Source organism: Rissa tridactyla, chromosome 7 (assembly GCF_028500815.1).
Source record: "Rissa tridactyla isolate bRisTri1 chromosome 7, bRisTri1.patW.cur.20221130, whole genome shotgun sequence".
Taxonomy (NCBI): Eukaryota; Metazoa; Chordata; class Aves; order Charadriiformes; family Laridae; genus Rissa; species Rissa tridactyla.
The window spans coordinates 47,767,281-47,838,051 of NC_071472.1; the positions used below are offsets into that span (position 1 = coordinate 47,767,281).

The following is a 70,771-nucleotide window of genomic DNA, read 5'->3' on the forward strand; positions in this document are numbered from 1 at the left end:
TTCACTTACATCTAGAAACCTAAAATTATAATCAACGCCAAATTGTAACTGGGATTGTATTACACGATTGCTTAGATCCTTTTTGCTGCTCTTGAATTTTCATTTTCTTTCTTTTCACAGGATGTGATATGTAGTGCTCAAATATATTCCTGTAGCTGCAGGGTGAATATCACCTTCTTTAATATAGTTTAATGGGACTTTCTTTCCTTTTCTAATCCCATGGAAATAGGAGTTGTACTGGATAAGATCACACATGAATATTACCATAATTTTGCTCTGTCAAAGATATGATCTCATCAGAGCTTGACTGTATCGCTAATTTGAGAAAAGGGCACGAGCATTAAAGCTGAGATATGCAACCTTTAGCAATCCTTCAGTTTGTATGGAAGGTATCTGGAATGCAAATTGTTGGGCATTATGCTCTGAAACGTTCCAATAACTTTTGAACTGCAAAATTATGTGACTGTCAGAAATGAGGTCACTTCTACCCCTCCTCCTCCCCCTGCTCTTTTCCACCAGACTGCAAATCTGAAACACTGCTGGTAAGGGAAAGACGAATGCCATTAGTATTCAAATGGATTTCCTTTTCCATATGAAAAATGGAAGACTTTATTTCTAAAAGTAATTTTAGTGTTAAGCTACCTATTTATGGCGGGTTCTGCACTCAGGTTGCATGCAGTTGATTTGTAAATATTCTTTCTAACCAAAGGCTAAATCTTGGCCCTGGCTCTAAGATGTGCACAGGGAATAAACCCATGTGACTGGGTATAATTCCATCAGAGGAATGGCTTCTCTGTTTTGTTGGCTCCCAGGGGATACCAAACTTCTGACGACTTTGGGAACTGAGGGGTGGAGCAGTACCAAGCAAGCCCTGGTACAGTGTCTCCAGCTGGGCACCCAAAAGCCAAGGGATTTGAAATTGCACCTCATTTTAGACAACATAGGCCATAAAATAATTCATTTAGAAGCTTGAACCTAGTGGACAAATCCCTCTTTGGCTGTGGTAGCTGCTGGCAACACTTGGAGCTCTGCATCTCTGGCCTGCGCTCTGGTCCAAGTTTTGTTGCACAGCGTGGTCCTTCCAGTGACCTCTAAGGCATCTCTCCCAGCTCCCTTCTGGCCAAAGGAGGCTTTGGTTTCTCCCTGCAAAGTTTCAACACCACCCTTAGTTTTATTGGAAAGGCAGGAATGCCAGGGAAGAAATGCTTTTGTAAACCTTAGCCCTTGTTTTTATCATTCATCGGAACCTGTCACTTATTCCACCCTCCTAAGACATAAATCTGGCCAGGCACAAGATCAAAGCTCATATTTGCCAGCTCTTCACCACTGCACAAGCATGGTCTGTGCTGCTGCTTCCAACAGCTTGGGAAATGCTAATATTACAATTTTTTTTGGTGGGATGGGCTTTAAACGCTGACAGGTTTAACAAGCGTAACAGCTCCCTTCAAATCCTCGGTGGTCAAATTCAGCTTGCCAAAAGTGGCAAACAGGGTACAGTCTGTGTGTTTTCATTAAAGAAGAACCAACGCTGCGGTTGGTGTTTGCCCTCAGTTTTCAGGTCCCTGTAGCTGTCCTGGGCCGCAGCGGAGGAGGGTGGTGTGGCAGCAGCCTGTTCCCCTCCCGAATGCCGAGGTTTGGGTGCTGTCGGTCGTGCCCTCTGGCAATGCTCTGGATAAACCCGGATTTGCAGAAGGGCCTAATGGACTTAGGATCCTGAATCCTGCTGAGTTATATGAGGGAATTCCAGCGCTGATGAAACTCTTGGCAGAAGTTTTCCTGGGCTCCCGACAACCCCGGTCTTTGCTCCGTGGGAGGCAGGTACCCCATCATGGCCCCGGACCGTGTCCTTCCCAGTCCTCCCCGAAAGCGTGGGAAGGCTTTTACAGTTTCTCTCTATACACAGGGAAAACAGTGCAAAAAGGCTGTGCAGAATTAATAATAGAGTTTATGGATGTGGCTAAACATGATTGAAATGATGCTTGTAAATGTGGCTACAACTTGACAGTGGCTCTTTAAAAGTGAGTAATACCACTTTAATTGTTATCCTTACTGCTATAGATCACAATAAGGTTATGCTGATGGAACCATCAAGCATAGTAAATGTTGTAAGTACAATATGTTAGTACTAATTATAGAGTAATTTAACAACAATGTATATGAAGAGGGCAATTTTGCATGCCAATTCACCATAGTAAATTTAATTGTATGGAAGAAGGGGAAGGCAAAATATTTTCGAAGAGTACAAGGATAGCTACTGGGTTGCTCTTCTAGTGCCGGTGGCATTCCTGACTCCTTTGGAAAGGGTCGCTGCCACTTGGCCTGATCGAGCATCCCTCTGGTATGTGTGTCCTTACAGGGCACAGGGGATTTCGGACTGACTGAGGGACAACAGCTCGGATTCTTCTCTGCTAAAGCAAAAATATGTCATTTTTCATTGAGGGAGATAAGCTGAGAGTTGTAGTCATGTGAAATGTTAATGGAGAACGTGCACAGGAATTACGTCTATGGAGGGCAATGTATAAATAGGCCCCTTTTGTTTTTTTTTCTTTTTATCAGGCTGCGAGAAGTCAGAAGCTGTTACTCACTGAAATAAACTGTCTAATAGCTTTGACCTTTTTTCTCCTTCCAATTATTGTAATTTACAGACCTGAGAAAGGACGGAATTTAAGAGGAGTTTCATTGTTTTGGGTAAAATAACTTCTCTTGGCCTTTACCTCAAAGATTTTGTTCTTATTTATCCTGCAGTTGCCTTTGACTGTTTGCGAATCGCAAAGGGCCACTGGGGAGTTTGCGAATGTCACTTCCGTGCTCTTTAAGGCCCCTCCTTGCAGTCAGGGTGACTCAGGTTGCCTCAGTGTAAGTGAGCCCTCAGGCTGTGGCTCTCGAGGGCGACAAGGAGGGGTCACCTTCTGTCCCCCCCGGGGATGGCGACTGGCCCAGCCCCTGCTCCTCCCCAGGCATCGCTTCTGTGGATGCTCCAGATTGCAAGCAAATGCATCCAAGCCCTTTGAGTGATCTCCTGATATTCTGCAGACTAACTCAGAAAAAGATTTAAGTTCAAATCTGCACTGGCTGCCTGGCTCGTCCTGGTGAACTGGCCACTGCTCTCCATTATCCGATGGTACGTTGGCAGGTCTTGGGATGCACCAGGCAGGGAAACCTCTTCTGGCTCAGGGGCTTTTGGGGCAGATGCCACCCTTTTGTCCCACGACTTTAATGCCAGCACAATACAAAGGTGAATTAAAAGACAAATAACTCTGGCTGATGAACAAATGAAAGATACAGAAAATCCCTGCTAGTTCAGTTTCCTAAAAGTAATTTCCTCTATCTTGCTTTGTTCAGATTTCCTTTGTCACAGACAAGAAAGCAAATTCCCCAGGTGAAAATGACTCTTGCCATGTCTGCAAGAAGACCAAAGTGATTACAAGAGATCAGTGTGGCTCAATAAGTATATACTTTATTCATTGCTATGTCTGATCTATGTATTTTTCTTCCAGTGTGCTCTGTGTAAAAATTCAATTTGTGTTTTACTGTGTCAGTATCAAGTAATATTTTTTCCTATGAAGTGAATTATCTTATCCTCTTGGAAAAATGAAAAGTGAAATAAACTTTTAAATAGTAAAAAATTATTTACATTGTTGCCTTTCATCAGATGCACCAATTATATATAGCACAAGGGTTTTACAGATCATATTTATAATTTGTGAAAAACACTAATATAATTAAATTCTTGTTAAACACAGCACGTGGAACCCTTATTCATGTGTTTCTCTTCCAGGATGAGATTGAACTCCGCCTGTAACAACAGCATCTGTATTGTAACAGCTGGCACGTGGATGGTGCATTGCAGAGCACCCCGACAGCGATGTGACTCGTGGATCGTGCCTCCTCCAAGAGAGAGGAACGGCTCAAAGCCCCGTGCTGGGACCTGGGGGTCTTCTCATCTGGCCCTGCAACTCTTCAGGCCGTAACAGCTAAACTTGGTTTTTATTTACGTATGCTTCCTAGCAATAATTTTAACTTCGAGATCTTCTGAAAAGAAGAGAGGAAATAACCGCACAGGACTGGAGAGAGACACTGGAGAGAGATGTGTTGTCCTCTGGGGAGGACAAAGACCTGTTAAAGCCGCTCAAGGAGCACCCGGGGAAACCTCCTCCCTGCTTTCTTCTCACCTTAGGAAATGTGAGAATAGAAACCAGGCCATAAGGAAGCTAACTCGCTGTTCCCGGAGCCCCTCCTTTAAAATCATTTCATCCAAGACAGTCTTGGTTATTTGCCCGTTATCTCGCCAGTCTCGCCTCCCACTAGGAGCCATTCGGAAAGAGATTTCCCCGGGGGCTGTTAACTCTGGCTGTGATTCCTTATTATGTTTGCTAATTTTTCTCTTGCCTTAAATTGATCTGATACAGATATTACAGAGATAATGCGCATAGGGTAAGCCTACTTGGCTGCATCTCCAGCGATTGCAAGTATTCCACGGCCCTAATGGGGCACACGCTCTACCAGTACATCAACTGTTGAACCTATACTGTGTTTTCCTGTTAAGAGTAATCTTATATGGTACCTATTCATTGTAAAGAATGGTTACAGGAAGGATTGCCTCTGAATAATGCAAGAACTCTGGAGTCTTAGAAAATGGAAAACTGTTGATAAATCTGTTGTAGCTGAAAACTAAATTGAAACAAACTTAAAAATATTACTCTGGTCTTTTACCCAAGGTGAGTAAATAATTTTTAGTGGAGGCCAGCTCACATCCTAACTGTATTTCCGCTGAATGTCTCAGTTAATTTATAGAATGGCTACTTTACGTGACTAATGGGTGAAATCTCATTGTTTATGCCAATGCTGTTGTAGCTGCAGGGCTGGGCCAATGCTTCTTGTTCCTCTTGTTTATTCCTCATAGAACGGTTTGGGTTGAAGGGACCTTTAAAGGCCACCTAGTCCAAGCCCCTGCCATAAGCAGGGGCGTCTTCATCCAAACCAGGTTGCCCAGAGCCCTGTCCGACCTGGCCTGGGATGTTTCCAGGCACGGGGCATTGGTGACCTGGGCCAGCACCTTGCCATGCCGCATGTGTTAATATAAAGGTATTTCAGATGTGCTCCAGCGTCCTCAGCACGCAGACTGAAGGACCTTGCTAGCACACTGTCCCTCAGACGTTGGCATGCTGCCCCCAGGCACGTCTCTAGCGAGCCTGGTTTCATCCCTTTCTTCTTCCAAATCCAGTTTAAAGCTCTTTTGATGAGCCCTGCCAGCTCCTGTGCAGAGATCCCTTCCCCGCTTTGAGAAGGGCGCACCGCCCCTGTCACCAGCGGGCCTGCTGGGTGCGGGCCGACTTGGCGATCGAGAAACCCCAAAGTTCTGCTGCTGAGGCCGTGCTCGGAGCCAGCTATTGATCTGCGGGGTCCTCCTGGTCACTCCCCGCAACCGGGAGGAGCGGGAGGGACGCGCCCCGCGCTCCCGATCCCCTCACCAGCCGCTCCAAGGCCGCGGCCCCGCCGCCGCTCCCGCCCCGCGCTCCCCCACCGCCGGGGCTCGCCCGCGCGGCTGCCGGCCCCGCCCGCCCCTCCGCAGCCGCGGGGCCTCCGCTCCCGGAGGTCGCGGGTTCGGGACCCGCCGCCACCGGCGCTGCGCCGCGGATGAGGCCGGCGCCGGGGCGGCTCGCCGGCAACACTGGGGCTGGTGTCGGTTACTCCGCGTTCGGATCTCCCGCCGGCGGTCCTGTCCCCGCCCAGGTCTCCTCAGCCGCTGACATCAACTGCCAACTAATTTCAGATTTAGCAGATGGAAGTAAGTGCGCTCTATCAGCTCGTCCTTTGCCTGCCCGCGGTCGGGCCGCAGCACACACCCCGCGGCCAGCGGATCCGTGCCCAGGCAGCTGCTGACAGGGGAACCGGCGGCCCCGGGGGGCCTGTGGGGGAGTCCACTCTCCGCCATGGCGGTGCCGAGCGTGGGGAAGGCAGCAGGGCCGGGGGGGGTAACATGGTGTGCTGGGGCGGAGGGCGCGAGGGACGGGACAGGGGCCCTGCCCGGGAGCACCCGCGACAGCCCTCTGCGCCGCGCGGGCCGTCCGTGTCCGGCCAGAACGGGCTTGTGGCCCAGTGGCGATGTTCTTGGCCTCTCTGGCGTCGTCTGTTCAAGGAGGTTCCCAAACCCAACGTGCTCCTGCCAAATCCGTGGTCACGTTTGGCTGAGTCCAGCCAGCACGTGGCTTGCCTCAGGACGGGAAGGACGGGGTATTGGACAAAGTACATGAACACATGCCGTTTCCATGAATATTTGGTTTGTGTTCCTCCATAACATTATTATATATGATATCTGGCTTATGTCATAATTTAACACAGCCCTTTTAATTCTCATTTCTATTTCACACAGAGCCAACATGTAGGTCCTCCAGCTCCTTCTGCTTGACCCTCCTGGAGGAGGCAGTGACTGTAATGGCTGTGATACTTGTTTCTCTTGCTAATCTCATTACCATGAAAATCTTTTGAAATCTGCGCTACTTAAGTGCAGCACTTTCCCCTCTATTTGCCCTTTTGTGTATCCAAACCCAAGTCACTTCATGACTCCCTTGTCTGTTTTATTGCACAGATAGCAATATAAAAATATCATTGAGGTATCTCTTCAGACTTACAACTTGCACTTAGAAATCTTTTTTTAATGTTTCCTTGCATGGGCTGTTTATCAGTCGTAATGGGTTTTTTAAACAACCTTTTTATTACCCTGAAATGGCTGAAGGAGATGATCCTCAGCAGTTGATAAACCAAAAAAAATAATCTGTTTGAAGTCTACAGAATGATGCTAACTTTTACCAGCTCAAGAAATGGTCCTTGACAGCACTAGAACAGCAGGATGCCTGACTCCTGAGCCATATAACTTTATGGCAGAGCTCAGGTGAATTCAGTGGGGGTGAGAGCAGAGAATGAGACGCTTTTTATCTGGTCTTGAAAGCAACAAAAGCTCTCCAAACTTATTGGCATGCTTTTTCTTTAGAATCTGGCTTCTTTGAGCGCCATTTACTGATAATTTAAGTACCCTTTTTTTTAGTCTTGTCCCAGATTGAAAGGTTGCTTTGCTGCCCCTTTTGGGGTTTAGATTTAATACCCTGGATGACAGGAGGAGTTTCTAGGAGAAGGGGTCTTTGAGGGCTCTGTGGCACAGACTTACTCATTCTCCCAACAGAAATGGAGCAGAAGTTTTGTCTTTTAACGTGACTGATCTTTGCCGTAACAAATGTAGTTTTGTCTTTAGTAGCACCTTCAGTGGTGGGTATGACTGTGTGTGGATAACAGCCCTCCCTGCACCGTGAGGGGGAACTACTGGTTTCTAAGGAGATGTTCTCAGTAGCTGCTGCTTCCTCCCCCCTCCCCTTTCACTTCCTTTTCCTACAAAGCCCATAAAGTAAAAGTACAATAAAAGGACGGAAACCCAAACCAAACGGTCCCATTTCAAAGGTTAAGAAAGTTGCTGTACAATTTGCATCTCTAGTAGGTGATACTGGACTGTGGTTTGTGAGATTTGTGCCTAGAGACAGATGTAAAAAAAAAAAAAAGAATAATCTTTTTGGCCTGCAGAGAGTTTTGATTAAGCCCTAATGCTGTCTGCTCCTTCAGGGATCCCCTGTGTGTCGCAAAGATGACAGCCCTCCTTGCGGTGCAAGCAAAGTGCTGCCAAAGCAATGACTCCGTGGTACGGGATGGGATTCCTCTCCACCACTCTCCTCGGTCCCTGCCCGATCGGGGCTGGGAGTGAAATGCTTGCGGAGCACTTCTGCCCCAAGGGTTGCTTGTCATTGACAATGATGGTAACCATCCTGCTTGTCACTGGCAATTTGGCGCGAGTTTCCCGAAGGAGAGCCAGCAGAGCTGAGGGTGGGCACCCGCGAGGTGCCGCGGTGGCCCCGTGCCCTGGACCCTGCAGTCAGTCCTCTGCTCCATGCAGGGACTGCAGCCCCTGGGGGCTGGCGTCCTCGAAGGCAACAGGGGGGCAGCGGTCCCTCTCTGTTACCCCTCGTCCTCTGTCCCGTGTGGTGCCCTTCATGGGTGCTCACCTGTTGGGAACCGAGCTCCTGGGGGCACTGCTGGGAGAGGGCAGAAATGGGCAAGAAGGGAGCAGTGACAGCCCTGCAGTCCCAGGGATGGCGTGGCGAGCATCCGGCATCCACAGAGCAGTCAGGGCCATTGTAAAACATTATTTTGTAGGTGAAAAGACTGCCCTTATTTCATTGATTGTGAAGTTAAGGGGCCGGTTTTCTAAACCCCTGCCAGCTTGGCAAATCCCAGCCATGCTGTGCCGGGATGCCTGGCACAAGTTTCCTGCTTTGCAGAATCCCAGCACCTCTGGTTGCTCGTGGTCCCATCCTGGAGCCTCTCGCTGCCGGGCAGATGGGGCGGGGGGGGGGTTGGAGACAGCGACCCCAGTGATCCCAGCCTGTGCAGCATCCTTTAAAAGCATGGCAACCTTTAAAAGTATATCATCCTTTAAAAGTGTAGCATCCCGAGGAAGGTTTTGTCCCTCTTGCCCATAGACCCGCAGGGCAAGACTCCAGCCCAGCTTCTGCAGTCTTTCAACTCCTGTATCACACTGTTCCTTTGCAGAAGCTGCTGATAGGATTCATTGTGAAAAGTGCGCTAAGATGTAAGGTGAAAGCCAAGTAAAGTTTAAAATTGCCAGATGCGGAATGTGGAGAACAGAAAGCCCATAGAAGCTGAAGGGGAGCTAACAATGGCCTTTTAGTTTAAAGTCAAATTCAGAGGAAACTAAAGAGACCATTTTCGGTCCCAGGAAGGTCAGGCTGCATCGTTGCTTCTTTAATGTTGCCTCTTAATGTCTGTTAGGTTAGTTTAGTTCCATTAATGTCTGGGTGCACCTTTTGAGCTGGACGCTTTTTTTCTCAGGAGTATTCTTCAAATGTTTTTCCAAGTGCCCCATTTACCTTTTAACGATTGTTGCCTGCACCCTTTCAGTACCACCGGTGAATATGGAGTATTCGGCACCTTCGTGTTACCTTTGGACTAATGGAGTCATCCTTTTGTAAGCTTTCTGGCTCCTTCCCAAAGTCTATTTGCGGAGCACAGGATGCTGAAAGGGCACGTGCCTGACGGGTAGGGAATCCAGCCTGATCATCTCCTCTGTCTGGAGTCTTTCCATGGCTACAACAACCTTGTTTTATCGATCGCTGGAGACATGCTCATGACTTTTAAAAACCATTTATGGCTTTTGTTAAAAGTTATTTAATTCAGGTGTTGACAGGATGGCTCCTGGCAGCGTTCCCCAAGTCTAAGCAGACTGTACAGAGAGGGAATAATGGGCACGTTGGTAATGGAAAGCATCCTGCAAAGGTTTACGTGTGTGTAACACACTAACAGTCCATGCGCTTCTTTAGCGTGCTATTTAGCATGAAAGTGAAGGAGATAAAAATCTCCAGGAGAGGAAGTCCCCTCTCTCCCCCACCAGCACTACCAGGTACAGCTCGCACTGGCAGCAGCTTGTGGTGGTGACAGCGGTGGTGACAGCCCTCCCTGCAGCCAGCGCCTGCACAGGTTTTCTTCCCAATTCTTACCAAAAGAAAATCCTAAATTGTCCTAAAACTGCTAACTGATGCGGAGAATAATTTGTACCCCTTTTCACATTGACATAAAAATTAAGAGGTATAAAACTAAAGAATTCACAAAGGAGAAATATCATTTCTTTGAAGTGGCTTTCTCAACTATGTGGTAAATTATGGTTTCAAGGTAAAAAGAAACATGATTATTTTTGAAGCTGAGGAGGACAAGCATAGCCTTTTCTGTACAGTCTTGTTTTCTTTATTTTAGTCAATAAACAGACACTTGGAAGATACAGAGCACTACTTTTTGTGGAAAACAGTAGGGAAGAAATCTGAATGGAGCGCAGATACAGGGGATTAATGAACTAGTGGCACAAAGGAGAGATGCAAAGCATGTACCAATGCCGGAAAGAGACTGAACAGTCCCTTATCTTTAAGCTTGTCAGATAGCAGAGCAGTTATTTCTAGACTGACTTCTTAGAAAGAAAACATTGTTCAATGACAAAAAAATTCACAAGGCTGTTTTTAATTTGTGAGAAAATGAGGCAATACGAGAAAGCTTTGTTTGGCTGAATTTACTAAATCGGCATGTTTTCTTTGCTGAGGCTGAGGCTCTGTTTTGCGTACATTGCTGTTAAAACCAGGCTGAAAGTTGTATTTTGGGTGTAGTGCCCAGGTCAGCGTGGTCACGGTGACCGCATGCGCATGGAGCCGTTCATCCCTCTCCTCCCCCGCGGCCGGCACCTGCTGTGCCCAGCCCGTGGGTGCCATCAGGTCCCAGAGCCTCTCGGTTCCTTGTCAGGACACATCACGGCTATGGAGGCAGACTGAGAAAATAACGTGGAGCGATCAAAGTGCTTGAGCTACAGCCACCACGAGCGATCGTGGAGTCACCCCCGTGCCAGGGTTTGGTTTTCCACACAAACGCTGACAGACTGGGTCGCTGAGCTTTGATCGGGGCAGCTCGCGGTAGCCATGGGTTCACCTTCAGCCCCAGGGCTCACAGTCCTCAGGACTAGGCTGGCGTTAGACCCTCCTGAAAAGGGACACACAGCCTTAACAAAGCACAGCATCGGCAAGAGTTAATCCCACTAACACCATGCCAAAAAGTTCCCACTCCTGCCTTTAATCAGTCACCACAGGGCAGGAGTCTTTCCCTTTCTCTTCCCTATGAGGATTAACCGATTTAATCACTTTTGAGATGCTTCACCTGTCTTCTGGTACACCAGGTGTTTTTCAGAGGTGAGAATAAGATGCTTGGGTCTGGTGAGGGACTGGTGGCCTTCACAGTTAGGGCAGGTCCTCTTCTTCTAAATGAGGTGTTAACTCTGTCCTGCTGCTGAGGGGCTGGGCTGGTCCCCAGGTGCTGGTGGGGTGGAAGGGGAGAGGTGATGGTGAGACCGGCCGTGGCACAGACCCCTGGCTCCTGTCCCCAGGGGAGCTGGGATCCTGTGGCTGAGTGGGTCATTTCACCGCTGTTGGTGGGTTGTGCTGTGGTGTGGCAGTGCTGTTGTGGCAGCTGCTGGCCCTTGCCTCTCTGCCAGCAGGGGCTGTGGTGGTTTTGCTGTTCCCTGAGGCGCTGCCCCCCTGGACTGAGACAGAGAGTGGGCGCTTTGGTGAAGGAAACCCCTGGTGAAGTGGGAAATGCTGAAGAACTGCAGGACTGCTGTTTCACGTGGGTTTGTTGGGACTCCGCTTGGCTCTGTAAGTAAAACATTTTCATTTCTTTGGTGCTCAGCTCCAGGGAAGCTTTCAGCCAGAGCAAAGGCTCAGATTTACTAGGGCAATCAATGACTTTGTCAAAATATAATCAGTGCTTAGAAATCCAGCTGTCTTGGCGGGCAACTGCTAGTGCACGTGATGTGTCAGGTGATTTCTTGGTTGTTGAGTGTAGCCGCTGGTCCTTGCTTGTGGTGTTGCTAGCTCCGGGGAAGCAGAGGGGTCCCTCGGAGCTGGGTCCCGGCAGCCCCTCCTGCACAGCCCCTTCCCCGGGAGCTGCTCTGGTGTTACCGGCTCGCCCTGTCTTCATGTGAGAACTTAAAGATGTTGCCTCCACAGAAGAATTTGTGCTTTTCCTGTGTGTTTTGGTGCTAGCTCTGTTCGTGGTATTGTGTTGAAAGGACATGGAATGTATTTGTTTGGTTAATGTTGTATGTTCTCCTTTGAAGTGGTGAACCAAGGAAGAACGAGGCACTGTGTGCAGCTGGGGCGTTATTTAAATCTGTTTGGAAACCTCATGCTAATATTTAAATTGCTTCTCATTTTAATTGAAATATTTACTTATGGGAAGGTGGAAGATAGAGGCGTTACTCGCAAAACTTCATGGCGTTGACACAGCCATGGTGGGTGATAAATACCAACTCACGGAAAAACTAAGTACATAGAAGCATTTCTCTAGAGGCTCAGCAATGAGAAAACAGTGAGCTAAAATGTTTTAGTTATGTGTTGGAAAAATTAGCAAGAGCCTGCATTAATTGAAATTCCATTCTTTATGTATATCAGTTCCTTATCCTTCTGGGATTCTGAGCAGTAAGAAAGAGACAGAGCAACAGATTAAGCTAAATGTTGGCAATGACAGAGATAAATTGAGGGTTTAAAGCCTGCGTTGAGACAAATTACTACTAAAAACCTGCTCGCTCTTTTTTCTTGACTTCTTCTAAGACCAAGTACTCACTAATACAACAGACCTGCTGTTTGTAAACCTGGCCATGGCAGGCGCAAAAGGGAATTTAAGCTTTGTGGATGGGATCGCGTTAACGTGAGGTTTTTTTCCATGACTTGAAAGTGGATGCTGTGGCACCTTTCCACTGTCTCTTCTCAACACCTTTCCTCAAATTCCTTCTTTGCCATGGTATCTTCCGCAAACTGAGACCTGATAGCGTGGAGGGTGGCAGGACCGCGGCTGGGGCTCTCTGCCTGTCCCGGCCAGCCTTGGTGGCTGCTGCAGGGACTGTCCTCTCGCTGCCTGTGCCACACAGCAGGGCTGGGGTGTCCGGATTTAACAGCCAGGGTAAAATCAGGAGAAAGACTTTTGTCCGCTGTGGGTCAAGTTGGTCTTAAAGTCTTTATGGTGTGTTTGAAACAAAACATGTATTTTATGCGTAGTTCATGTAGAATAAGCCAATTTGGTATTTTGTGGTGGTGTTCTATTAATTTCCATCCCTTTCTGTCTTGCACTTGCTTAATTTAAAAGATCTGTAATCAGGTTTGGTAATATTAGTAACTTTTAAATCAGCATAAATAATACAGAAATTAAAAGCTAAGAAAGCAGGAATAATTTGAATATGGACACTGTCGGAGGCTTTAGCTGCCTCCTGAGCTTTCTGCATGTTGCTGACACATTGAAAATTATTTATAGAGAGTGTGCGTGCTATTGTTTCTAGTTTAAATATGTGCACTGACTGTTTTAAGACCCGGAGGCAGCCCTGCTGGAAGCAGGAAGGCTGTTCTGTGCTGTTAGTGATACTGATCAAAACGGACATGCAGACCAAATCGTGCTGTTGTGGCAAAGGACAGTTCTTTGGGGTCAGGACTGAAATGTTTCATGTCGCCTGCTAAGGAGAAAATGGAATTTTTTTCTCCTGCTGGATGTGATTTCCCCCCAGCAAGCTGGTTGAAAAGTGTTTTAATGGCTTAGGATAATCAAAAGCTTATAGCCCTGAGACCTTGGCACCTATTAAGTTGTAGCTGTGGAATCCCGACATTTAAGTCCAAGGTGCAGTGGATCCAGTAGCCAGAAATGGAGGGTAACTGATCTCTGGATATTGTCGTTATTTCTGTGTGTTTCTCTGCGGTCAGCTTGGCATCATGGCAGGTCTCAGTGGACCAGCATTTGTGCGTAGCAAGTTGTGACCCTCTCACTAAACACACGACGCTCGGGGTGGTGTTGCAGCAAACACAAGGTTGGGGTCTGCTTTGGCTGCCGTGCCTGGCCGTGAGGTGAAGATGTCCTGGGGAGGAGCGTGGCCGGGTGCCCCGGGGAGGTGACACCGTGCCCGGGGTGCCAGCTCTGCGCTTCGGCACCTTGGCTCTGCGGGGCTCAATAGCCGGCTGAACCACCGCCCGGCAGCGCGGGGGCTCAGACGGCGCGTTTTGGGAAAGGCCGGGCCAAGTCACAGCTTTGCTCGGTGAAAAGCCTCCCGGGGTTCAGTAATGGCAGGTCTGACCGCTGGGACCTGGGGCTCCCTGGGTCCTCTCTGCCGGCGTCTGGAACATGCTACGGACTCATTTCAAATTAAGGAATAAGCATCTGCCTTTGTAAGTAAACAGTTGTTAAATTTGCTCAAATATTCAATTTGTTCCATCCCAAGGATTTCCAATCAATATTGCATTCTAGCAGAAAAATAATGTAGTAAGCCGTTATTCTAATAATGTTGTGTTTGCTTGTTGATGCTCACAACCGACAGCAAATCTTTATTTTAATTAATTCTTAGATTAGTTAAATAAAAGCCATTCGCATTTTTCATTCAGCTCTTTGGTTTTTTTTTAAACTTTGTTGTGCTCCTTGTACAGATAAAATTGGTAGGATTGACCAGAATTTTATGTTCTGATATTATGTAACTTTTATTTCTCAACACTGTTGATACAGGCCTATTTTTATTTTTGGAAGTTAGTTGAGTACAAATAGCGATATCAGGTTTTATAAAATGCTGTGGAAACAAGCTGTTTTGGAAGTTCCACTCTGCGTGGTTCTGATTAAAGGTATTTTGCATATATGCTAATGCTCCAGCAATTTCCAACTTGGCTATATTTACATTTAGCATGTATCTCGCGGGGTGTGACAAAATGAAGCATTTTTGCTTTTCTAACTTGAAAGAAGTGGGCTGATGGTTGTCCTATAAACCAAGAATATTTCTCATGCAGCACCAGAGCACGTCAGCGCGTGGTTTGCATCTTCTGTTCTAATTATGACTGCCCATGTATTTACAGCAATAGCAAATAAAACATCATTGACGGTCCTTGGTCAAATAATACAGAAAGTACATTGAAAATAATTTTGTTGTGCCTGCTGCACATGGAGAGTCTATAGAGGCTGTGTAAGCGTCTGTAATAAACCTCTATGTTTAAAAAAGCTCAGAACTTAATTTTAACGCTGCTGTAGATATGGGCGGAAGATTTTGTTTCCTGTCCCAGAAGAAATTTGAGATTTCAATTTATTTACCCTCTTTACTCTATCACTGCTGCCACTTTAAATGAGAGAGGAAAGACAATTTGTGTGTGCATGAATGTAATTAGGCTGAGGAAGAAAACAAGCCCAGGAAGGATGTTGCTTCACCTTCAATGCCTTAAAAAAACCACCAACCATAATCTGAAATTGTAAAGCTACTGTACTCTGAACTAAAACAAGTCTTTTTCAATGAATGCTGCTTTGGCAGTTGCCATTTTTTTTTCCCCAAGTCATTTTTGATAATTTGGGACACTTTGAACGTGGCTTTTTTGCCAGTGCGGGACGAGGATGCAGGATGTTCTTGTTGGCATCCGATATTTGGTGCCCTGCCACTCCCCTGGTGTGCCTGAGAGACCTGAATCGGAGAACTGAGGAGTCCATGAAACTTATTGATCTTTCTTAGCAATGTAATTAACTCGAGAGGCGCTTAGGTACTAGTTACATAGGCATCAACACAAAACTCAAAGACAGACTAAACAAAGCACCAGATAATAACCTGGGAGCCCAGGGGAATATTGTGTGCTATCAAATGGCTGGAGTGGATAGCCTAACAGGCTTTCTGTCCCTGGCAATTAGGGATAATCCTGTTCACAGATGGGAAAGAGTCGTCAAAGGCAGAACTCTCTGTCTCTCCCTTTTCTGCATGAACATTAGGAGAAATGAATGCATGCTTAAAGCTCGGGCCTGTTTCACCCTTCAGCAAGGGAATTTAATCGTGACAGTGGAGGGTGAAATTATATCTTTGACATTGTTCCTCAGCTGACTTCTGCAGCTATTCTGATTTGCACAAGCAGGCAGAGAATCAGGTCCTGGCTTTTAAGACTCCTCACAAACCAGAGAAGTCGCCATGATCCAACAGCTGCTAAAGTGAATAATTAAGACCGTCCCTTTTTTGAAAAAGGTCCTTTATATAGAGGAAATGTTTGTGCTTGCCCCATCTCTCCGCTCGTAGCGTAATCTATTTCAAATAAGTAATGTGTGTTGCTGCTCTATCACTCACTCCTTGCTGCAAAGAGTGGGGATGCCAGCGTGGTTCCTGTGTCTCCAGCCGCCGCGGCTGGAGCACGGCTTCCCGCGCTGTACCCAGCGACACGTGGCGTTTCAGGTAATAAGGGCCGTGCCCTCGGCTGTGTTGCTTGTCATGCAGCAGCTGTCCATCAGCGCGGTGTCGGGGTACCCGCCAGCGGCGTGACGTGCAGCGTCACTGCGCTCTGCACCGCTGCTCCCGGCGGCCCTGGAAAGCAGGGGGCTGTGGCTTTGGGCTGCTGGGCCAGTGGTCTGCAGAGCCGTGACCCCCACAGGTGTGTGGACAGGCTGGTGTCCCACCAGCCCTGCCTGTCACTGCTGCTCCCCGCTTCCAGCCCAGCACCGTGGGTGCGTGGGCCAGGGAGATCCCCCTGGTCCTCCTTCCCCTCCTGGCGCTGTGCTGGGGCTGTGGGGGAACTGAGCTGGGATCGCTTACACCAGAAGAGTTTTCCGGGAGGGGGGAAAAAAGACCCAAAATGTGTGCGTCTTTTATGATAAGAGCCAATAATAATTAAGAAAGACTACCCCATCCGCTGATCTGCTCCTTGAGACAAGTATTTTGTCTAAACTTCACAGTATTTCCAGGTGTTCCTGTGGTCTGTAGCCCTCTGCGAGTTCTGCCACACAGGAGGACACAGGCTTGAATTAGTCCAGGTTAGCGTATACTAGGTACATCCTATTTATGGTTCTACTAATTGAATACAAACACTTAATTTATCTTCTAATTGGGACTAAATTGTCATTATTATTCCTGAAAACTGAAATAATACTACTACTTGATCCCCTAAGACTATTACTATGCCAGGAAAATCCTTGCAAATAGACATTTTGACAGGCTACATATTTAATCAATGGCAAACTGGCAGCTACACAGTTTTATGCAAAATTAAAATGCTTAATTCTTTCCTCCTTTTTGGAAAATGTTATGCACATTTGTAGTCTGCCAGTTTCTGAGCAATGTGTAGATGTTCCATACTGAGGAGAAAAGTACATGCTCGTTTTGGGTCACTTTTTCCCTTATCTGCTGTTTAATATTAATGATGTAAGTTGGTATGTCAAAAATATTAAATAATTGTAACCTGTGCAGGGAAGGAGTTTTTATTTTAACCTTTGAAAACTATTTACATGTTTTAGTATATATGAATTATGCATAAAGTTAGGCGCTAAGGTTATTTTCAAAGTCAGTAATTTCAAGGATCAAGCTGTAGAAAACAATAAAAGAGAAGAGTGGTTTTTTTTCCTCTTGCTCTCCCTCTTTCTTTAATTCCCCAGGACTCAGGAAATAGCATTGAAGTCTTATGCCATTGGGATTTCTCACTGAACTTCAAAGCTTAATTTAGTCTCCGCTGGAATGAAGAGAGGCATAAAGCAGGCACAGTGGAATCCATTTAAATGAGTGACTGCGAAAGAAATACAGTTTCTAAGAAAACAAATGTTCTGCACAGTCTTTTAACAAAAACTACCCCATCGGAGCACGGTGGCCAAACCGCAGCCGTGCCGCCGTCCTCCGCGGTGGTGGGGGCTGTGCACGGCGCTGCCCGGGCTGGGGGTCCCGGCCACGGCACCCCTGGGCGGCTCTCAGGGACTCGAGGCAGGGACAAACCTCCCAGTCCCTTCGCAAAGGACACGGGACCAACTGCCCGTGCGGTCACACGTGCGCGTACTTGCGTCTGTTCGACAATTTTCCAGAACATCATTTTAATAGAGTAAGTCAGCATGGAAGATTTGGTTTATTTTCCAGCGTATTTGATGCTTCATGAAGGATGTAGTTTTACTTCAGACCGCTCCTTTATAACCCTACTCGTCAAAGAAATGTTCTTGTCATTAGCAAGGTGTTTCCTTTAAATCATTTCCCTATCTGTATTTTTTTATCCATTGTGACATGAATTTTCTTCTATGAAATGAGCTGTATAATTTTGCTAAGGCAGTACTAAGTGCTTTATTTTAGAGGCATTATAGGTTAATGCAGACTTTCGACATTGCTTAAACCAAAGGCTGTGATCATTTGTTCTGCCTCTGCAGTGGTTTTATGATAATTGCTTGTAATCCAGTCAATGCGTATTTGCAAGAAGTGCTGCAGCTATGTGGTATTTCTTCTGGCCCACCCCACTGATGCAGAACTGACCTTGAAAGATCTCTCCACTATGGTCCACCAGAGAAAATTATTCTCCTCTTCAATAATTGCAAGAGCTCGCAGTTATGTTGCATCTCCCGTCTGCAAACCTCAGTGTGTTACCTTTGGCGCTGCTGAAAGGCAGCAGCAATAACCAGGTGTGCAGCCAGATGTTACTGCACTGGGGCAGGACCTGGAGCAGCCCCAGCCAAGGCTTTGGTGAGCCTTGGACCTCGGGGAAAAATCCCGCCCAGTGTCCCCAGCGTGAGCAGGAGGCAGGAGCGGATCGGTAGCTCCAGACCAGCCTCCCCTGGGCAGGGAGGGGACCAGTGGGCTCCAAAATAGGGGAGAGACACAGCTCTGTGGTGAATGGGGGGGCAGAGGGGAAACTGGCTTGATGACATGAGATAGCATTAATTAGAATTGATTTCATGTGAAAATCTTTGGGTTTACCGCATCATCTTGACTATTGCATAAAACATTTCATTTTAATAATGCACTTTAATCGTATCTCTTCTAATTTATGGGAGAGCTTGACACCGTTTCACATGTCTAAGAGCAGCCATTCTCTCGTTGCTGCTCTTACAGATAGCTTGGTGAAAAATATGCATCTGTTAACGATGCCCATGCCCCATCTGCAGCAGTGATACGCTTTCTGATAGGTTTCTTGCATTTCCTTGGACACACGCGTGAGTTGCTGTATTTGTAGGAAAAATAGCGTTATGGTGCCTCTTGAGAACAGATGGGTGCAGATTGGAACTGGACCATGGCGTTCGGGTGGTAGGCTGAGTACTGCAATAGGAAAAACTTCTGACCTGAGAACAATTAATTGAAAATAAATAGAAGCTGTAAGGAATAAGAACAAATGCTGAGCGATAGATATGTTTGCTGGTCTGAGTATGAAGAAGGATTAAAAAATGCTGTCCTAAGAGACATTGTGGTTCAAAGGGCAAGAGCTGATTTACAGTCCATTATAATTTGTACATCTGGAAATTTGTTAGAGTAATTAAATGCTAATATAAAAAGGAGATTCAAAGGGATCGCTTCCTTAAAGATTACTCTCCACTACCAGGGTCAAAAGTAAATTATAAGTAATACAGTTGAGAAGTTGGATCTTTCTGGCTGAATAAATGTCACAACTGAGAAAAGCAGTAACTCAACTTTCTATATTTGAACATCTCATTATATTCTAGGCCATTGAAAGACACATTAGGTTCCAGAGAGGTGACACATAAGGTCTCATGCTGATAATCCATCCTTTAATTATTTTATGGAGGTTAATGTTGCTGTAGTAGAGGAGTAGCTTGGTCTTTGCAGTGAATAATAGGTTTTAGTAGAAATGAGTTTAATGGAAAATTAATAAAGCAGTGCAGAATGGCTGAATAGCATATGAAGGCTGGTGATGACGTTCATGCTTTTTTTAGTATTGCTTTAAAGGCTCTATTTTGCAGTTGGTTTCCAGGAAGCAAACCCATTTTCTCTCCTATTATGTCCTCTGTTCCTGGTAAGGTTTACCTCCTCTTGTTTTTTTTCCTCCCACAAATAGAAGAGTGCAAGTGCATTTGAGGAGTAAGCAGATCTCTAATTGAGATACTGTTGTGTCCCGCTCTCAGTAAAGAGTGGGGGTAAGTGACTTCAGATTCGTAAATTCTCAACGGTGTGGACTAAGGTGAGATAAATCTCAAGGTCCATATAGAAACATTTATTAGCTTACCAAAATGGTTAGTATGGGTCTTAACAAGTCCATGATAATTGGTTAGGTGTATAACAAATTATGGCAAGTGGTGAGGTATGTATTGTGTTACTTAACGGGTATAGGACAACTAATGGCAAACGGTAATTAAGGTCGTCCTTAAGCTCGATACTTAACAACTCTAACTGTTACTTAACAATTTGAAGAGAAAAGAGAAACTGAGGGATAGAGAAAGGAAAAGATGGAGAAAAAGACAAGAGATAAAGAGACCACCGGTCCTGGTTCCAGCGTCTCTTTCAGGGAATCTTCCCAGGCATAATCTTCTTTCTTGGGAAGAATCTTCCCAGGCACTATCTTCTTCTACTGTTTCTTCTTTGTTCCCCCCTAGGGGCACTTATTTTCCCCTTTTGTGTTTGCTGAATTAGCACAGTCCACCCCCCTTGCTGAGGACAGCCTTGTCTCAGGTGTCTCCCTTCTCCCAGGTGATGTGTAGCATGATTTGGGTGGAGAGACGAGTGCCATAGTCATACATGTTTAGCACGATCTCTATAATCTTTGTGAGCATATGCAGGGGTGTGCGCTTTCACATGCATTTTGCGGATAATGAAGCAAAGGTCACTCATGGGACACAATGGCCTTGAGAACTGAGAACTAGCATGCGCACCACACGAGTGGCAGAACTATCCTGTCTTCACAAGACAGTTCTCCCACACTTTCAGGCGCCAGAAGTGTGAGCCTTATCAGTTCTTTGAAGGCCAGGCCTGCATTATTTATTTCCTTGCAAGTGTTTGAGGCCTTCCATTGAAGGCTTCGAGGGCCTTCTGCCCCTCGGCAGGGAATTTACAGTCCGTCCCTTACAGATACCGACCCAGTCTCTCTCTACAGAGAGGTTGTCTCCCACCTGCATGTAAATGCTTTCCAGGACCCCAGCTTTACATGGGGAGAGAGGCTCACGGTTCCCCTCTTCAAGCCAAGTCTGGCAAAACTTGTTTGAGGTTTTGTGCTGTTGCAGTCGGTGTCTGTAGTAAGCTTAGGCGCATGCAGCGGTTTTGTATCTGGCCTGCTTTGTAGGGAATGTGGCCACCTGCATCGTCACTGCCTGTCATCTTTGGGGATATCAACTTCAGGCAACTGGCCCTTGGGTACTGGAGCACCTGGGGAACATTGGTCATTGATATGATGGACCTCACAGAGGTTGCAGGGTGGTGGGGACGGTGTCTGCAAATGTGGATCTCGGCAGTGGCTATTCTGGCAGGAGGGGAGAAGTACAAAGTGTGAGCAAGTTCTGCCTTTAAGAGAAAAGCTGGTTAAACGTGGTGGTGTGGCTGGAGGTGGCTTTGAGCTCTTGAGGCCACAGGAGAGTGGTCGGAGCAACCTGAATCCAGATGTGCAGCAGGACAAAATGTAACTGCAGTTCAATGGAGAATCTTGTTTCCAACTTGTTTATTGTGACAGTTGTTCACTTCAAAACATTCAAGTGTTAAACTCTTCCCCTTTTTCAAATGTAGCATCTCTGTTTTGTTCTAGTTGTCTGCTTATGACTCATCATAGCCTTAACTTCCTGAAGAAAACTGAAAGCTTGAGGGAATTGCATGCATGTTTCCATGTCTAATATGCTACTATCGAATACAAAATAAGAAGGGAAATATATGTGGAATGAACATCAACATGGCTTTTAATGGCACGATAGCTTATTTTTTTTTTTGACTAAAACATCCTGGTTAATTAAAGCTCAGTGTGATAACCATGAAGCTTAGAGCTTGTTGAGTGTAGGAAACCTTCCCTGCAGGGGAAATTGCTTGGGTATTTTTAGCAGTTTTCTTCATCCGCCCCTATATTTCATTAAAATGGATGCAGGGGGAGAAATAATTCAATAAAACCTAACATTCGCTAATAGGCTTCTACTGCGTGACAGTCCCAAATACAACTTAATTTGGCTGATTTTTAGTAGATTTATTTCTAGTGTTATTCCCTGACCTGGCATGAAGCAGAGGAGTCCCAGTAAAACTTGGTCCAAAATCTGTATTGGATGTAACAGTCTGTTGCTTCAGAATCTTCTGTCCTCTCGATCCTCTGACTGTTGCTTCACCCGTCCGGGTACATGGAAAGGTTCACCTGGCAGCTTGCAATCTGTGAGGGTCTAAAATGTTATGTTACTTTGGGATATCCTCTACTTAGAGAGAACCCCATGAAGAGAAGGAAGGATAAGCAGGTCAGGATTTGCTGATTTGAAGGCCAGTGCGTGTATTGTTTTAGAAATATGACCACTTTTTGCTATTGAAAGAAAGCCCTTTTTTAAAATTCTTCCCACTTGCCTTTATGTGGACTTGCAGCATCCCAACTCAGTTGCTTTTCTTCAAGCTGTGCCGCTTGCGTAAACAAAAGGAGATTTTTGGCTTTCCTTGTGAACCAGCTCCGTCAACCGCAATCCCGCACCACTTCCCTGGGGCTTTGGTGCCGGGGAGGAACTGGGGAGCAGCGATGGGGCCAGGAGAGCCCCTCACCAGCCGGGAGGACCGTAGCACAAAGACAAGCCACGTGTGGAGCACAAGCAGGGAAAGACTTGGGCCAAAGTGTGCTCCATGTCCTCTGTTTTCTTTTAAAGTGTCAATAATACACATGCAGAGGAAGTCCAGCTCCCTTTATATCATAGACTCATGGAATGGCTTGGGTTGGATAAACTTTTTGTTTTATTAAAAGTAGTATTTTCACTCAAGTTTTTAAGGAATCCTTTATTTCACATGAACAAAAGCATCTCGCAGCAGGGCACTCCCTCCGCACCACACACATGGCCCAGCGCGGGATGAAACAAACCGCAGGGAACTGCGGTGAGTTAGAAATAAAGCACCGTCGCTGCCGGGGGTGGCTCCAGAGAGCAGCAATAAGTAGCTTAACGTTTTTGAGGTTGGACTGCCTCAGCCTCCCTCCACGGGTGGAGGGAAGGCAGGATCCTGCCAGGGCTGGGGCTCATCCCTTCTGCTCCCCAGGTGCTCGGGGCTCGTGTCAGTGCTCCCTGGCTGTGACCGCTTCCAGCACCAAGCACGGTGACATTTGGCCCCGGTGTCTCCCCAGCCCTACTGTGATTCTACAGGCGCAGGGATGGAGGCACAGAAACTCTTGCCGAGGTCCTTGCGGGGGCGGCAGCTCCTCCTCTCCCACCCCTCTGGGGCCTCCTCCATGGCTCTCGGGCCAGGTCTTGGGACGGGTGACACCCAGGGATTTCCATCCCTGACCATGCTGAATTTCTGTTTTCTCCTATGGATCCCCAGCTGTGCACCTCACCATGGGGAGATGCTGCAGCCACCCACTGCCCTGTGGAGCTCACGCGGCCCTGGGCCATGCTGTTCCTGCAGGGAAGCCTGGGGTTGGTCCTGAAGCATCTCTCTGCCTAGCACCCGGGGTACCTTTGCCCACCAGGGCTTTTCAGCCCCAAGAAAACCTCTGACACTGTTGTGGCAGGTGACCTGCCTAGCAAACCTGGGAGAAGGAAGCTAGTGTGCTATACAAAGAAGAAAGCAACTGATTTTCTTAAATGCTTAGATGCAAATTGTTTATCAGTATTAAGACTTCACCCCCCGCACCAGCCCCCTTTATGTATGTCCAGCGCAGTTGCTGTGAAAGCCCAAGCAGCCCCTGGCAGGTCTGTGACAGCAGCGCGGGCAAGAAGGCGCCGCAGAAGCGGGGATGCTCTGCTGGGAAGTTCTGAGCTGTTTGTGCAGGGAGGGGCACGCACAGGTAGACGCTAATAGCTTTTTGCCTTGGTTTATAACCCAATTTCCATCCTTTGTTGCTTGCCTTCTGGAGCACTTAGTGCCCTGAAGAACATCCAAGAGTGGAGAGAATTTGCATTGCTCAGCAGACTCCACAAGTATCTTTGCCTTAGCTGCTATAAAGCTCTGGTCTTTTTTCTTTTTTTTTTTTTTTAAGAAAAAATTATTTTATTTTTAAACACAGCAGAGTGCTACCAGGCTATCATCTTGGCACATACTCTCTGGGCAGCCCTGTGAAGTTTCTTCCCCTCAGGGCTTCGTCCACTGTCAGGATGTATCTGTTGATAAGATCTTTCATTTCCTGGGTGAATGGCTCAAAATCCTTTTGCTTAGCACCAGACCGCTTGAAATTCCCATCCCTGTTGTTCTCGACACAGAGCAGTCGATCCTCTGTCACTGTCATATTCAGAAACTCCACCATTTCCCTCAGCTTGGGGATGAGGTTCTGCTTTAGGTCCTCGTAGTGGACGACGAGCAGGTGCTTCCCATACCTCAGCCAGTCCAGGACGTGGGAGGCCCACCAGGAGGCATAGCTGTTCACGAAATCCGGCCACTCTAGAGGACCAGAGAATCAGAAAATGAGACAATGTTAGCCACGCTGTGTTTCAGCAGTTTTCCAAATGTTACCCTGTGCAACAAGACTGGAGTTGCTGGGCATGGTCTGATGACGCTGGATGGGTGCGCGCTGGAGAAGCGCAGCGCGTCTGGGGTATGGTAGCTTGGCTTTGCAGCTCCTGGCACGGGGACAGACGATGCTCAACCCTGCTGTCCCCAGGTACTGGGACTGCCGAGCTTCCTGGGGATTAGCAGGGCTGGGAGCGTTGGGAGGGAGACCCCAGGGAGGGACTGGGCATGCCAGGGCCCAGTGGGCAGAGCTGCACCTCCGCATCTCTGCTGGCACTGATCGGTGGGAGCCAGTGGCGTGTGCACCGGGGCTGGGGGGGACGGGACGCCCCGGGGAGAGTCTGACTGAAGGCCCGTGGAGGGGTATGAACAGGGAAGGCAGCACGTCCTGCTCGGATGGTGGCTTAAGCAAAGCTTTGCCATGTAACTTCAAGCAGATACTTTTACTTCCGTGGCTTTCCTACTCTTTTACCTCTATTTCAACTGAAGACTGAGAAAGGGACAGGGTTTTTCTAAATATATATGTACACAAACGATATATAATAATATATTAACTTCTTTATTGTGTAAATGCAACATCAAGACACTGATCTTGGCTGGGCCCAAGGTGTTCTTGATTTCCAAATCTGAGTAACGTACTGTTCTGCACACTTAACAGCCTGCTTACGAGGAGACTGGATAAGGAAATAGGATTAATGGGGAAGATTCTTCTGTTCCTGGCACATGGGAGGGATTTAGAGTCACCTGCCTGGGTCACTGGGACAAAATTTACTGAATTATTTTCCCCACCTTTGCCTTGGGCATTAATGACACCTCAGTCTCTATTTGTTGTCTCTGATAACTTAATTTCCTGAGGGTCAAGATAGACCTAGCTAAAGCTTTTGGGCTAGACGAAGAGCGTATGTGGCTGAAATGTAATAATTTTTAGTTTGCAGTACAGGAAAGCCAGACTTTGTCTCTTTTCTAAGGGCTATTTTGTCTGTTTTTTGATAAATGTGTTCTTGAGTTGTGACTGATAAAAGGTGATACACGAATTTGGGTAAGAAACATGCTGTGACAGAGGACGCTTTCCCCCAGCCCAGAGCTGTAATGGGGGAATGCTAGACTATGCACGAGGAGAAATGCAAGCCAAATCTCCTCTCTGCTGCAGTCTGAATGCAGCAGTGTATTCAGCGGGGAAATTGTAGTCACACCATCCGGGTTGCCAGTCAAATGCATGAAGCGTGGCAGGCATATTCTGAAGTCTTTTCATGTGTTCAAGGAACACTGAATCTCAAGTCCCCTTATTGCTATTATCCTTATTTATCTGCAGTGCAGCAGCACCTGTGCAGGGCTGTAAAATTTCCTTCAGGAAATGTCATGCTCCATTGAATCCTCCAAATCTTAAATTAGATTTCTCACGGTTGTTACACGCTGCGGGGGCAAATTTTCTTCACCTCACATAGCTTGTCAAATGGGCTGTACACAGGGGTGTTGTACCTGGACGTGTCTTCTCTGCCAAACAGTACGATGGCAACAACGCTGCTGCAGGCCTGTGGCCGCAGCATTGGAGCTGCGTTACCCTCCTCTCCGTGGTGGTGGATGCACGGCAAGACCACAGCCACTCCACAGAGAGCAGGTCCGAGTGCTTTTAGGACTGATCTTGGCAGTGGTGGGACTCAAGTCCTGCTGGCTTTGTTTGCAGGTCCCGGTGCGTTACCCCTTCCCAGCACACCGAGCAGGGACTCTGTCCGAAGCAGCGGCGGGCACCCAGCCGTGCCGGGGTGGCACCTTACCTTTGCTCTTCCAGTTGCGGTCGGTGGCGTAGCCCAGGTGCCCGGCATATTTCCTGTTGAACTCCGCCATCAGGGACTTGAACGGGTTCCTTATCAACAGGATCGCCGAGTCGAACATTTCAATCTCTGTCTTGCCGCTTTCATGTGTTTTCACACAGATGGTCCTTCTACTTCTCCAGTGGTCTTTTTCTCCTTTAAAACCTGTTTGACAAGACAGGATTGTTGGCTTTTCCACTTGATTATATGTCTGTGCCTTTTCACACTCTAAATCATTCCCTACAGTGGTGTAAAACTGATGTGAAAGTACCAGTCAATTAAACCCATCAACCCAGGACCTGGGTCGAGGGCTGAATTTTATTCTTGGCCTGCCACTGACCTGCTCGTTGACTTTATTTGGTTGGGAGCCATCTCCTGGTGTGCATCTCCACGCTGCCGCAGAGGACCCTGTCCCTGTCTGGAGCCGCAGGGCGTGCACTGGGGGCCAGGCCCTCCCCGGCTGGGCAGAGCTTCCTCAGCACCTCGTTGTAAATGGGATGTTTTCCACAGGGACAATGCTTGGCGCTTGCTAAATACCATCCCTGCTCAGGATAGTGTCCTCCCGGAATATTTAGTAACATTTAAAAATTTAACCCATGTGGTTCACGTGCTACTGATGCGTCTTACCCTCAGGGTTTAGTCAATTTTTTTTTTTTAAGTCAATTGGTCTTTTGGACCAGTCTGAGATGGGAGGTGCACGCGTGCATATGCACGGCAACACTGATGCAGGTGACATGCAAATTTTGTAAATCGAGAGCCTGGCTCTCGTCTGTGAAAGTAGCTTGTCTGTGAAAGGGCTCCGGACGCTGCTGGAGCAGCCCCTGCTGCTGCCTGCACCGTGTGTTCCAGGCACGCGTTTAAATTTTACCATACGTGCTGACAGTGCCAGCCTCTGCTGGCTCCAAGCAGAAGGGTGCTAGAGCGAGTAAGTAGAGCTTTGTGCCTCAGAAGGGCTTTGCGTCTCCCATCCCTCCGGATGTGGTACCTTTGTTGTAGAGGGCTCCATCGAAGTAATAGCTTCCCGTGTAGTATCCCGTGGCGTGCTCTATCAGGTGGCGAGCCCATGTATTCCCAGCCCCAGGAAAGCTGGACAAAGCAACGAACACTTTGGATTTGGTGGTTAAGAATTTCCTGTCCGTACAGCGGGTGTCTGTGAGTACAGAAGACACTTTATTGTTAGCATTGTGGCTTTTTAATAATTCCAGTGACAGCTCTTGATTACAGGGTTTATTGCTTCTTTTTCTCTCTCCTATGAATATAGGATATCAGTTTGAGCCCAGTTGTGAGTCAGCTATTTCCCAAAATTAATTCAGCCATAAGAGGCCAAAGGCATTATCCTCAGAAGAGGTTTTTGCTGGTTTTGTGTTAGGCAATGCTTTTTTGATAGAGCTGCGGCAAATCATTGTACTTGCCAGCAAGTTGTGATAAAAGCCCCTTGATGCCTGTTTGTGAGCGGCTATTTGCCTGGCAGGTTGGCTCTTCAGTGAAACCCTATATGTGCCATTATACCTGGAAATTGCGAGTTTTATAAGGCAGGAGAAACCCCTCCTGCTGAAAGGAGCTGGCGTTCAGTTAAACCTCCCTCTAGCCTGCAATTCCTCTCTGAAGGGCCTGTGGCAGTGACAAGCCTGGATTGCATTAATCTCCCATGGGGGCTGGACACCTGGTTTCCAAATCCTAACCTTATTTCTTAAATATATTAAGATATAAATCCTAACCTTACTTCTTAGTGTGACAATGAAAGCAAGGATAGGATGAGAACCGATCTTGACCCTCTGTGATGATTCAACAAGAAGCCAGGAAATAAATTAGAAATTAATCTCTTCATTCTTCAAAGCAGCCTCTAGATGAAGCCATGGCTGGACGGTGCCAGCACAGTCCAGAGGCGACTGTCTCCTGCTGCTACTCATCTACACAGACGGGGGAAGTACTAGCAGTTTCATGAAAGCAAGCATTCTTCTTGCATGATCTTTCCATGTGCTGGAGTCTGCAGTCTACCTCTGAACTGGGAGATGGAGGAAAAAGGGGTGTCGGGTTAAAAAAAGCCCAGCACCAATACAGAAAAGCACTTCAATTTGTTTGATTTTAAGCTTGTGAGAAGTTTCACTGAAGTCAGTGCAAATCATTGCATGGATAAAGTTGCTGGTGCCACCTAAATGGTTTACTGGATTGGAGCCTTACTCTGCTTTATTTTCCGTCTTTGAAACATGTATGCAGATGAATATTTTAGAGGGAGATGGCTAGAGAAAAATTAGCGTCTGCAGAGCTGCCTTGGTGGCTGCATAACATGGGGGCTGGGTGTGCGTTTAAGGAGCAGGCCTGGAACCGGAGTACGGGGTCCTCGTCCCTGGCTGCATGGGGCACACCATGGCTCAGCGTCTGCCTTCCCAGGTTCTGCCTTGTTCTTGACATCTGCAAAATAATTGTATTTTCCTGGCGGGGAAGGGAGGAGGCTGTGCTGCTTAATGAGAGAATGGAAAGATGTGTAGTTATGATCGGGATTGCAAGGGGGGATTTAGATAATGGGCGTTTCCTAAATTCCTGCCTTTATTGTGATACCAACCGTTGAGGCTAAGACTGCTGCGGCCTGGCTCCCTCTTCCCCACTGCAGAAGGGGCGCAGGGGCTGTTCCAGCAGTGGTGGGTCTGGCCCTGGCCGAGGAGGCTGAAGCTCGTACCTTGCACCGGAGTCTGATAGACCAGGCAGTATTTTCCCTGGGCGGCGCTGCTGGCGTTGTGCGTCCCGCTGCAGAGCTGCCCGTCTGCGCCGTCGTGCAGCGAGAAGTGCCCGGTGGGGAAGCCGCAGTAGCACTCCCGCCCTCGGATGACTGCCAAGGGAAACTCCTACGAAAGAGAGAAAATAGATCAGTGCCTAAATGCCACGGCATCAACAGCCTGTGGGGAATGCTGCTGCTATACAAAGAAAAATAAATCTTCACAAGGCCACTGTCAAGATCAAAGCAGTGTTTGATACATCATTGTAAAGCTCATGCTTCTTATGCTACCTCTGTCTTTCGTATGGCAATTTCTTAAAAATTGGTTTTCAGACCCAAGCCTTGTAAAGCTTGAAAATTTTATAATATTCCTGCAGCACCTAGTATGTAATTCCACCTGCAAAAAAAAAAACATCAGCGTGGGAAAAGTTGTTCTTATTTACCCCCAAAGTGAGCATTTTGAATTGGGTCACCTTTTAAACTTCCATTTATATTCCCCCAAACTGAAGAGTCGGCTGTTACAAGGTTTGACTTATTCACTTGATTTTTACCAGAGTTTGTGTGGAGGAGACTTGCCCTTAAACTTAAAGAATTCAAGTGAAGAAGGAAATTTAGACCCACTAACTGCTGCAATCACGTTCAAAAATAGAAAGAAAAAAGTCAAGCCATAAAAAAGCATGCATCTTAGTCTGACTTCTTCACAGTTTGCAAAAAATGAACGTGCACGGGGGGCTGCTATAGCGTTTGAGAGCTACTGCGTGTATTTTTTTAAAAAAACTACTTAGAAATGTGATGTGATGTAATTTTTGGTACATCTCTTCAGAGGGCCTGCACTGGCGGGGCACCTGGGGCTGCACCAGAAGAGACAGAGGGGACGTGCGGTGCCCGAGCGCAGCAGTAGCTGGTGCCAGGAGTGAGCTCTGCCTGCCAGGGCACGCGGGGTGAGCTCGGCGGGCGCCCAAGCCCGCCCTCAGGTGTGGATGCCTCTTGGTTTACGTTACCTTGCTTCTAGATAGGGGAAACCTCGCGTGAAATCCAGACTGACCGCTGCAAATGATACCTCAGTGGAGTGTAACGTGTGCCGCTACAAGGAAGTTACAGGTAGTGTTCATTCCAAGGAAACAATTCCCAAGGAAAACTTCTGGCTGTAAGACATTTCTGTTCAATGGATTTGATGAAAAGTAATTCAGGTTTTGGTGTACCAGCCTTACCTAAAATGGGCAACAGGCTGCAAAGCAGTGTTGCTGTGTGCTGGCAAAGCAGTGGGGCTGCGTTGCTGGGCTAGTATTGATGAGAATTAAGAGAAATTTGAACAAACCGTGTGCTAACTAATTGCTGAAGAAATTAGCCGTTGCTTATGTGTTCAATAGGAATAGCACACTTAGTACTTTGCTGAAACCAACCCTAAACTTCAGTCTTTCTCCTCTTTGTCAGGGGTCGTTTTCCCTCGGGTTTCCAAAGTCCCCGGACGGCTCGCTCAGCGGCACTGGGGCATTGGCGAGTGGGGATGGGCTTGGCGCAGCCACAGAATGGCTGAAGGAAAGCCCAGGGGTTATTTGAGTGCAGGGCATTCAATTCCACCTATTCCATATCAACACTTCTTGCCTTTTAAAAGTCTTTTGGAGTCTGGGAGTGTGTGACAGGACTGCTGAGCAGCTTATCTCTCGCACTTCCCCACGTGTTCATCCTCTGATAAGGAGTCAAATACAACACATGTGCCATCTGTGCCCAAACAGCCAACATTTGCTTAGCGAATGAGATATGACGTTGTCAAAAACTATTTACAGATTTGATTCAAGGGCAAAATAGTTCTGTTTCTGCCTGCAAACAGGAATTTTTCCTTTACAATAGAGCAGTGTTTCTCAGTTTGAGAAATTAATAAGTGTCCCAGCCCTCAAACAGAGCCTAGAATAAAAATGTACCTTGTACCTCATGCCAAGGGGCACCTGCAAGGGACTGACTTTTCTGGAAGGCTGGAGTTTTGTGAAGAGACCTGAGCAAACTCTTCTCCATGCTCTGTGTGCAGAAGCGCTGGTGGATGCGGTGCTGTTCCGCAGCCGCCCCGCTGTGGGGGCAGCAAGGGGTTGGAGGCAGGGGGCTTCCCAAGGGAGAGTTCCCAGAGTTCCAGGGATGGCAGCGCGGACGCTGGAAGAAGCACGGCACTAGTTCTGGGCATGGCACCAGGATCCACAGTGTCCGTGCAAAGTGCTGTAATCAGTCGTCTGATTATTTGGACTGTGCGTCTACCTGATGCAGCGCGCAACGCGATTGCGAAGTAACGCCTTCAATCTTGACTTCCCGTGACTTTGTCAAAGCTGCAAGCCATCCACTTCGCTCACCTGTGTGTTTACCTATGCCCCAAGCTGTGGTCATGGCTTTAAGCAATCGTGTAATTTAAGCGCAGGACTAGTCCTCAAGCTTACTAATCTGCGATGCTTCACTGCAGTCAAACACCGGTGTATCGCCGGAGAAATCTGCGGGTCTGTGAATTAGCATTTTTCTGCATGGAGCTTTAGAGCGTGCGTTCACAGGCTCAGGCGTCCATCCCGCAAGCTGCAGTTCAGTGAGAGTTAATGTCAATGGGACTATTTACGTAAGAATTTGTTAGATGAAGCCTCAACGGGTAGCCTTATGTGCTGTAAGGAAAGCAATCATTTTCCAATAGCAACATAGATGATGCGATGGCTCAATCACTAATTGTTTTTTATTAGATTGTATTAGAATTAAGAGTTATGAATAGATTAAAAATACACTTCATGGTTCTACTCTGATTACTCTGGTAAATTGCTTTCTTTTCCAACTTCCTATGCTAACTTTCCCATCTGAGGCAGTTAAATTTTTTTTCTTTCCATCTACTAAAAAAAAAATAGGAATAGATTAATGGCAGAGCTTGTAAAGAATTGCTCGTGAAGTCCTGCTTTACTGAACATTTATATGCATAGAGGATGTGAGAGCGTGTTTGTATGCATGTTTGTAAGCTACTGTACAGGGGGTATATGGGTGATTCACTGCAATTCGCTGCACAGAGTTAATTCCACGATGCGTTCTTAAAACACTGATGAGCTGCTATAGACGATATGTTGACTGGGAAAAGCTTTCTCACTCTACCTAGTAATTAAGGAGATTTGTTGTTCATGCCTTAATAGTTTTAATCAATTTTGTGATGCTTGAAGACAAAGTAATTGAATGTTCAGTTTAGTGCATGAGGCTGAATGTGGCTGCAGGCTAAATCTGACCACACCGTGAACCCTCCTCTGTATGAAAAACTAAGCCCCATCAGAGTGGGGAGGAAGGGAAGGGAACCAACCCCAGCAACAGCCGCTAAACAGAGGGTGCCCCGGGCCAAACGGTCCCTCCCATGAGGATACCCAAGTCCATCATTGACAGACTCCTTTGGTTCTTCAACCCACGGTCCTACTCTGTGATAGGTGTGGAGGATGAGTGAAGGTGACGCTTCAGGCCCAGAGTATGCACAAGGACAGCGGATGTTAGCATGTCCCTTCACCTTCTGTCCCAAAGCCAATAAGCACACAACCGACCTTATTCCTTGCTTTCTTGTAGTCTTATATATCGGCATGAAGTTCTACAATGATTCCATTTTAAATTAAAATAGATGAGATATAAATTACACAGGTTATAGTGAAAGCGGGACAAATTCTTCTAATGTGGAAAGAGACACGTTTGTATAAAAGTACCAGGAAAGTCGACTTGCTTTCAGTGTGCATATCTGCTAAAATCTTTCTCTGGCAGCTTTTTTTTTTTTTTTAGTATCACGTTCCCAGCCAACACAGTTACACACTGGTGTAAAAATTGCGTGTAGGTACTTCAGCGTTTAATCCTCTCGTTCGCTATGGCAGTGCCTGCTGCTGCACTGTCAGGGACCCTGGGACATAAAGGGCCACCCTGGAAGGGAGCAGAGGGGGCTGCACATAGTGGAGGGCGCTGGGGATGGCTCTGCTCCCCGAGGGCCCAGGGGGGACCAGCTCCCTGGAGGGCACCGCAGCCACCTCTTGGGTGCTGCTCGGCCTGCGTCCACCCTCCGGCAGCGTCTCTCCCCATGAGCTGCGGCCACCGAGACCTCCCCCAGGTCAGACCTGGCTCTGGGCTTGGTTTGAATGTAACACGGAAATGCTCTTGGTTTCCTCCTGGTCGATACTCGTCACTTAGAACAGCTTTTCTGTGCCTCATGTTTAGTGGCATCCCTGATGGCTTTCCCTCCCGCCTTCCCCACTCCAGAGAGTGGTTGGACCAGATGCATCACTGGGCATTTACTCTAATGAGTTTTGTCCTTTAGAAACTCATTTACAAATTCAAAGCTCTAAGGCGCTAATCTCTGCTATACCTTTAGTAGATTAAAATTTAAAATAACAAAAAAAGAAGAAAGGATGTGAAATGAGATCTGTTCTTACTTTCTTGGAGCAAAATTCAGAGCACATCTCCACCGTCAAATTGGGCTGTATCAAAGAGGCTGGAAAGGTGTCTGTTAAATTTTCTGGAGCTCTAAAACATCCTCGATAGATAACATTCCTCCCTGCAGGGATATGAAATAGGTTTCTCTTGAGAAAACAATGTCCGTAGTATCCTGCCTCTTTCACAAAGAACAATATTAGGTTCAGAAGCTAAAAGTAATATAATAAATTTTATATTCCAAATGCTGTAGAAATAAGAGAAACCATGATATACACTAGAAAAATGTGTTGCAAATCCTGTGGTATTGAAAGGGGCGCACGCCTTTAGCTTTGTACTAACCACTGAAAGTAGGGCTGCAGCAAAGAGTTTAAATGAAATTCCACCAGTGGAGGGCATTGCTATTGTTTGCAAGTCCCAGATTTCTTTTGAAGGCTGCCTTCCCTTGAAAGACTTAAAAGCCCCGATAAAAATCTACAAAGCTTCTCATGATCTGCACCAGAAAAGAAGGGAATTTAAATGAATCCTGAAAACCCCCACGGGGACCCACCTTCCCACACATCTGCTCAGTGGCTGAGCTTTCCCTCTCCTCTCCTCGCTCTCTCTTCTCAGGGCCAGGGAGTTTGCTGCAGCCTTCCAAATCCCAACTAGGCTTTTGTAAGCTGTTCAGGGAGAGCAGCTCTCTTCAAGGCGTGAGCATCAGCCTCTGATCTCACCTGCTCCTCTATAAATGTCACAGAGCCTGGCAGAATTGCTCCATTTTTTGCATCACTGTGACTGAAGTCAGGATTTGGCCCAAATACTTGTTAGAAGCAGCAATACCATTTTCCCCCCCTGCTTAAGAGAGAAAAGTCCCCTGACTTTGCCAAACAAAAACGCAAAGCTGTGGTGGAAACTCTCTGCCCCTGGTGAGGCAGTGCGTTTGCACAGATGAGCTCATGGTAATGAAGAAAATAACATTGTGTGGCTGGTTACAAAAAGAAACAAACCTGCATGTTGTACAAGACTTCTGAAATTCTTAGGATTTTGTGGGCTTTGCTAAGGCGGAAAATGCATTTACTTCATCGCTCTGTACTACTGCTCTATTGACAGAATTTGCCTAGCGTGACTCCATAGGGAAAAGGTAGGCTCGGGAATGAATTTAGGTGTTCTGAGTCCTGGTTCACACCCACTGGCTACCTTAAACCATACTCCCTGGAACTGATGTGGGAAATGGGCTGGATGACAGGAGAGATGCAGCGCGGTTTTGAAAGAAAAATTTGGTTCTGCGTAAATTTCCTGGCAGAAGGGCCCAGATTCTCCAGCATGAGCCAAGAGCAATCTAAGGAGAAGCTGCTTAAATGTTGTTCTAGTAACTGTTCAAACTGGTTACTAGAAGCAGTGTTATATCTTTGGGATCACCCAGGAGATGTGAAAATAAAATAACTCCATGCAAGTTGGGGGGAAAGAGCAGTCTGCCTGGGACCAGATCACTGCAACCATGGCACCAAAGAATAAAGGAACAGAAGTTTTTTGGCTTTTCAGGATGCTCTTGAAAGACTTCCTACTGTATCTCATGCTAATATTTAATTCCTGAAACAAAATGGTTATGAGCATGTTTAGTGTTGTCTCAGTGGGTCAGGAAGAAAGCTTGAACTGCCCACACCGGCACTCGGGAGGGAACGGGGTTTGCAGGGAGCCCACGGATCGCACTGGAAATGTGCTGTATTTACATCGTCTGCCTGCTTCCCCAGGAAGGATGGCTGAGTCCTGCCCCGAGGAGAACGGCACTCTGTGCCAGCGATCCCCAGGCTGCAGTAGCTGCAGACTTTGAGCTTCGTTGCGTTTAAGGTGATGCGGGGGCAGGAGTCCCGCAGCGCAGGGGCTGCGCAGCTCGTGGTGCCCCGGGAGCGGGGTGGGATGGGGGAGGCGAGGGGCAGAGAGGGCAGCCAGCAAGCCCCGTGTCTGGGAAGGTTTAAATGGAGACACCACTGGATCTGCTCTGCATAAGGAGAAGCCTTATGCAAGATCTGTTCTCTGTATTGCATAGTGTAAATCACGGATGCCATTACAGTTTGAGTTACTTTCCAATATACTTGTTCATTGTGATTAATACTTCTGTTGGCCCCTCAGCTACCTTGTGTCTGTGGGATTCTTCAAACAGTCAAATATCAGGTATTACTAAGGGCAAACAAAATACAAATCTAGCTCCAGGCTAGACTAATTTGATGACTAATTCATTAATACCTAAGGAAAAAAAAAAAAATAGATGCCGCCCGTTCCTGTGAAATATGTATATATATTTTATGCTGAAGATTCAAACAGTGATGCATGTCCCGGGAAACCTGCCAATGTGCCTGTCAGCCTGACACTAGCAATTTAGGTCTCTGTACCTTTGATATATAATTTATATGTAGCTGGGTGATTATTGTACAAACCTTGACTTGTCTTTAAGAAGAAATGAAGTACCATCAATACTGGCACAGCATAAGGTCTTGGTGCTGCTTCTCAGCAAATAACATCCCTTAAGGTCTTGTGAGCTTGCCAAACCTAAACACTGCTCAGCTGTTTAGATATTTTATGTGCTTTGTGTTGGCCCAAAGGTTTGCCTGTTGTATCTCCTGTGGTAGCTAATTGAATGACCAGTAGAGTAAGTGTTGTCATCTGAAGATGAAACAACAATCCCAACCACCGCTAAAACAGAAGAACCTGTAAGAGCAAAACTCTGTGGTCTCATTTCTCTTGCTTAGGAGAGGGGTTGGTGTGTCCCTCTCTCTGGCCTCTACTTGTTCTTCTATTTGTTCAGGATCATTTCTGAGCTTAGGGTGGCATTGATATGAGTGCTTTTCTGCCCTTCTGTTTTAGAGCACCCACTTTCAGGGCTGTTTCTTAAACACATGTGGGTTTGTCCCTCCGCAATGGATGCGAAAGGGAGTAGTTTTTCCTCAGGTGAAATTCTGCTGCTGTTGCAGTCGCTCTGCACTGTATTTTGTTTCTTCCGCGGTGACGCTAACGTTCTATGTGTGGCCCTGAGGCAGCGCACCAGGCACACCTTGCCGCTCCGAGGCAGCGAGCAGCGCTGCTATATTTCAGGGAGGGAGCCAGGGACCGGACCAGCAGCAAAGGGACACTGTGCCCCGCGGGCACTTTTGTCCTTTGCTTATTTCAGACTCTGGTGACAAATGGAGTGAGACGAGCAGCGGGGACAGTCCCTGCGCTCAGCCTGGCTGCAGCGTCTCCCCCGCGGGGCGAACAGCCACCTCTGTCCGCTCGCACACCCACTTACGTCGTCTCGCTCCTGCCCGCAGCTCCTCCACCCTGTAGACGGAGAGACGGTTCACCCCGCCGCAGACGGAGCCCTTTTCCCCCTTGCACTCGCTGTTGCACTCCTCGGGCTTCGAGGTGGTCGCCGGGAGCGTGTTCCCGCAGTAGCACTCTGCTCCATACGCCAGGCCCGCGTAGGTGTAAGCCCTGCGGGGAACAAAACCAGGCACTGTTGGTACCGGCACCCCCCTGAGTTTATCCCTAGCCAAAGTGGGAGCCTGTCCCTGTGCGCAGTGTTTGCTTCTGTTTCCTGGCTCCAGAGACGCAGCCGGCCCCGGGGACCAGCATGGCCTCTTCGAGGCGGGCAGCTACCTTGTACCGCAGGCAATGGTCACAGTCCGCCTGGCGTGGCCTGCCTGGGCTCGGGGCAGTCCTCGGGAGGGCGAGGTGGGCTTTGCCTCCCGATGTGTGTGTCTGAGCGACAGCCCCGTCTCCGGCTGCGCCGACGTGCTCGTGCCGTTCCCGCAGGAGCACAGCTTGCCTTCGTCCTCCCGGCACCACGGACGTGATGGCCTGGGGCTGACGCCACCCTGACCCAGAGCTACCACTTCAGGTTTTGGTCAGAAATGTTTAAGATGGTTTAGGGTGACAGAGAAGACAAGCCCCTTCCGGAGGTTCTGTTAACCAGCATCCAAAATTGGGCATTTTGGATGCAGTCAGGCAATTCTCAAGAGCTCACAGCGAGGCGAGGCTGCGCTTGGACAGCAGGCCGAGGGCTCGCTGCCTCTCCCGCGGTGCCCGAGCCGTGGCCTGCTTCCCGCCACCGCGCTGGCCCAGGAGCCGCCACTGCTGGCCACCAACACCTCTGACGCTGCATGAAACCACTGTTGGGTCCTGGCGCGGGAGCTGGCACTTGCATGGAGGCGGCAGCCTGCGGTCGCGGTGCACAGACGCTTGGGTCCCCTTTGCAGGGCGAAGCGCTGCCTCGGGCCTCTCACAGCAAAGGCAAACACGCGTCCTGCCCCAGGTACTAATGATCGCCCCCGGCCCACACGCGCCTTTGCTGACCAGGGCAGCCGAGCGGTGCGGGAGCGGTGCCTGCCTTTCCCTGACCACCGCCGGCTCCCCGGGCTGCGCTGGGAGCGACCCAGCTCCCTGCCGTGCGCCCCATCGTCATGCTCTCTGCGGGTTCTGGGAGGGCTAGTTTGTCCATAGTTGTTTTTTTATTTTTTTAATATTTTAGATCAAAGCCTTGGGCTAGAGGGCAAATATCTAACAAGGATTATCTAACGAAACAGTATTTTTTTTCACCAGGACAACAGAAAATATATCGTGAGTAGCCGTGCTACAATAAAGCAGATAGGCAGCAGTGAAATAGTCTACTTTAAGCAAGGTAGCAGAGCTACGCCATCCCTGAAGGTATGAGATAATCACGGTTTTCACAGATGCTATATATTTAACATATGCGTGCTTTTCCCATTTCAAGTTCAGTTCCACTTATTGTCAGAATAGAGAAAACTTGCAGTGCAAAAATGCCACTCACCTCTCAGCACAAGCTTCCTGACAGTGAGATACTGTCATCTTTCTTAAGTCATAAAACACAGCTCCCTTCAGCGTCCTCTCCCTTGAATCATCGCTGAAGCATCCCACGTAGGTGCCTGTGTGCGTGCAAGACCAGAGTTAGGCGGCGTGTAGGGCATGGAGATGGGGGAGAGGGGAAAATCCACCCAGTGGCGATGCAGCGCCGTCTGTTGCGGGCAGGGCTGTATTCGAGCAAGTCCCAGCCTGTCTGGGGCCCTGCCTGCTCTTGCAGACCTGTCCCCTGGCACCGAACCTTTGTAGGTGCCGTTTGAAGGGCTAGGCTGGAATGGAAATGGACCGAAGGGAAATCTGAGTTTTCCCTTATGGGCGTTATTTTAGCAGCCTGCCTTGGCAGACCCAGAGGCTGCCACCGCCCCGCTTCCCGCGGGCGGCTGCCACCGGCTCAACTCCTTGCCGTCGGTGACAAAGCATGGTGAATTTCTAAAGAAGAAAGTAGTCTTCAAAACGGTAAAAACCTCGAGAAATCTTGTTGGATTTCTCCCAAGCTTTCTTGAATATCTCTAGTTGAGAATAAGATGTTGCAAGAGAAATATTAAGAAAATCAATTTTCTTTGGGTACGTAGAGTTATATTAAAGCTATAATGGAAAGATAACTTCAGTCTTAACTAGGCAGCACTGTCTAGCTATTGCATTGGACTATCTCTTTTTCGCCAGTGCAAATTTAATCTTTTAAAATACATCTTGCTTTACTTAGCATATGAAAGATAAATATTTCTCTTAGACTGCATCCTATGTTAGGCCTCTCTTTTTGTTGTCACGAACAAAATACTATAAAAATCTAGCCCATGTTTTAATATATGATTGGAAGGATGATGTAGAGTTTCACTGTTTATACAACAATTGTGTGTACAGAACTACATTTTATCGTTAAAATATGAAGGAAAAAAGGAAATTTGATTTTAGAAGTAGCCGTATTGAGGTGATAACACAGGGAAATTAAATAACATGAGCTGTGGATAGGAAAAGAATATATTGTGAAAAACGGAACTAAAAAGGATTATACTAACAATAAAATATTCCCCAAGAAAAAGAAAGTTCAGGCTAGTCTAACAGATTTTGGAGCTAGGAATAATAAATCGACATTTAAACATTACAAACACAACAGCGGATTCAAAGACTTGCACATCGGTAATTTGCAAATATGCAATTAGAAAATTCACAAGCTGTGAATATACACCCCCAGCACGCTGTTAACAAGATGGGAGTCACACACCTGCAGTGACAATGTTCTACATTTTACTGGGGACTTTTGATTTGGGCACTTTGGTTCAAGGCGGTAGCAGCAGCAGCAGACGGGGCGAGTCAGGAGGCAGGGGCGGTGTGTGCCCTCCTCCCCACGGCCCGCCCAGGCTGCCGCCCGCCTGGCACCAACATCCCATTCGCTCCGCCGTCTTAGAGCCGAAGGGCACGGCAGCGATCCAGTCCCCGTCACCTCTGCACCCTGTGCGATGGCATAACCACGCTGGGGGAAACACTATGAAACACCCCATCTGCTGGAAGTGTCCATAATAGAAAATTTTGATTTTTTCTTTTTAATATTTTTTTTATTTTTTTTTTACCTAACAAGTTCCTGTTGTTATTTGTTTCACTAATAGTATTTGCTAGTCTCCCTGGCGGGTTAAGATGGGGTCCCTGCCCTGAGCCACCTGCAGTGTAAGCAGGTGAGAGAGCTTGATGTGGAGGGGGAGGGGGGGGGGAGACTTGAATTTCCTCACTTTCTGGTGGACACAGAGCAAAGCCAAGCGAGCTGGGAGGTGTTCCCAATCTGCTGGAGCAGATGCCATTGGTTTAGTCTCAGGTTAAGCGTCTGCCTGAGAAGCCCACTGAGGATGGCCTGGGATCCCAGGGCAGGGGCAGAGCGGCCGTGCAGCGTCGGGAAGCACCGGGCGTTACTGGGATGGCACTGGTGAGGAACGCAGGAATACAGCCTCTGCGGTAAGGCAATGCGCTGCTTTGCTGAGCAGGAACCGCAGGGCAGCGCTGAAACTTTAACAGGCATGATAACCACGCAGGAGTTCATGACATCTGGGAAGGGATCCATAATGAAATAACAAGCCTGTAAGTTTACTAGGAGAAGTGGAGGGGGGAAGATAACATGCTCTACGTAGGTAGTTAAATTTTTAATTGATAATTTCCAAAGGCATTCCAATGCTTGTTGACAATATTGTTATTAGTAATTATTAATAACGTCACTTCATATTCAGATATTCAAATGATGCATATTTGAATCAACAAAATTCAGTGGGAGGTAGCAATAAATAGTCCTTCTTAGGACTTCCTTAGTCCACAGTCTGAACTTGAGCAAGGCACTAGCCTTAACTAACTTTACGGATCGTTTCCAAAACTTATCTTCTTGGTTTTAATTTGGTTTCAAGTTTTTAAAAACAGGTTCATACTCTGCCTAATATTAGAGTAGCTCATAAAGACTCATCACATTTCTCTACTTTTTATCTGTTCTTTTGTTCATTGTTCTCTTGCTTTTTATCTAGTCATCATTCATCAAAAAATCCCCAAGCGCAAAGGGGACTAGAGCAGCCCAAGCAGCACCCAGCCTGAGCCCCTCCTGCTGAAATCGTCAGCCTCTGTGGGGCAGCTGAGACCGGGATGTCTGCCGCTTGCAAAAGTAAAAAAGTAATACTTTGTGAATACGAACTACTGGGTTTATGAGGTACAGGTACAAAAGTGGTAGCCTGGAGCGTTCGTGTGATTCATTTCTGCAACTGTCCGTGAAGAACTTATTAAAGTCAGGGGCCACCACTGTCAGCAAAAGACGTATTTGGTGAAGGTGTGTCTGCCTCCCATAGAGAGCTGGAAGTGTCTGCCTCCAGCCCTTCTCGACAGGGACAGGGACAGGGACCAGGATGGGGACAGCTTCTGTTCCCCTGCGCCAGGCTTGGTCACTGCTGCGCAGGATGGAGCAGTGCGACCTCGTGTCCCACGGTAGTCCAGGGGTTGTCATCAGGTGCCGAGCACCTGGGCTGCGTGCTCAGGGCACGTCACGAAATGCAGTGGGGTTCTCTGGGAGATGTCTGCGCTTTGCAGCCTCTCTGCTCTGCCACCGAAACTGCTAGCGAGGGCATGTTGTGAAGCGCCTGTGCAGCACACTTGGGAGCTCCAGCTTGGTGCTGCAGGTAGCTCCAGTGGTTACACTTTGCCTGACTCGCGCTGTGTGACTCATCTCCTGTACACCATCACCAGCGCCTTCTTGTTCCCACTTCTAACAATTCACTTGGGAGGAGTCACGAGGAGTCACTCGTTTTCTGGGATTTTTGCAGAAGGTGCCCCTTTGTTTGGGTAAATTTATTCAACAAACTAAAGAGTGGTTTAGTAATGTGGTGTCTAGTCATCCAGATCCTGTTCCTTTTTTTTTATTATTATTATCAGTGAAACATCTCCAAGAACAACTAGTTCTTCTAAAAGGCAATGGGTCAAAGATCACAACGTCATACTTCGATGATGCAGCCTTGAGAGCACGGTCAGTCACCTCGCGTGCTTTCCGTGTTGGGCTCCTTGAGGGGCTTCTCTGCTCCCTGGGGACACTTGGCTGTTGGGGGTGACTGCCTTGTCGGGGCTACAGCCCTCGCTGCACGGCCAGCAGCTCCGTGGTGGGACAACCCCACGCTGGCACCCAGCCCTGAGCCCCCCCGTCCCCACCCTGCCTGGGACGGTGCAGCGCTCTGGGGGTCCTCAGGGTATAAAGCCCTGCGGGAAACATGAACACCTACAGATTCCTGTTTTGTTTCCTTGCTTGCTCTGGTTTCTTAAGAGTTTTCCTGCTGAACAAACCAAAGCAATCCATGCATGTACTTATTAGCGGCGGTTAGGGCAGCAGAATCAGGCTCACAGTGGCGTGAACTCGATTTCTGTCAAACCTGAACAGCCTTTCATTTGGACTGGAAAACTTCCAGTTTTATACCTTGTGCTCTGGCCGCTGACACGCTGCGGCGCTGTGAACTCCCCTTGCATTCCCTTTGGGCTGGTGCAAATTTCCAGCAAACTCGACAAACACCAGGAGTTTGTCTGACATCTAGGAGTTCTCGTTGCGTTGTGATGCTGCTTGGTCACTAAGGAAGGGAAAAAGGGTTGTGTGGCCCAGATCTTGTCCCCCTAAGAACAGTGTGTTTGCAGAGATGGTCGCAGAGGGCAGGTCAGGAACAGCGAAAGTGTTTGCAATAGCAGAATTTAGTATACGCTAGTAGCAAGGAGGCATTTCTAGACTTAAGGTATTGTGTGGTTTTGGATAATTAATTTAATAAACCCCGTTTTTAAAGTTGTTTCCTGTTCTGAGAAAGAAAATCAATTAAACAGTGTTCATCTCTGCCTGCTTGAAAAGAATTTACATTATGGAAGAATATTTCACTGTCTGGGCTTCCATTCAATCAATGAAAATGCATTTTTGGAGGAAGCTGCAGCTCAGCATGACCAGGGACGTCAGGATCATACTTTGGTCTGTGCGTATGCTCAAGAAATGGTTTGAAAGTGGTGATGAGCCAGGAGGAAGGTGTTGCTGCAGGGAGGCTGTGTGGTGCTCGCCCCTCTCTGCCTGGTGCAGCCCTAGGAGGAGGTGCGGTGTATGTGTGTGCCAGAAAACGGGGCCGGGGTACGTCCCTTACCTTGGTGCTCAGCAGTGTGCTTCATCGCTTTAAATCCCGCTGTTTGCATGGGCTCCTGGTCGCTGATGAACCTGTGAAACCACCTTCTTCTCAGCTGCCTGAGCTCCGAGTTGCGGGACACAAGCCACCGTGGGCCGTGCTGCTGGTCCAGGGCTGGCTCCTGCATGGCGTCCATGCCCACCAGCAGCCTGGGACTGGGGCGGGGGTTTTGCAGCGTCCGGGGGTCTGCGATACCGACCCCAGCCATTCCCTCCGGCACCGGCAGGGCCTGATTAGCAGAGGTCCCACGCGAACCTTGCTGGATAACCAAGCGGGTCCGCTGTAGCAGCAGGAGGCTGCCAGCCATCAGGTAAGCTGCTGTGAGGAAGAAGAGCAGAAACTGGGTCCGACGGAGAAACTTCTGTAGCCTGAAGAAAGCTTTGGCCATGCCCTTACTGAAACTGGGCCCTTCACGCCTCCCGACGGGCCCCTGAATCTGCGCCTGGCCGGGCGCTGGTTCCTCCCATAAGTTCAGCCCATCACTTCGGTGCCTTCTCCTGACGACAAGCCTTCTCCTCGGATGGCCACAGCAGAGGGAGCAGCCTGGGGGGGCACAGCCACTGTCCTCAGGCGCCCAGCTGGCGCCGGGGCTCCGCACGCACCCAGGGCGATGCCATCGTCCTGCTCGGCCAAGCCGCCCAACAGCCGATGCTGAAACCTGAAATACCAAGGGGGGACGATTGGTTCCCATCCAAATAGAAATTACCTGTCATCAGGGTGACTTACCCCCACCCACCCTTTTTTTTTTTTTCTTTCCCCAGCTGAGCACTTCTCCATTTGTTGTTTATAATTATGCACTATAAAAACTATAATCCAATGAGAAGGATTGATTAAGCAGAAGCTAGCTTCAGATCTTCAGCCTTACGGATTTTTTTTCCTTACTTTAACTTGGAATGAACAAGAAATGCCTTTATGATGACGTTATTTCTCTTGGGATGTTTGGAACAAAAAGTTCTGCATTTTCTTTTGTCAATAGCCAACACCTCCGTTCTTTGTCACTGGCTGGAACAGCCACAGTATCGGCATCTTCTTAGGAAGGTGTTACCAAATTCCTTCCTTTCAGCAGAACAGTAGCTAAGCTACAAATGCAGATCAGAAGGAAACAGCACTGTAGGGGTGTTGGGCGGAAAAAAAACCCCAAAGGTTGCATCAACTCACAAAAGATAAGATAATTATTAATCTCTTTGCAGCACAACAAAGCCAGGCTTTAAGCTGGAAGGATACCTGGGGGTTCTGTAGTTACACACAGAGCTATGTGAGTTGCTATGCATGTCACTTTAAAAGAAACCAGAGATCCTGCTATTTTTTTAGTAGATTTCTATTGCCAAATATTGACGTGGGGATACATGGACAAAAACTAGTGAATGTTTGGGAAAAAAAAAAAAAAAATTCGTTTCAAGTTTCACCAGATATGTCTTGACTGCTTCTGAGCTTTGCAGGCTTTAGTTGCGCTGATGTATACCATGATGGGATTGTCTGGGCAAGAAAAGCTCCTTTGTGCTCTGGGGAACCTTTAACCTCCTGGAGCAAATAAGAGCTGGCATCTCCCTATAAGTTCCTGTTTTCCCAGTCTATCACTTCTCTGTGGAGTCAGGCAAGTGCTGAGAAAAGATGCAGTGTTTTCCAGAAAAGAAAATATTATGGCTTTTGCTTAACTTGCATTTGGGGCACTCTCTCGAAATCCAGAGTCGCGGCAAAGAAACATCCGTTCACTGCATTTCTTGTTTCAGTGTGTGATTTAAAGTTTTGTGGATATTCATTTACGTGTCTTTCTTAAATAGCTGCTACCAATTAAGCCTCTACCCATTCCCTTTTTCATTTAGTTGTGCAACTTCTTCCTGTCTTAAGCAGCAACCAAAACCAAAGCTCAAAAGCTTCTAGGCCAAAAGTATATTAAAGCTCAGCTGAATCTTTTGTCAATTGAGCCTGAATTCCTTTTGTGTGACCTTTCAGCCTCGGTTGCTAAACAGGGTTGGCACAAGGCAGGAATCTGTGTCTTCTAATCGTACATTGGGTGGTCTTGGGGGCCTGATTTAGATGTGCTCTTTTGATTTTTTTTTTTATTTTTTTTAAAAGTTTGTGCATGCTGGTCTCAATTGTATCAGGCTGAATAATATCAAAAAATATTTTACGTGTTTATCTCTACACTTTCTCCAAGAGCTCAGCCTGAGGCGGACTTACTGCTCCCTTCCCACAGTACCTGTGGATCCGTTGGCACCCAGGGAGATCCAGCGAGCGGCTGCGGAGGGCGAGGAGGCAGGAGCATGCTGTAGTCAATTAAGACCACTTTCTCCACTGTGAGTTACCACAACTCCCTTCTCATCAGCTCCAAAGCCAAAGAAAATGCATTGATTTACACCAGCTGAAGAGCTGACCCTTAAAGTTAAATTATTGAAAATCTCTGATCGACATTGTGAGTGCTCAAGAATTACAGTAAAAGGGTCAGGAGTACCTAGGCAGATGAACAGGAAATTAGCCATAATTAGATACTGCAGATTGTTACTGCGCTAATTTATCTGAAAAAATACCGTCTATCAGCATAGGTATGATGTGATTCACTAGTTGTTCCTAACGTGGGGCTGCTGGAAACTTGAGCTATTCCCAAAAGGGGCTGTCTAATCTAAAAGAAAGATGTGTGTGTGTATTAGCCATTTGAGATTCTGACTGGGAATTTAGCGTGCTCCTTACATACAGTATTTTGTACTGTATACGTGTGGCGTACAGTATTTTGAGGTAAGGCTTGGCCAACGCAGGAGGCAGCCGAACGCCGTGGTAGAGCAGACAGCATAGGGTTGGAGGTGCCATCTGTAATGCAAAGGGATGGCCCTTCTTAATAAAAGGCTGCTGGGAAGCCTCATCAGTGAGGTGGTAATGGCTGCAATCACATAGGTATTCAAAAGGTTTAATTTTTTTTTTTTTTTTGCGCCCCTAGCGGACGATGAGGCTAGATAAATTTATCAGGCTTGCAGTCATTTTTGCCCAACTGTAATTCAGGGTTTCAGAGCTCTCTTGGTTTACTCACAAAGTGATCGAGTTAGAGTATCAAGAAATGCTTTGGGCCAAAGTTCTCAAGTGTGTCCAAGCCCTTTGCGTTGGGACAGCAGTGCCGCGGCAGCCGGCAGCCTTTGGCCGCTGCTAACGAGCAATGCCGAGGTGGCAGCTCGGCTGGAGAGGGACTGTGGAGCGGAGGTCGGGCATGTTGTGCTTGAACTCCATCAGTGGCCCAATTTAGCCCCTTTTAATGCCACTGCGTGCTTGAGTCTTTCAGCGGATTTCAGTGGAGTTTCTCCACGATCGCAGTGCTGTGAAGGGGAGCAGGCGGAGGCTGCACCATCCCCATGGCGAAAGCACCTGCTGCTCGCCTGGGCAGCACCCGGAGATGCTCCTGGTGCCAGGGAGACGGGTCTGGCCACGCCGGCCCAAACAACGCCCCAACGGGGGACAATCGCTGCATCCCCATCAGCAGGATGAACAACCTGCTGTGCACCAGCAGAACCAGGGCAACTGCCCGAGGTATCGGACCTAATTTAAGTATCCAGCAAGCTCTGCACCCAAACACCAAGAAACGTTTGGCATAGCTCCTGTTGCTCTGCTTTGTTTGTTTGTTTATTTATTCAGTAAGGAGAAGCTGCTTCTGGGTCTCAAAAGGCTAACTTTGCCTTTGCCCGCTGGTTGAAAAAGTTTAAATGGTACAAGCCAGTTTTACTGCAGTCAATATGACATATATAAATTACCTCCAGATGCATTCGCCCTCAGTACAGTTGCCATGACAGTGCATTGTAGTAAAAACCAACCAAATAAATAAGCAGACTCTCCGCCCACAGCAACTGCTGCAAATGTGCAACTCAAAAATTAAATGTTGCTTTTTAGTGGGGAAATAGCGGAGAGTGCTGCTGACATAAAAAAAAGTCATTTGATTTTTCCATAAACTGCATATTGCAATATCATCAAAGTATGCCTAAAAGAATTGAAGCGCATCACTTTTGATGATGGTATTAAAAAGGAAAGAGTAAGGAGGATATGAACTAGTATCTGGTAATAGAAAATGTATCATTTGTCTTTTTCATACACGTTTCACTTAAAATGAATGAAGTTAAATGGAAGAAAAATACAGTCTTCTGTTCATATTTATCAGTTCTCACAGCCAAAGGGGTTTTAGGACCATATTAATTGAGAGCTGAATTAGTCAGTAAAATCATAAAATGGTAATTGAAATGACTTTGAGATGGGCAATGAGAACTGTTAAACAGCGGAGAAGACCTCTAGGTGACGAGAACAGTGAAAGGGTTAATGCTGCAACAACAAAAAAAAAAGGGAAATAATTAGCATTGGTGAGGATCAGCTCTGGAGTGGTGAGCGGTGGTGATCTGCTGGGCGCTGTGCCTTCAGCCAGGAAAGGGTCCCTTGCACCATGGAACAGGTGGTGCCTCTGGTGCCTGTGGTTTTGTAAAATGGCCAATTATCTGGTTACTGAGGGCAAGAATTTGATGGGGTTCAGAAAAGCATTGAGTGATCTTATTTTATAAAACGTGGATTTAGTCACTGTAGTGGTGACGGGTGAATCTTTACCTGTTTAGAACTCAGATAACTGTTTAGTTGTTTGAACAGCATTTTTAGCTGTTTGTGCCTGAATTTTTTTGTCTGGAAGTGTCATTAGAAAAAATAGTTTGAGGTATGTTTTCTGTAAGACCTCTATACATACCAGCAGGCCTGAACGCAGAGCTAAAAAAACGCATCTTACCCGAAATCCCAGAATCTCAAAATCTGAATCTGTTTCGGCCTATTTCCTAAACTGGGCAATGCTGCGATTCTTGTCACTGTCTCTGGGAAAGCCAACGTCTTAAAAGAAAGGTCCCTCTAGATCTGGCATGCCTTGGCCACCAGTGGCTTTGCCGGCTGGTTGCCACGTTTCAGACACGGTCCCAGTGCTGGGGAATCCTCTCGAGCGCGTCGAGCGGGTGGGTCATTTGTTAATCGAGGTGCCCTCAGGCTTCAGTGCGTGGTGCTGAGTGCCGGCTGTCAGCGATGCCCTCCCAGGGGTTTTGATGAACCTGCGGTGCTCAGACAGGGCATGGTCCTGCCGGCACCCACAGAGAAGCAGCTTTGCTTTCCAGCAACTTTCCTGCAGGCCACGTTGCTCAGAGCCTGGCCCGCAGGGTCTGGCCGTTGCCCGGCGGAGCGGGGTGGCAGAGGCGGCAGTCCCCGAGGGGATGTTAGTGCTGTGCTCTGAAGGCCGCTCTGGCTGGCAGTGCCCAGCTCCTGCGGCCGTGCCCGTCGGCAGCCGGCACCGAGGGGTGTGAGCCCCCAGCCCAACTCACGGCAGATGCCGGAGCAGCCGCTCCGAGTGGTCAAGGGTATCGTATCTTTGTAGAGCTCTATCAATATTTCGTAAACCCGGTGTGGTTAGCAGATAGGGGAACACCTGCACCACTGGCGTGACTCTAGGGAGCTCTTTCGGAAGGAGGCAAGGAAGGGAGTTGTCTGTCTGCCACTTGTTTCAGACCACCCTGGAAATGTACCCCCTCCTCGGTGTCCTTGCAGTGCTCTCAGGTGAGAAATGCCACGGCACAGATTGCGAGCTCAGCACGTTGTGTCTCAGAGCGGCACTGACGGGACTAAGCACCAGACCTGAGGCATTTCCAAGTCAAAGTGCTGGTTTTCTTTTAATTCTTCTTTTTCTTTCATTACATACATAATAGCAGATTTGTAACTGCCATTAAAAAGTCACTATAAGGAAAAGTGGGTCAGTACCATGCTTCCGAAATGACCTCGCAAAGTGTGACAGAAGATGTCACGCTAGGCAGCTGCGTTAACATATTCGTAAAGAGAAACGGGAGAAAAATGGTAAAGTTTTTGGCAATTCTACTCTCCCAGCTAAAGGAGTAGTTACAGAATTTTTAAGGGAAGACTGAATGCTTTCAGTGATGCTATGAATGATGGTAAAGGCCAAGACGCTAAAGAACAGCCCTGGACTTGCAGGTGAAGGGTTGCTCACTTGAGGGCTGTCCCTTAATAGGTTGCTCAATGCAGAAACTTGGGTCAATACAACAGTGACGGCTGCAGCTCATCGATAGCTGATCTCGTCTAAAGACCAGCAGGATTTTGCAAATTCAGAGTTCTTGGCTCGGAAGCAAGACTATGTTTTCTGTTGTAAACTGAAGGGAATTGGACTCGTGAACGCTATTTTTAGAAAAATCCATCCCTCTTCCACATTTCTCCTTTCTTTCGACAGTTTCTTTGAGGACAAATGTAGCCAGTTAGGACATAGCTGAAGGGTTCTGGCTCACAGCCCTTCTTTTAGGTGTCCACTGCCATTTTCTTGAGGCTGTCTGGAAAATCAAGGCCAACATCATACTGCGTGTATGCACGCAGGAAGGAAAACTCTTGAGAAGCCACAAATGTAATGTTGGGATCCTGTCAAATATTTGCAGTTCCCTTTATTCCGATAGCTAAAAGCGCCCTGAGTAACCCTGAGTGTCTGCTAGCGTCGGTCGCGAGCTGGCCAACAGCGAGCGCTTCTCGCAGCCGAACTTTCACACATGGCCGGAGTTGTCACACGTGGCCAGGAGTTTGACATTCCACGCTTTCCCAATTTCCAAATCATGGGATAAGAGGAAAAAAAGGAACCGTGGATTGCATTTGTGTGGAAAGCAGCACGTGCTAAAAGTAAAGCTTAGAGGAAATCTGGTACTCTACTGTCTTAAGCCAAAATCCACTCAAATCAAGATATAGGTTGATGCTGATGGATTTTGGCTCAGGTCCATTGTTACTTTTTCTAGCTCCCTAAGAAAGTGTCATGTGGACTCGTCTCACTAACTTAACAATGTAATTTAGGAATTCATGCAAAGGACGGGAAAAGAGATGATTTTGTCATTCTGTCACCTTTCCTAAGATATTCTTTCACCAAAAAGAAAGGAAATTTTCGATGAGGAGTTACTATACTATTCACTTCCTTCACCGACTTAAATGCGCACCTTTCCATGAGATAAGGTCTATGGAATATAAGCTGATGGTTGACTTTCCTGGCAGTTACAGTGCAGTGCTCGGACGGGACCCAGCTGGAACCCAATTACTCGCCCTTCCCAGGGTATTTGCCATCCGATGGAGAGGCAGGAGCACCCTCCAGCTCTGGCCCTGGCAGGCATTCCCCCGTGCTGTGCCAACAGCTGACCAGGTTATATCCCACCCAAAGCCCACCAGGCTGTCAGGGCAGCCCCGTCCCTGCAGCGCGAGCAGGACAGGGGACAGCCCTGGCGCGGCTCGAGCCTGGCGCGGCCACGTGCCGCACAGCTCCGCGGCCACTGCAGCCCGCGTCACCTCTTTGCTCTCCCGTTTTCTCATCTCTGCCCTTCCTGCAAGGCAAGTGGAAAACTCAAGTTGCTTTTCCTCTTTGCTCCAAGGAGGATGTCTAGCCCAGGCAGGCGAGGCTGGTGGTGTGTTAGTGCCCGTCGTCTGCTCGGGTACATCCTGCGTCTCCCTCCGTGTGAAAAGCACGTCATTCAGTTCTGCTGCTGCAGAACTTGCTCAGGGCTTGTATTTAAATACAATAAAAGCGTTTCTTCCTCATCTCTCTCCAGGCCACCTCCAATTTTTTGATTTAGAGAATCATTTGGCTTTTAAATATTTCTAGAAACTAACTCTTCCACCCCTTTCTCACCAAAATGAAGCTTTTCATCTAGGGGGTTTCAGTAATGAGGTGCCCAGTGAGACATAAGTGAACGGACCTTCAGCCTGTCCTGGCCCCTGAAGCTCCGATGTGTCATCCAGCTTCCCTCCCAAAGGATCTGGCCTTGCTCCCGGGGCTTCCAGAAGCAATCACTGCTCCTTTCAACTGACAAAGTTTTTCTTGCTGGAGGATGGATCTGTGCTGACGCTACGCACACGCCTGGCTTGTGAGCAACTCTGTCTGACACAGCGCTGCTTTGAGGGTTACTTTAAGCACAACGTAAGGTCTGTCAACAAACTAGAAATGAGGCAGAAGCACCACAATTTCTCCACACGCTGTAGTGGCAAACGTTGCAGCTTGGGAAGGCTTTCGGGCAAGTTTACCATTTCCTCCCTCCCCTGTCCTCCCTCCCCACGCTGTTGAAAGTGCGCTTGCTACAAGATGTACAGATTGCAGAGTTATCTTTGACGTTGATATTGCGTTAAAACTGTTAAATAATGATGAACTGTGATAAGGCTGAAAAAAATCTTTACGCAAAGATAGCAGAAAGGTGGAGGAAAACTCTATAGTCCGTAAACTAGTCAAATCAAGTTGAAAATGCACGTTAAAAATATACGCGGTGTCCACTGTGTACGATATGGGAGGTGTTTTGCAGTTGACAGATAACTCGGCTCTGGGAGTGAGAGGCAATGTCACAGAGCAGAGCTGCAGCCTGTGCAGGCTGGAGAGTCGGCGCTAACTTGTGCAAATGCGGTCACAGCGGCTCCTTCGCTAGATATTCGGAGCCCAATTTTCTAGCACAGGTAGGTGTAAGCGTAGGCAGGAATTTTGCTGGGGAGCGCGGTAGCCCGTGGTGAGGGATGCAGCAGAGCCTGCAGGAGGCGGCTGGCCCAGGAAGGCTTGTTGTGAGACAAGTGCTGACTTGGGAAGTGTTCCAGTGGCAGCTTGTAACAGACAGCGTACCATGGCAATAGGGTGTTTCGTCCATTAATCCAATACTTTTTGCCTAGCTCAGTGATAAAGTAATAATCAGGAGGACTGATTCCATGCCAGTGTGGAAAAGATGCAGACACATAGATACCTACGTTTGATATGTATACAGATACACACGATGTATGTATGTGTATACATTCTGTACGGAGGGACGTGTGCTCAAAAGACAACGTACAATCTGCTGTCAGCACTCACTGATAAACTGAGACCTATCAGCAAACACTAGTCTTGAACCTAGAGAGTACTGAGATCAATAATAAACCATTCATGCATAATGTACATCTCTTTGATGTTAAGAACTCAAGCACCCAGCAAATGATACTTTATCTGCAATTTCAAAAAAAAAACCCAATATGGTTCTGTGGCTATAGGCTGAAGTTCTGCAAGAGATTGTTGTAAAAAAAATGTACCATGTATTGATTTTTGCCTCATCCCATAGTAGCTAGAGATGAGATCTTTTCCTGGGTGCAAGGAAATCTACTGGAATTAAAATAACACGCAGATCTGCGACTAAATCATAGGTATTTAAAAAGTGGTTTTCATAAACCCCTCACTATCCAAATTCCTTCAACACCCACCTACTAAAAATTGTTAGAGTCTATTTATTTAGCATGATGATGCTTCAGAAACTGTTTGGAGAAGCAGAGCATTCCAGGCTGCCTCAGCAGGCTGTGACACAGACACACACTCGCGGTAGCCGTGCCTACTTTTCAAGTATAATGTTTTGTGGATGCTCAGAGAAGGGCATCTCGAGAGCAAACTGCAATCTTTATAAATAATGCAGCTAAGCCTCGTGCGCTTAGATGCCATGGATAAATTTAATAAATCAAGCAGCCGTTCAGGCTGCAATGAATGTTAATACCTCAGCCTCTGCAAAAAGTTCTCTGGTTATTACTTGTGTCAAGGCCAGCTGACAAACAGCTTGCAGAAGCAGATAAAGCAACCGTATAAGAAAAAGAGGAAAAAACTCACCTTTCTTTTATGGTCGAGGAACTGCTGTTGTAGCCAGGCAAAGTCCTAGACAATCCAGTGAAATATTATAAAAAGCTGTAACGCATATCTGAAAAGCTGATAAATCCTGCTCCCTCTGCCCTTCCCCGCTAATCCTCCTCTGCCTCCCGCTCCGGCGCGCAGAGCCCTAATCCTCCCGAGCACCCCCCGTGCTCTGCGTGGCACTCGCTCCCTCCAGATGTTGGTGCCAGCGACTAACCCCGCGCCGCCCCGCACAGCTCCCTGCTGGCCGCCGCGGTCCCTCGCCGGGGTGCCTGCGGCTCAGCGGGCCGGGGGGCCGGGGTCCTGCGCCCTGCAGGGGCTGGCGACGGAGAAACCCTCCATGGCCTCCTGCGCCAACAGGCGGGATCACAGCAGCCTCAGCGCTGCGCTGCCAAAATCCTCAGCCACAGCCGCTACACTCGTGTTTCATAACGCTCCCGCTGGTCGGGAAACAGCCGCTCCTTTACGTCTGCCGCTCTGCAGCCTTCCGCAGCTACAGACGTTTCCAGACCTGCCCATGCACTCCGTCTCTCTCTATATATTTGTCTAAATGCACGGATGGCTGCATAGGCAGATCTTGAAGCGGCGGCGGCGGCAGCAGCAGCAGCGGGAAGACTAATGCGATCAGCTGAACGGATGCTCCTGTGTTTGTTTCTCGGTGCCTCTTCCCACTAGGGGCAGATCCCTCTGGAGACCCGGGCCCCTTCCCAACAGGTCCAGAGGGTCCCGGGAAAGCGAGTCCCCGGCAGCTCCCGGCACCGGCTTGGAGATTTCAGGCAGCAAATTGTTATTCTGGGCACAGGTGGATAGGAGTAAATTATTTATAAATGTGAGAGCTGAAAGGCAGTTTGCTCGGTGTCCTCAGGACTGGCTGCTCTGCTCTGCTGTCTTCCCTGCACGTACGGGCTCCTTTCTGCTACTGGTTCACATGGAGATTGATCAATTTATAATTATTCTTAAAGCATCTGCATTTAGATGGGAGCAGGCTGCACACTTCTAACTGCGTGTGGTTTTGAAGCACCCCCCAGTCTTTGCATATTGAAATCAGACGTGTGGGGATTTGTCTCTTGCAGCCAAAACGGGGTGCGGTTATGGGACCCCCGTTCTCCCTGCGCTGAGAGTGCGGGTCGGTCGTGTCAGACCCAGCGCCCGCCTGGCTGTGGGAATGCAGCACTCGGGGCTTTTCTTGGCTCTGAGAGGAAGGAGGGAATTGGGATGCCACGTGGGGACCGATCCTGTTTCCCTTCTGTGTGCTGCCCGGCCCCGCGGGGGTTAGTGATGCCGTGCGCGTGGATCCCTCTCCGTACAGCCCCGCGAGCGGGGTCTGAGCCTGCCAACGCCGGGCGTGCGCTGCCCAAGTGACACTCGGCTTTCCAGTTGAGAGCAGTTGAGAGCAGAGGGACCTGGATCCCTGGGTTGTTTCAGATCTCCACACGTGCTAGCTGACTTTGGAATATTCGAGTTGGGCAGCAGACCTGGGTTAGAAATGCACACGAAGGCGGGAGCCATAGGCTAATCTCACTCGTTCACCACTTTGCAAAACATAGCACAGTGATGCTGGAAATGTTCAACCTTTAGTTTGCCAGCATCGAGGGATGAATTTTACCACCTTTGTGTTTTGCATTGGGTTAGTTACGGGTATGTTTCTTGTCTTAGACCTACGTAAGCAAACTGTGCTGTTCCTGGCTCCTGCAGTTTGTCAGTTTACTTGTTCTTTCCTTCTTTGAAGGCTGTTTTGTCTTAAAAGCAAACAAATGCAGGATCTTCGGTGCCTGGCTGCAGAACGTGGGAAATAATTTCCAGTCATGGCAGACCAAAAAGGACTTTGCATTTCTGCTGATTGCCTTCCAAGGGCCAGATCCTCGACACCCCAGGTTCCCTGTGTGGGCGCTGTGCCAGCACCCAGCACCCGGCAGCGCCTCTTCCGATGGCTGTCGCTGCACTTTGTGCCCGGCCCCGTTGCCTGTGCTGCTTCCAGTCTCTGTGCGCTTCCGAGGGGCGCCGGCCGGGCGGGCACCAGCACCAGGGGGATGGCTGGGACATGGGGGTCTCTTCCCGCTCTGCCCCCAAGGGCCCGGCAGCCGTGGGCAAGCTGCATGACATCCAGCACTGCGCGTCCCTCGTCGCGCCCGGCTACGCTCCGCAGGGCTGTGAGCGTGCACGCTGGGGCTTCTGTGGTTGGTAGAATTTAAAAATATAAAGTCATAATGACAACTGCAGATCCATCTAGCCACAAGATACGCCTGTCTTTCTCTATGAGAAAAAAGTTGCAGTTGCTGGCAAAAGATCCTTCTACGAACAAATTTGCAATAGTTGCAAATACTGTTCGTATACAGAAATCCAGGAAGGAAACATGAAGGGTTTCAAGCTGTTACAGCATTCACATAAATCTGACGATCTTTCAGACCTGGTAAGATGTGAAAATGAACAGCTAAAATGCTTTTGCTCTTAACAAATATTTTCTGGGACTTAATGTATTGATAGGGCTGCAATTGTACGGTGATTTCATGAATTTGGATTAACGGAGAACCCTGAGGCTTGTCAGTGTAACATTTAGATTTTGAAATACTGGTGTCTGGAGACGTAGTCTCACCCTGAGAAGTTGTGCATCTGTTAGATTGCAACCCATCCAACCTTTATGGGCGCGTACAGCTTTAAGGCTGCAAAAGTCTGAAATTAATTTAATTTTACTGAAATTAAATTGATCAAATGTTTAATGCGATGACATTTTTAAATGTTATACTGGGTTGGGGCCTAAATCAATAGAATTACAGGAATCTGCCTAGGTGAAGCAGTGGCAGGAAATGAAGTTCAGCATTATCAGTGAGAAAAACGTTGCTGAAAATGTACCAAACTCCCAATTTGCACTACAGCGTTATCAGCGGGGCGACGCGTGCACCTGTGACGCGGCGTTGTTTGGTGCTGGGGCCATGAGGCACAGAATGGTTTGGGCTGGAAGGGACCTCAGAGCCCATCCAGTGCCACCCCCTGCCCTGGGCAGGGACACCTCCCACCAGCCCAGGTTGCTCCAAGCCCCGTCCAACCTGGCCTTGAACCCCTCCAGGGATGGGGCAGCCACAGCATCCCAGGGCAGCCACCATCCTTTGGAGCTCTGGCAGCTGCTCTGCCTTCATTTCTGAATTCGGGCAAAGCCCAGACGAACTGCCAGGTTTTATAAAACCTCAGCCCCGCTGCGCCAAGCCCTCGTTAATGCCAGCTCGTTTCCAGGGTTTTGTGTACGAAATGCCACGCGGGGACTTGCAAGACTCGGTGCAGCCATGGGCAAGAGCCCTGCTGCCACGAGGTGACCCGAGCGAGGGGGTTACAGACGGCAGCGCTGTGGCGCTGCTCCAGACTCCAGCCAGCACCGTTCTGGGGGAATCGGCAAGGGCAATAAGGGAAGGGTAGGGCTGTATCGCAGGGGAGTGTACCGCATCCTGAAATGATGGCAGCGGAGTCCTTCGGGGAAGGAGCAGTGGGGCTCCGTGTCCTTGTGGAGGCTGCGTGGCTCCGGCAGAGCCGCGGTGGGCGCGTGCCGTGGCTGCCCCAGCCCCTCAGAGCTGGCACCGGCAGTGTACGGGGCTCTGCTCCCGCGTGGCCGGGCCTCCCGGGGTCTTCTGAACACAAAGCTTTGTTGGCTTAGTTTAACGTAGCTAAAGCAAGCGAATGACTGTGTTAAAGCTTGCTTTATTATTTCAGTTTCGCTTGTCTAGTGAGACTAGTTAAGAAGTCGGTAAACCCTCTGGATTGGGTGATGTTAATAATCACGGGGAGCCATGAGATCTCAGCTCTGTGAAAATGGGAATTATAATGTAACTTCAGTAAACAAAACAAGGCGATCATAAATTGAAGCAAGGTTGTCCACATAAGGTTTGCAAAGCCTTAATTAAGCTGGGCGAATTAAATCGATGTATACGTTTACAAGGCCACCAGGTTAGATGTCATGGTAAAGTGCTCTCCTGTCACTGTACCCAGCACCGGCGAGACCTGTGTCACATTGGACAGTTGCTTTTTTTTTTTTAAAAAAAGAGTTACTCTTCTGTGATTAGCTAATTAACAAATCTCTAGTAGTACCATCTGGCAACTGACATTAAATTTGCTCTCGTTTTGCCAAAGAGTAACAAATAGGGATTAAATCCGTGGTAGCTTTGGGGAGTCCATTTTAGCAAGTATGCTTTGCATCTTGTCCAAAATCTCTCTAGATTGAGTCTGCGAGGTCTCCTCCACCCTTTGGTCTGCTGGTACTTCATTTTTCTGCGCATTGCGGTTATCTTTCATTCCACCGTGCTTATGTCAGCTCTGCTTTGTTAGTATTACATGGAAAAAATAAGAATCATTTGAGCGTTCCAGTTGAGAAAATAGGAAGCCAAACTCTGCTTTTTCTGTGCCCTGAGGGAAATCTGAAGTGATTCCCACAGAGGCTTTGGGAACCGCTCCCGATCTGCACCTCTGCTAAAGCAGAGCAGGACCCTGCCTGCTCAACCTGGGAACGTGGAGGGGGACGACAAAACACATGATGCTGTTAAAAAAATAAATAAATCAGAAGGTTAAACGTAATGAAAGCTTCTGTGAAAATGTCGCATTTTTTGGTAGATAAGGCAGCTGAGATACCTGACCTCTGTATGGGAACTGTGAGGTGAAAACTAGGGGTGGTCGTAGGAATCTGAAGGTCTTTTGCAATTGCTCATCAACGGTGCTTTGGTTTTTCTAATGCAAGAATATGCAGGATACCCATTCACCAACACCTGGATTTCAATCAAATCCTAAGAGGCAGTACTGGTTTTAGCATCTTATCCTGCCCGTGCATCTAGCCAAAGATTTTATTTCCCATGGCTTCGCTATGAGTAAGAGAGGACTGGGAGCAGAGCTCTGGCCGGAGAAAGTACCTGTAGAAACCCTCTGGACCAGGAAGAGCATTTGAATTCTGACGAGGTGGCTGACTGAGGGGGGCCCGTCTCTGCTGTTGGTTATGCCAAATTCTGCTCTCAAACTTGGATGGAAAAGAAACATGGCATCTTGTCTAAGTCAGTGGCCAGTAAACCGAGGGACCTGGGCTCCATTCTTGCCTTTGCCATGCTCTCACCGTGTCATCTTAAGATAAGGGGGGTCTGAAAGCCCTGACAGGGAGACTTCTGGTGCCTTGTACAGAATTCGGAGAGCGATGGAAGCCTAAATACCCTTTCACATCCTGGCCATAATCCCTCCACTCCCTAATTTCCCACCTGGTTAATAATATTGTTTTCCCTGCGGAATTTTTCCGTCCCTTGCCAGGAGCAGAGGTTGATCTTGCGACGCGTGTTCTGCCTCAAAGCTGCGGGGTGAGCGGCTATATTTAATCCGGCCTGACTGGGAGGGGATGCCTGGTTTAACGTTGCGTTCACAGTTGTGGTTTAAATGCCTTAAAGAGAAATATCTGCTCTGTGTTCGAAGTGCTAACAGCCTTCAGTACGGCAAAGCAAAGTCTTTGCTCTAAAGGGTGAGCGCCGAAATGCTTTTGGGTGACGGTGAACGACGGCCCTTCGGCACCCTCCTGCGTTGGCTGTGGTGCCACCAGCTCCCTCTCCCTCGCAGGGGCCGCTGAGAGGAGCCGCCGCGTGGACGCGGAGGTCGAACGGGCGATGCGCCGTGTGGGAAGAGGCACGAGGGGGTGGTGATGAAGAACAACGATGTGTGAGATTTGTTTCACGTGTTTTCAGACTCAGGCCTTACAGGACGCTATTCTTGTTTCACTCGCGCTATTTTTCTCGTCTGCGTCATCCCGTTGTTTCCAGAGAAGTTGTACCTTGACAAGACCCATGTAAGTGCCTGTTGCAGCTCCTATTAAATTAAGAGGGAATTGGATCAGATGGTAAATTCAAAGGTGATCTGATGTTTTACATGGCCGAGGTAGTGTAAGAATGAGCTAAGAGAAGGAAAACTAGGTACAAAGGTGAGCGGGATGCAGACGTGGAAAAATTATATATAATAACACTAAGAGAAAAGGGGCAAAACGGGGAAAATAAAGCGTGTATGCATTATGGTCATGTTGTAAAATCAGTCATTTGCTGGAATGAGCGGCAGCTGGAGGCATTCTGCATCCCAGTAAAATCCCAAGCACTTTCTTTCTCTTTTTGATGGTTCTGCTTGGTTGTTGCACAAAATACAGCACAGAAATTTTGAAATGAGTGGTATTACTTTTTGAATCCCGTTGTGGGAGCAGTTCTTGTGCTAAATGACTCAAACTTTCAGTCACTTCAGAAAATAGGCTCAATTGTAGAAGTGAGGATCAGTTCAGGAAAGTGACAGTTTTTGCAAGTGTGGTTTCAAGAAGAAACATCTAAAAGACTGTGTGGTTTCATAAATGATTGTAATATAGCAAATAGTTTTCTTGTCCTTTTTATTTAACAATCCTAAATACTCAGGGATTAGGCATTCCATGTAATGCCTACCTACAATTTTCAGTTATTTCAGGAAATGACTGAGCAAAATGGCTGTTTAGTGCAGCGGTTGACAATGTCATTCTTTTTTCAGAACGACTGGTTTCATAACATAAATGCCCTATTATGCATAACGTAGGGAAAACTATCAGGTCTAATACAATTATTGGCAAAACTCCCGATGATTTCGGAGCACCCGATATGTCAAATGCCAGGCACAGAGCATTTATCGAAGATTGTGCGGATCAGCGAAGAATCTTACATTCTGAAGACATCTCTCGGGTTTGCTTGAGCTGTGAAAATAAAGGCAGGCGCGGAAACGGTGCTAATCTGTGTAGCAATCCTGGGTGCTTTATAACAAGTGACGCTGCTCTGCATCTGGTTCAGATAACGACGGAGCGTGGCTACAAGTGGTGGGGAAGGCGCAGCATAGATCCGCCTATCGCCCTCTGGAGCCTCCAGCTCCGGAGTTTCCTCTTCCCTACGCTCATCGCTGCTGAGGCAGGTCCTCGTCTGGGGAGCAGCTGGTTTCACTTGGGCACTTTTTTTGGGGTCTGTAAGGACAGATGCAGTTCCCAATAACGAGTGCTTGAAGAAACAACTCCTTAGAGAAGATAAATGAACGAAAAGGATAACATAGAAGAAGGTCTTGAACGTGTTCCTAGTGTCTAAGTGGAGGTGAAATAACATTCAAAAATATAAGAAATGTAATAAAGAAAAGACAAGTTAATTTCCAAATTCAGGAGGGATTTGAAAGGTGAAGGTAAACTTTCAGCATAAACGAGGATTGCTGTAAGTAAAGCTGTTCCCGTTGCTCAACTTCCAGTTCATTAAAGGCTGAAGTACGCTGTGAAAAAGGAACGGGTAACTCGGATGAGTTTTGGTCAGGATGTTGCTGGCCTAAGGCTCGTTAAGATTTTGCTTCTCCCCTTCAACACAGCGTCACACGGAATGGCGAGAGGGAGCCCCGAAGTACAGAAGCAGCGGCGGTGCTTCTTTGCGCTGTGTGTCACTGAGCTGTGAGCTCCTGGCTGCCGTGACCGTCGGCGGGCGCGGGGCACCGCTGCGCTTCCTCTGCCAACGGAGCAGGGCCGGGGAGGCAGCCCCCGGGTGGGCATGGGGGGGACCCTGGCACACGGGCGGGAGAGGGGAGCGTGGAGCACTCCTGCGGGGTTTTTCCCGTGTCAAACACTGGGAACGCGCTCATGTTCCCTTGCTTCAGGCGTACGTTATGTTGTGTTAGGGTTTTTTGTCATGTTTCATTTACGCTCTTATAAGTTCCACAGATATTTAAGTATTTTTTGAAGAAGTGCCAGCTACACAGATGGCGATTGCACATACTGCCGCACGAGAAAGTGTTGGTGGTGTGGTTTGCATCCCTGGGAAAAGAAATGCAACTGGTGGGACCAAAATCAGATGACGTGGCTTTCCTGTACTGTTGAGGAGGAGCAGGACAGCCAGGTGTGGTGAGTGGACAGGGTGGGATTCCAGGGAATCAGCTGCAGGCATTGAGCAGAGTAGATAAGGCATGCGAACGTGAGTTCTGGGGTAGAATTTATTGTTAGTTTTGCAGTAAAAAAAAAAAAAAAAAGATTTTTCTGATCTCTGGTGGTCTTTGTGCTTCCAACATCATGCAAAAGCAACTAAATGGGGGGTATCATTTGACCCGATCGTTAAGAGATGATGGTGATGCAAAGGAATTGTTTCTAAGTACTGAGTAACCAAGTTCTAGTTGCTGCTAAAGGTAAATTTGCTAAAAGCACCACTCAAAGATTCAGCCCCAAAGAACACCGTAGCACTTCTGGCCGGTAATGTATTGAAGCATATTGCCATATGTGCAGAACCGGTTTTATATGCCCGTAATCTTTGAGGTGATTTGATTATGATTTGGGAAGTAACAACCTTAGTCATAAGAGCTGATCTCTGGTACAGCACGACCGCAGGACACAGCTGTGATGCACGTTGCTGGGCATTTAATGGTCTATATTCTACAGGAAGCCGGACTAAATAGTCGTCATTCTTTTTTGGCCTCCAGATCTGTTTAGTGCTTCTTGTCACGACTCCTGTAGCCCTCTCTGTTGTGCCCACGCGTTTCTGTCTGTTCGTGGTGTCCACCTCCCTTTGCCTTGGCAGAAGTGCTTTAACCTGCCGGGGGGGGCCACGTCTGGGGGGAGCTGGGAGTGCAGATGAGCTGCAGCCCCTGCTTTGTTCTGCAGCGTCTCTCCACGGGGCTGGAGTCCGGCAGGACCCCGCTGCCCTGCGCCGGGTCCCGACCGCGCCGCTGCGCTCAGAGCGTCCCATCTGCGGGCGCCATCACCGAGGTTTGGGAAGGTGCACGGAGTAGCAGAAAAGAGCGTGTTTGCAATCGCCCACAAAGCGGAGCTTCCTGCTATTCAAGTGCCTTCAGATGTAACCTGAAGGTATATTCCTTCCTGGTATTGTGTGTCTAACTGTGGTATCCCTTTGTGCTGAGCTCCAAGGAGATGGACAGTCCTTGCCCAAATCAGCTTACTATCTTTGTCCTTCCTATTCGAGTGTTTTTCAGCCTCAGAAAACACATTTAGCTTAAAGTACTGGTATTTTTCCGAGTGGTGCCTTTTGATGTTCTTGACTGGTATTATCTTTTAAATGCAGCTGTTTGTTGAAGAGAAGAAAGGGCAATGTACCTGCCCTTTCCCCAGCACCTTGCAGCACTGCTGTCTCAGGAATGAGGGTGTCCTGCACCACCCCAGGCTCCTGAGACATTCCTCCCCGCTCCCAGTCAGCCCCACAGCTGGATTTCAAGGGGTGCTTTACTGGAGCTGCTCGGCCAGATGGTGTGAAGGAATAACGTGGGTAAGACCTCACACTGCCGTAATCGCAGAGCAGCACCAGCTAAAGTCTTCCATCAAATAAGTCTGCTTTTGTTTTTTGCTTGAAGGCTTGGTCTTTTGACAAGTGCGAGTAATGTCTTGTTCTTTATTTTTAGTGGGCCATAATAAACCTGAGTAGATAGAAGGTCACCTGAGCCATAAACATTTGAATGTTTTCAATATCTGCCCAGTTCATGAAATAGCAGCACCAGCGCCTTGGGAAGCTTCGTGGCCTCTTGCAGTCTGTAGAGGGAAGTGAGGTTGTTGGAGCATTAGATCAGGGGGTTTGTCCCGTGCTGGCTCAGTCGGTCATTATCAGGGACCCACAGCCACAATTAGTGAACCCTCAACACCCAGCATAACGAAGATCACGCTGATTCAGAGTTTAAATGAGAGTCAGGGTACCGTACAGTGCTCTCCGCGAGCTGGCCTTGCAGTTAACGCTCGCCACCTTTCCCAGCTTTGAAAGGAGAAATAGTTGAGTCATGGCAATTAGTCGGCTTTCTTCCGTGCCCATGAATGAGGTTATTGTCTGGCGGCACTATCGAGTTGGCCAATTAGGTGTTCTGTGGCAAAAGCTGCCCCCTCCCTCCAGTTTTAAGTGCATCACAAGCAACTAAGGTGGCAAATGGTCAGAGGGGAATCCAAAGAGTCAGGGATCACGAAGGGAGGACAAGGGCAACGTCACAGAGAAATGTAGGAAGAGGAATGGTAGAGAAATAATGAACTGGAGGTGCTACGTTAATTTATCTTGTCACATTGTGACCAGCAGAAGGAGGGAGGTGATTGTCCCCCTGTACTCAGCACTGGTGAGGCCACACCTTGAGTATTGTGTCCAGTTTTGGGCACCTCAATACGAGAGAAATATCGAGGTGCTGGAGCAAGTGCAGAGGAGGGCAACGAAGCTGGTGAAGGGCCTGGAGAATAAATCTTATGAGGAGCGATTGAAGGAGCTGGGACTGTTTAGTCTGAGGAAGAGGAGGCTGAGGGGAGACCTCATCACTCTCTACAACTACTTAAAAGGACATTGTGGAGAGGTTGGTGCTGGTCTCTTCTCACAGGTAATTAGCGACGGAACAAGAGGGAATGGCTTCAAGGTGCAGCAGGGTAGGTTTAGACCGGACATTAGGAAAAAATTCCTCACAGAAAGAGTGGTCAGACCCTGGAATAGGCTGCCCAGGGAGGTGGTGGAGTCACCATCCCTGAATGTGTTTAAGAGTCGTTTAGATGTGGTGTTAGGAGACGTGGTATAGGGGAGAAGTTTGCAGAGTGGGGTTGATGGTGGGACTCGATGAGCCCAAGGGTCTTTTCCAACCCTAATGATTCTATGGTTCTATGATCGGAACAAACAGGTGTTCAGAAATGCTCAAAGTGAGTTTCAGGACTTGAAAACCTGTTTTCGCAGTTGCCTGGTGGCACACAAAGAAGGTGGAATACATTTTTGTAAGGAAATAGTAACAGCTCCATTAGTGATAGTTAACAGAATGAAGCAGAGAAGTACAGCGAAACGTTTCTTTTCTCAGTTATGCACAAAACAATTTTCCTATGCACTCCCAAAGTCTGTGCGAGTAGTCGGCATCAGCGCCAGGATGCTGGATTGTGTGGACAACTGGTTTATGTCCCCACTCCTGATTTTTTATGTGAGGAACAGAGCGGATGTAGGTGGACATTTTGGTATTGGCGTCCTCAGCCGTCTCATACGACACTGTCTTTCTGCTAATGTTTCAAGCCGAGATGTTTGAGCCCAGACCTCGGCTCCAGGCAGCTCGGGGCCTCTGGGGACGCTGCCAGGGAGGTGTTTGGAGTTTCGGGGCCAGTTCTCTTCACCCAATGGGTGGAAATAAAACCCCTCAGCTCTTTGTACAGCTTGGATATAAGCTTAGATTTTTGCCAGCTCAGCTCATAGCCTGAATTAAGCACATGTTGTGCCTAATTTTCATTTAGAACAGTAATGGAGGTAACAAAACAGCTCGTGGATTAGCTAAGTGTAATGATATCCTTGTCTGGAGTTACACTTCAGTGCGTCCAATGCACGTGAGAATTGTTAACTTTAATTTAGAGTTTTGTTTGCTGTTTCCCTGAGTTTTAGTAATATACATCAAATGACGCTCATAGTTACACCCACATAAAACCAGAGCTCTTCTGCTGCAGTTTCTGGGTTTATTTCAGATTTTCCTCTTCTCCCTGTTCCTCCATCAGACTCTGCCAAGTGAAATGCATCACACTGTTTTCCATCCTCACTACTTCCACAGCTCCTGTTTGTTTCTGGAGCCGGGGCTGGGCTGTGGAGGATGCTTGGCCGCACACACCCCGTGTCCGGCACTGGGGGTTCAGCTGTGGCAGGGGGGGAAAGGCTGTGGTACGGGGGATAAAGCTGTGGTGGTGGGGGGAAGGCTGTGCTAGGGGGGGTACAGCTGCGGTACAGGGGGGTATAGCTGTGGCAAGCGGGTACAGCTGTGGTACCGGGGGTATGGCTGCGGTATGAGGGATACGGCTGTGGTATCGGGGGGTACGGCTGCGGGGTTCACCCTCTGCCCTCCCCTCCCAAATCCGGAGGCGCTGCTGGCAGCGGAGCCGGGGCTCAGCTGTTGCTTGGTAACCACAGCCACATTTCAAAAATGTACCCTTTTACAGCCAGCTTCCCAAACTAATGGCTTTGAAAGGAACAGTTGTTCTTTCAGGATCATTTTCATTTTGTTCTTTCTCAAAAAAAAAAAAAGGAAAAAAAAAAAAGAGTCTTTCAGCTCCAGCTTTGCTTCTCTTCTCCACTCTCTTTCCTCACGTCTGGTCCCACAAAAGGGAGTCGCGTCACATGCCCAGGAGCGAAGCCCTTTCATCCTCTCCCGAGGGTTTAGCCGTTATCGTTTCTGAATTTCAGTCTGAGCGGAAGGAAGCAGGCGCTTCCCGTAACGTCTGCATTTGTCTTACCTCTACTCTTCGCTGAGCGAATCTCTCCTCTTCTGAGAGCGATATGTTTCTCCCTCTTGAGGGAGGATGACTTAGTGTGGTAGGGAGGAGCGGTGCCATCGGAGTGTTCAGCGTCTGCTCTCGGCTCTCGCCCTGTTTTGCTGGGTGTCCCCCCTCTTGGACACTGGAACTGAACCGCCGCTGTTGGCCGAGCAGCAGCCTCCTGTTCCCCTGCAGCCTAAGGGGCTGCGGGACGTGTCTCTCAGTCCCTGCAGCAGCGACCGAGGCCAGCAGCATCACATGCACACCTCCACAGCTGCCTGGGCTTTAATCTTCATGTTCTGCCCATGTAGCACCCCCGTCGTGGATGATGCGAGTGCTGTGATCTAGTGGGAAGCTGAACGGCCGTTGTATGGCACTCACGTTGCAGTTATTGCCAAAGATACAGGACGGAACTGTTGTTAGTAATTAGTTTCTATCCAGTCTTAAGTTTTTGTATGGCATCAATATCGGGACATCTTTCATATAATTACTCTTATAATGCTGGTAATAAATACCAGCAAGATGATCACTCTATCCTCATCCCTTGACTAGCAAATTAGAAACTTTCCAGATTGTACGCAAAAGGGCGCAAATTCTCACACCCATTAAATTGCTGGGGATGGGGAAGTAGCTCTGCAAAATCATCAAGAGTTCATTGGTGTAATGAAATATAAACCTTTATCATCAGAGCGGTGAGAAGGTCTGCTTGGTATTTTCATGCCAAGGCAGGTTTTTCAGGTTTTAATGATAGTTCCACAAGCTTTAATGTTCCTTGGCTGTCCAAATGGCATTCTTCCTACCTCTGAAAACATCAAACGCTGTTGCTGTTGTTTTGAATTTCAGTCCAGCCTTTAGAACAGGATGTCACAGAGCAGCAGATGAGAAGGCCAGCCACATTACCAGCAAAAGAAAGTAGTGGTGAGATGTCTTTCTGTGCCGCTAGCGGTATAACATCTAATTGTCTTGGCAAATTGAAAGAGAGACAAAGCAGGTTGTGAGCGTCCTGATGACCCGGCAAGTTGCTGCAGGGCTCCGTGACGAAGGTGTGAGCCGTGCAGTCGTATGCTGCAGGATACCAAGACAATTTTCTCTTGGTCCCTGTTGCTGTAGAGTCTCAAACATCAGTGAGTGAGCCCGTGTCGGGATGGGGACGGGTCAGGTTCTTCACGCAGATTCACTGCCGGCTGGCTGGTGGTCTTGAGGAGGCAGGTGGAGGAGCCCAAGGTCGTTCCCTGGGCACAGGACCCATATGCGTAGCAGTGGTTCCAGTGGCAGCGCAGATGCACAGCCCCTTTCCAGCAGGACCCAGATCGGGGGCTGACTGGCAGCGGCAGTGGTAGGAAATGTTGGGTCATCCCTTGTGTTTTAAACGACAGTGCTACGTCTTGGGCTCAGAGGTCAGTTCCACCGATCGTGCTAATGCCATTTAGTGCATCTGAAGAGCTGCATTCAATTTGTGCCAACTCCGTCTGTTTAAAAATTGAAATGACAGTGTTTTAACAGCACTGGACGTGGACTGTCACTTTTTATTTCACCACTGCTGTCCCATCACCTAGAAACACACGCAGCTGCAAAAGAAGAAATGTCTAACCGTGCAGAGCGCACACCTCTGAGCCATATCCCAAATCTGTAGTGTCGTGGCAAATGCAACGAGCTGGGCACCGAGATTAATGTGGTGCTGGAGGCGGGGATGCCTACCTTCAGGAGTTCACCCCGCTGCTAGAACTGGAGATGTCTCTGTGCCTTCTGAATCCGAGCACCGAGCAGGTCCTGAAGGGCATCCTTCATGGCCCAGGACTACCTGTGAGCTGGTTCAGGTGCCCGGAGCTGCCTCGGCTCTTTGGGGACTGTTTCAGGGATGAGATGTGAGAGAGCACGTCGTGCCCCGGCTGTCCTGTGGGGTGGTGGGCTCCCTTCGGAAACGCTGGGCTCCACGCTTTGGTATTTGGCTGAATTGCGGTGATCAGGTTTCTGTAGTGTTAGTGGGCAACAGTCTGTTGATTGCCTTTGTCCTGTTCCCCTCTTCGGAGATACTCTGCTAATGCGTTTGCTTGTGAAATCTGCCTGAAACTCCCAAAGAAGGTGAAGTGGGACAAGGGAAAAGAGATTTTCTAGAATAAATTGTAGGAGAAGAAAAATTTCCTTGGTAGTTTCCTTTCGTTATTTATTATTTTTTTTTTGGACTTTCACTGTGATGAACAACAAATCTATAAAAAGTCTCTATGCATCAAAAAAATGCCAATACATAAAACAAGAATGCTGTTCCATAACACAATTAAAAACAGGTATAATTTGAGCAACATCAATATTCTTTCAGAAGGTAGTGCTGTACTACAGAAGTAAGCACTACTCACACATTTATAAGCATCTGTCAGAATTATTTCCTGAGGCAAGGGAAAGTGACATCCAGCACAATCTCTTTACTGAATTTATCCTAATTTTCACAGTTGTGTGTGTAAAAAAAAAAAAAAAAAAAAAAAAATTATGCTTACAGCAAATACCATCTCGTGCTGTAATGCTTTGGTGGGAATTGGCTGGAGGAAGGAGAGTGCCCACTCGATCTTCACCCGTGCCAGGAACTGTGATGAGCACCCTGTAGACCACCTGCCAGATGTCTCTCTCTCTCTTTCTTCATCCTCCTCTGCTTTCCCGCTGCAGTCCCCGGGCCCCTCCCGTGCTGGCCCCCCTGTGCTTCTCCATCAGACCTGGCTGGGGTACGATTCTTCAGGCAGAGGTGGCCTTTGCTTGTGCCCCAAGCAGCGCCGCACCCACCCCTGAGATTAAGATTCTTGATAATAACCATAATCATTATCATCATTTAGGTACCCTCCCTTGGTTTTACATTACAGGGTGGGACAAAAGAATGGAAGATCTCTGGACCCTTGGCACCGTTACTGAGTGGTATTTCCACACCAGAGCGGGCGCTCAGGGCATCTGCCCATAGACCACCCTTCGGGGCTGCCTTTTGTTCACAAAGTATTAACCGTGGTCAGCTGGGAGCGGAAAGAAAAGTCTCAGTCTGCACCAGTCATGTGTTGCTGATGGCCTCAGTCAAGCCAACAAATATTTGGAAGGTTTAAGAAGAACGAGGCAAGAAAATTGCCCATCTTATTTTTAGACTAGCAATTAAAAACACCCGGAGAAAGAGGCTGTTTGCGCAGTGAGGGTGTGCGGCGCAGGAGGAGCCGCGGCAGAGAGCTGGCTCGTGCCAGCGGGGCAACGTGGGGGCAGCCGGACAGATGGGTGCAGGAATGGAAGAGCAGTGAGGAAGCGCGTGGTGTGAAAACAGAGCTGTGGAAATCACACGGAGAGGAGTCAGTGCTAATAAATATTGCATTAATAACAGGAAAGGATGACTCTCATCCCAAGCGGAATGTATGCTCACCTCCTCTTTTAACAGCCGGTTCAGAACCAAGCGTTCGTTACCAGGTTTTGTTCTGCCCGTTTGCTTTTAATTTCTGATTCTCTGTTCTGGCTGGTTGCAGCCATCTGAACCTTTGGATGCATTAATATTTTAGCGAGATGGGCAACGGGAGGCTGCGAAATGTCAGTCATCTTTGAAAAGCAGAAAGGATTTGGAAACAGATGATGGGCAGGTGGCTGTCTTAATTCAGCATTATAACGGCAGAGACAACACTGACTCCCTCCTCTGTCTCCTCCCCCTCCCACACACCCGCACCGAAAGAAAAATAAAAGCCATTTGCATTCGTTGCCGAGCTGCTGATGTGCTCCAACACGCTTTATCCAGCCCGTAATCACAGTCGTGATCCCCTCCCCTTCCCCAAAGTTTGGGTTGGTGACTAGTTTCCCTTTGCTTCTCAGAGGGATAAGGCTCTTCAGAACATAAGCATCGATGCAATAAATCAGAGAAAGAAAGGAAAAAAGCCAGTGCGCGCTCATACTTCTGTATCTCAAAGGGCTTGCTCAACACAGGCAAAAATGAAGTCAGGTGGCACACGACTCAAATCTGGCCTTTTCAGAAAACTGGAGTTAGACCTTCCAAGTCCACACTTAGTGTCCTTTTAGGAACTATTCATTCATCAGAGTATTTCATATAATCTGACGGGAAATTATATTTACGATGCTTTTAGCTCCATTTGGGGCATTTTTTTAATACGGCTTCTGGGATGTAAATTATTTAAAAATCATCAATTTAGTTCTTTACATGAAGAGATGAAAGCTTAACCAAAAAGCTTTCCTGTTCGTGGCAGTCTTAAATTCTGTGGGAGATCTATGTGTTTTTGCTTAATTGAACACCTCAAGAAAAAAAAAGCTTGGCCTCGTAACATTTTTAGTAGAAGTAAGTGTAAGATTTATTTAGCCCCATTGACTTTTGAAATACAACCACTAATAGCATCTGTTTAAATATTGTCCTCCAGAATGGATAAAACGTTTTATCACTAGGCATTAAATTCACTAACGGAGCATGTTATGTACCTCCCTGTCCCTTGTACGGCTTTTCTGGCGGCTGGGGCCGTGTGTCCTGCAGGGCCGGGTGAGGATGGGCTCCCCGCGGACGAGGGCTCCGTGGCGGTGGGGGGGAGGCAGCCCCGAGAGCCCTCCCCAGGCAGCAGGGTGCCCCCCGCAAGGACCTGGGTGGCTGGGGCTGGGGACGGGGCCCGGGACCTGCCTGCTCCAGCCCCTCCGGCGGCAGGGGGGGTGCCCGTGGCTCGCTCGGGCTGCAGTGGAGCAGAGGCTCTGGGACCCCAGGGGGGACCCCCGTGTCGGCCGGGCACGCTGGCCCTCCCTGTCCCTGCGCCGTACCGGGCACGGGGCTGCGCTCGCTGCGCCAGCCTTCCCAGAGCCAAGGCGGTCTGCGCGCCAGCGGGGCTCCTCCTGCGGGGTAACCTTCTGCTCACGCAAACTCACGCTCTTCTGCCTTAGGTGACATTTTTGGTTGCATGTGATTCTTTTGTCTTGGTGATTCTTTTAAAGAAATAATGGGAGCAGTGTTTAAGAAATACTTGAACTGGTGGCAGATATATAGCAGACACAAACAGCCTCAAAGACCAAAGATAAGGGTAATTGAAAAGTCTCCGAATCAAAGAAGTCTGTATGGATACCATTTTTCTCTCCAAACGGTTCCAACCCCAAACTAATCCTCAGGGATCGGGTATGGGCTGGAGCCACAATACTGACTGCTCCCAGAAAAGGGCCTGCTCTAATTGCACAAGAGAATTGCCGTGAATGGTTTTGACGTTCTTTTAAATCCAAAATACATCTGCCATGCATAAGAGTGTGAGAACTTGCTAAATATTCATGAATCTGTGTTTTCTTTTGTTGCAGTTCTGCATGGGGAGTAGGGGATGTTTTCCCCCTGCCAATGGCTGGCTGATCCCTGCCGGGGCACGTCCCGGGGCAGAAGGACGCGTTTCTCATCAGGGTGCTGGGCCTGATGCCGACCTTAAAATCAATATGTGAAAAGTTGGTGCTTGCAGGTGAGCGTTGCTACAGATGCGCTAGAGACACTGGGATCCCCCGTTGTAATTAGCATTGATTCCCCTTTCATTTGGGGGCTTTGTTGTCTGTGAACTCATTAAGTTGTGACCTGCATGTAAGACTTGTGTTTATGCTCCAGAAAGGTCAGCGTATTTGCTATAGGTTATTATACTCCTGAGGCTGGAGTTGTTTAAATGCATGTGATGAGAGGGCTGTTTAGAAATATTTCAAGTAAGAACTATAAAAGCAGGTTCCAAGGGTACTTTTTTACAGCCAGAATCTGTTCTCTTGCCTAAATGTGACATACTAAAAAGGCAGCACTCTGTTTCTAAAACCAGCCTGGAATCTCAATGCCTGCGCTCATTGTTCCTGATGAATAGGGGGTGGCAACAGCACCGATGGACCGTACTTGGAGGTTGATTTGGCTCAGTTATTGCTTTCTTTAGGAGGCCTTGACTCTCTTTTTGTGCTGCATTGACTTTGACTTCCAGGTGATGCCGGAAAACCCAGCTCCAGCACAAGGTGCGGTGCATCCAGCCGGGCTCTGCAGAGTCCATGGGAGGCTCTGACAGAGCGCGTCCCGTGAGTACTTCTCCTTGGTGTGGGCTCTCCTCAGACCGAGCTCTTATAACCACGTATTTGGGAAGAAACATGGCTTGATGTAAATAGATGTCTTTGTCCAAAAGGAGTGAGGAAAAAAAGGTAATTTTCATCCAAGGATGAACTCAGTTCCAAGGCAAGAATCAATGCACAACAAATCAACAAATCTTTGATTTCAGTGTACATTTAGACTGCTCTATGAAACAAAAAAATAGTGTGCTCTCTGTAACGTGAACGTCCGGAGTCACGAGTTGTATCTGGCAAACCCTTTCATGCCTTTAATCATCTGGGTTGGCCCCCTGTACGGCTGTGAGACCTCTCTCTCAGCTGTTGATTACCTGCAAGGCTGAGATGACTTAAATTTAGTTTGGTTTGATACACTTGAAGTATTTAGCAGGGCAGTGAGAACCAATTCCTTCCCGGAATAAAATAATAGTGGTGTACCAGCTAACAGAAACTCATAATTAGTAACTCACGTTGCAAGACAAAAGAGCTGG

General features: G+C 48.0%; 1 protein-coding gene across 2 annotated transcripts; it reads right to left on the minus strand.

The window, feature by feature from the left end:
- Positions 1-22,216: 22,216 nt before the first annotated feature.
- On the minus strand, positions 22,217-53,153 carry WSCD1 (WSC domain containing 1). Of its 2 annotated transcripts, XM_054209703.1 has the most exons (10): positions 52,236-53,153; positions 51,998-52,042; positions 42,328-43,024; positions 37,656-37,770; positions 36,135-36,319; positions 32,872-32,993; positions 28,313-28,592; positions 26,735-26,899; positions 25,714-25,914; positions 22,217-23,869 (listed from the first exon to the last, which is right to left on the minus strand). In XM_054209703.1, exons 3-10 carry the CDS (start codon positions 42,752-42,754, stop codon positions 23,517-23,519), a joined length of 1,848 nt encoding a protein of 615 aa, XP_054065678.1. In that variant the 5' UTR covers positions 42,755-43,024; positions 51,998-52,042; positions 52,236-53,153; the 3' UTR covers positions 22,217-23,516. The 2 variants fall into 2 exon arrangements, with proteins under 2 accessions (XP_054065678.1, XP_054065679.1); XM_054209704.1 differs by having other exon boundaries at positions 28,427-28,592; positions 51,998-53,148.
- Between the last annotated feature and the right edge of the window lie 17,618 nt (positions 53,154-70,771).

Coding starts and splice junctions, on each gene's coding strand:
- WSCD1 (XM_054209703.1), bottom strand. CDS start 42,754: ATGGCCAAAGCTTTCTTCAGGCTACAGAAGTTTCTCCGTCGGACCCAG. Junction 37,771..42,327: donor GCACACTGCTGAGCACCAAG/GTAAGGGACGTA, acceptor GCACGCACACAG/GCACCTACGTGGGATGCTTC. Junction 25,915..26,734: donor TGGAGCCCTCTACAACAAAG/GTACCACATCCG, acceptor CTTGTCAAACAG/GTTTTAAAGGAGAAAAAGAC.